The sequence below is a fragment of the Mauremys mutica genome, chromosome 20 (assembly GCF_020497125.1).
Source record: "Mauremys mutica isolate MM-2020 ecotype Southern chromosome 20, ASM2049712v1, whole genome shotgun sequence".
NCBI lineage: Eukaryota > Metazoa > Chordata > Testudines > Geoemydidae > Mauremys > Mauremys mutica.
In genome coordinates, this window is record NC_059091.1 from 8,781,579 (window position 1) to 8,834,995 (window position 53,417).

General features: G+C 50.4%; 1 protein-coding gene across 6 annotated transcripts; it reads right to left on the reverse strand.

The window, feature by feature from the left end:
• Positions 1-14,502: 14,502 nt before the first annotated feature.
• Positions 14,503-45,647, reverse strand: LOC123353605 (gametocyte-specific factor 1-like). Of its 6 annotated transcripts, none has more exons than XM_044994836.1 (9): positions 45,530-45,647; positions 41,147-41,261; positions 36,009-36,109; positions 34,450-34,576; positions 33,050-33,133; positions 32,528-32,591; positions 27,670-27,764; positions 26,063-26,179; positions 14,503-19,360 (listed from the first exon to the last, which is right to left on the reverse strand). In XM_044994836.1, exons 2-9 carry the CDS (start codon positions 41,166-41,168, stop codon positions 19,347-19,349), a joined length of 624 nt encoding a protein of 207 aa, XP_044850771.1. In that variant the 5' UTR covers positions 41,169-41,261; positions 45,530-45,647; the 3' UTR covers positions 14,503-19,346. The 6 variants fall into 6 exon arrangements, with proteins under 6 accessions (XP_044850771.1, XP_044850772.1, XP_044850770.1 ...); XM_044994837.1 differs by lacking the exon at positions 45,530-45,647 and adding an exon at positions 45,115-45,135; XM_044994835.1 differs by lacking the exon at positions 45,530-45,647 and adding an exon at positions 42,993-43,131.
• Between the last annotated feature and the right edge of the window lie 7,770 nt (positions 45,648-53,417).

The following is a 53,417-nucleotide window of genomic DNA, read 5'->3' on the forward strand; positions in this document are numbered from 1 at the left end:
AGGGATGGGCGCTCAGACGCAGGATGTGGGGAAGGGATGGATGCACAGGCGCGGGCAGCGGGGAAGATACAGGTGGTCAGACGCAGGCTGTGGGGAAGGGACGGGCGCTCAGACGTGGGCTGAGGGGAAGGGACAGGCGTGGGCTGTGGAGAAGGGATGGATGCACAGGCATGGGCAGCAGGGAAGGGACAGGCTCACAGGCCCAGGCTGTGGGAAAGGGATGGATGCACTTGTGCAGGCTGAGGGGAAGTTACAGGCGCTCAGACGCAGGCTGTGGGAAAGGGCGCTCAGGGGCAGGCTGTGGGGAAGGGATGGATGCATAGGCGCAGGCTGAGGGGAAGGTACAGGTGCTCAGCTACAGGCTGTGGGGAAGGGACGGGCGCTCAGATGGGGGCTGTGGGGAAGAGACAGGCACACAGGCACAGGCTGAGGGGAAGGTACAGGCGCTCAGACACAGGCTGTGGGGAAGGGACAGGCGCTCAGACGCAGGCTGTGGGGAAGGGACAGGCGCTCATGGGCGGGCTGTGGGGAAGGGACAGGTGCTCAGGTGCAGGCTGTGGGGAAGGGATGGATGCACAGGCGCAGGCTGAGGGGAAGGTACAGGCACTCAGACACAGGCTGTGGGGAAGGGACGGGCACTCAGGTGCAGGCTGTGGGGAAGGGACAGGCGCTCAGACGCAGGCTGTGGGGAAGGGACAGGTGCTCAGACGCAGGCTGTGGGGAAGGGACAGGCGCTCAGATGCAGGCTGTGGGGAAGGGACGGGCACTCAGGCTGCGGTGGAGCTGGGTTCTGCAGCGCTGGCATTGGCACTGTAAGAGGCAGTGCTCTCACCTGCTCTGACTCCGGTTATTGTGCGGTTTCCTGTCGCTCTCCGGCACAGGAAGGCAGCACTCAGACAATGACTGTTGAGGCCCAGCTGTTGCTTTCCTGCCATTTCAACCTCTGTTGCCCGAGCAATGAGGGTGCTTTTGTTCCAGCACGGGGAGGGTTCTAGAGCGAGGTACCCCCCCCCTTGTCAGTCCCCCTCTCTGGGCGCAGGAGTCACTGTGACTGACTGTACCCCTGGATTCACCCCTTGTACCACTATTGTCATAATCTTGGGAGGGCTCATCTGAAAACTTGATTTGCTGGTCACTATTGTCTCGGTAAAATATGGGTGGCACCATTGCCGAAGTTCTAAGGTTGCACAGCATGGGGTTATTAACACGTTCCAAACCACAGCAGCTCTGTCCTGAACAAAGGTGTGACAGACACTGTCCCTCAGAAGAGCTCCTGGTAACCCTCAGAGCCAGCCTAGCTGTGATATTTCATACCAAGCCTGCCACGTCAGGTATGATATGAAACGTCCCGATCTGCTGGAACCGGTTGTTCTGCCTAAATGTGTATATCATTAGTGTGTAGGAGATTTTGCTGTTTGTGCAGGGTGCTGGGAGCCCCAGGGCAGCCCTGTTTAACCCTGGGTCTCGGTGCCTCGCCAAGAGGCCCTGCGATGAGCGTTGGGCTGAAACCCAGCCAGCTTGTTTAACATCAGGCCCAGAACAGCGTCAGATGGAGGGAACGGGCCAAAGTGAAAGCAGAGCCGCGCCCTGAGCCCCTGGGAAAGACTGACCTGCCTGGGGGGCAGATGTGCAATTCCTTACTTCTCCCCACCCCGCCTGCTGTTAATGGGAGGGGAGCAGAGACTGCAATACACCCCTCTGGTAGGAGCAAGCCTGCGCCGCTGGGGAACGGAGCCACCCGGAGCGGATTAAAAGTCCTAGTCCCGGGAGCCAGGGCAGGCGCTCACCTCTGGACAGCGGTTGGGGAGGCCCTACGGGGCTGCTTTAGAGCCCAGGGTCCTCATCCCAGAGCTTCAGCTACTACTTACCAAGGGCCTCCTTTTCTGCGGCGCCGAGTCCCACAGCTGCACTGACGTCGATGGGGCAGATCCACTTCTCGTGTACGTGACCATGGCTGGAGAATGTGCTGGGTCCCCGAACAGGGCGGGGCAAACTGCCCCAGCTGAGGTCTGCCCCGATGGGAGCTGTGGGGAGCCCGGTGTCCCGGAAGCAGCTGCAGCCGCCCTGCAGGGGTTTGTGATGGAGAATGTGGGGTGACAGGGGTGGCAATTCAGCCCAAACAGCTCCCAGCCACCCCAGCCCGCCTGGCGACTCCCCTCCCCAATCGATCAAAGCCCAAGACGGGGATCTGAAGCTAGACATGGAGTTAATCCTCCGCAAGCTGATGTAACCCACACACCTCCTGGGCGTGGTGTTGTGTCCCATCTACTGGCACCGAGCCCACGTAGAGATACAGTGAGTCTGTTCTGCAGCCTTAGCTGACAGCCGGTTGGATTTTAGCTCATGCTGTAGAGGGTCATTGTCACAGAGTCACCGGGTGATGCTCTGGAACTGCTCCATACGAAGCCAGGCAGGACTCTGGGGGAGCCTCCTCTCTGAGCAGACTGTCTCCAGGCTAGAAGCTTACGCAGCTTCGACCTTCCTGGGTCTGACCTGGAGCATTCAGCATCCCCTCCTCACACCATGTGCTTCCCCCAGCGAGTCCGCACAGGCGGGGTCCTGGGGAAGCCAGAGGGCCCTGCACCTCCACTCCGCAGTCAGATGTGACTCTCAGCCAGCCAGTAAAACAGAAGGTTTATTAGACGACAGGAACAGAGTCCAAAACAGAGCTTGTAGGTACAGAAACTGGACCCCTAAGTTAGGTCCATCTTGGGGCCTCTCTTTCCCCAGCCAGCTCCAAACTGAAACTCTCCAGCCCCTCCTCTGGCTTTTGTCTCTTTCCGGGCCAGGAGCTCACCTGATCTCTTTGTTCTCCAACACCTTCAGTTGGCACCTTGCAGGGGAGGGGCCCAGGCCACCGTTTCCTAGGAGACAGGGCGTCGGCCATTCTCTGTGCAGACACCATCACACTGGCCCCCTAGGGCTCTGCGACAATCACACCCTCTTATCCCACCACCTAGATACTTAAGAAATGCATAGGGGAAACTGAGGCACCCACACAGTATTCAGAGAAAACATTAAGAACGTTCCCACTTTGTCACACTCAGGCACCAAGCTCTAGAGGCCCCAGGTTCGATCCCGCCCGCCGACGACCAGGGTCTGTCAGTGTTACACTGGCATGGCTGGCGATTGGCAGCAGGAAGGGTTTCCACTGAGGGTTAAGGGAAAGGAACTTGCTGGCCGTGGCACGGTGCAGGGCCCTGCCAGCTCGCCATCTGGTTTGCACGTTGGGAAAGGAACATGGAGCAGAGCTCCAGCCCTGGCTGCGTCCCCAGCTCTTGTCTTGGTCTTGTAAAAAGCTAACAGATGTAGCACGAGGTTTTAAAGCAAACACACCATGTTCTGGGCCTGGAGCAGAGGCCGGGAAGTGTTCCCAATAAAAATCAGTGCCGGGATCCCTGTAATCAGCACCAGAGTGCAGGGGGAGGGGAGGGAGCTGGAAGGCCTTTGAAAACACAGACAGCTTGATGCCAGCCTACCCTTGCTGCCTGAAGCTATTCCTCCAGAACCGTGCCACAAAGAGCCCAGTGCTGCAACGGGACAGCAGGAGGGTTGGTATCGCTAGCCTCCTGTTCTACAGAGGGGGAAACTGAGGCACAGAGATGGGCAGCATCAGTGCGCAGCTGGGGATGGAGCCTGTTGGATCCTCACTAGCTTCAGCAGCGTTAGGGCTTGCGTCTGCTCCAGGTATAAACACAGGCACCCATGTGCGTGTACAGCATTCTGTCCCCTAGGGGGCAGCAGTGCACGCACACACACACACACACACACGCACACACACACACACAGAGCCCCACTCTAGGGTTACGTTCTCCTCCCCTGCCCTGTGTTCTGGCTCCCTCCAGGACCCTTCACGAGGCTGGCAGGAGAGTGCCGAGCTGGGAGCCTGGCCAGGCTGGAGCTGGCCCAAAGGAAACACCTCCATGTTCTTTCCAGGTGCCACCCTGTCCCCTGGCGCCTGCAGGGAGGTTTGGGATAATCACACACACGCTGGGCCTCCCAGTCACCAGCGCTTTGCCCGGAGCAGACCCAGTCCAGCCAGCCTTGATGTCCCTCTCTGTGGAGCTGGGAGCGCGCTGGGAGCTGCCAGCCCAGTCCTGTCTACTCAGCGAACCGCTTGCTGCTGCTCTTTCCAGGGACTCCTCCTCCCTTCCCCAGCCCTGGAGCCAGACCAACACCCACACACTGGCCTACTGTGCCCATGGTGGGAGCTCTCCCCTCCTCCCCGCTGTACAGCGGCTGCGGGGCTGCAGCGATCGCGTCCTGGACAGATTCAAGGGGAGCCCGATGGGATTGTCCAGGCAAGGAGGGCATGGGCCCTGCCCAGCGAGGACGAGGCACCGTCCCCAGGCTGCTGCATCAAAGCCAGCCGTGGCTAGGAGAGATCAGCGACGGTGCCCTGGCTCATAGGTGCCATGAGCTGGGGGGTTCTCATCATCCTTCTTCGGGTGCCGCTGCCCAGGTGAGCTCCTAGACCAAGGGGGAGGGAAACAGGCACAGGGAAGGGGAGTGACTGCACCCCCCCGCACCCGAACCCCCGCCCCAGCCCTAAGCTCCGTCCTGCAACCCAAACCCCTCATCCCCAGTCCCAACCCAGAGCCTGCACCCCCAGCCGGAGCCCTCACCCCCTCCCACACCCCAACCCCTGCCCCAGCCCTGAGCCCCCTCCCACCCCCTCACCCCTCATCCCCAGCCCCAACCCAGAGCCTGCGCCCCCAGCCGGAGCCCTCATCCCCTCCCACACCCCAACCCCTGCCCCATCCCAGAGCCCCCTCCCACCCCCTCACCCCTCATCCCCAGCCCCAACCCAGAGCCTGCACCCCCAGCCCTCACCCTCACCCCCTCCCACACCCCAGCCCATGAAGGCATGAAGGGTGAGGAGGGAGTGGGGCTGTGGTTGGGGCAAGGAGGCGTGTGAGTCTGTGGGGTGGGTGCAGGGAGGAGGCGCTTGGGGCTGGGAGGAGGAGGCATGTGGGTCAGTATAGTGGATCAGTGGGATGGGCGCAGGGAGGAGAAGGCGTGTGGGTCAGTGCAGTGGGTCAGTGGGGTGGGCGCAGGGAGGAGGAGGCATGTGGGTCAGTGCAGTGGATCAGTGGGGTGGGTGCAGGGAGGAGGCGTGTGGGTCAGGGAGGAGGAGGCATGTGGGTCAGTGGGGTGGATGCAGGGAGGAGGAGGCATGTGGGTCAGTGCAGTGGATCAGTGGGGTGGGTGCAGGGAGGAGGCGTGTGGGTCAGGGAGGAGGAGGCGTGTGGGTCAGTGGGGTGGATGCAGGGAGGAGGAGGCATGTGGGTCAGTGCAGTGGATCAGGGAGGTGGGTGCAGGGAGGAGGCGTGTGGGTCAGTGGGGTGGGTGCAGGGAGGAGGCGTGTGGGTCAGTGGGGTGGGCGCAGGGAGGAGGCGCGTGGGTCAGGGAGGAGGAGGCATGTGGGTCAGGGAGGAGGAGGCGTGTGGGTCAGTGCAGTGGATCAGGGAGGTGGGTGCAGGGAGGAGGTGTGTGGGTCAGGGAGGAGGAGGCGTGTGGGTCAGTGCAGTGGATCAGGGAGGTGGGTGCAGGGAGGAGGCGTGTTGGTCAGTGGGGTGGGTCAGGGAGGAGGAGGCGTGTGGGTCAGTGGGGTGGGTCAGGGAGGAGGAGGCATGTGGGTCAGTGCAGTGGATCAGGGAGGTGGGCGCAGGGAGGAGGCGCGTGGGTCAGGGAGGAGGAGGCATGTGGGTCAGTGCAGTGGATCAGTGGGGTGGGCACAGGGAGGAGGCGCGTGGGTCAGGGAGGAGGAGGCGTGTGGGTCAGTGCAGTGGATCAGGGAGGTGGGTGCAGGGAGGAGGTGTGTGGGTCAGTTGTTCCATGCCAGTCAGTGAATCATTCCCGTGCGCCCCCCAGCCCCGTGTACTGCATCCCTATCGAGGACCCCCTGCCCCCCAGGTGACCAGGCCATTGAACAAGCTGCAAGAGGAGCCAGTGAGTGCCCCAGCCGGTGAAGGGGCGCCAGGTGCCAGGGCGAGGGAGAAGCTCGGGGCGGGGGGTGCACTAGACTGCTCTGGCTGCATTTCTGTGCCATCTGGCTCTGTGGGGGTGGGGGTGTCTGTGCTGTCAGCCCTGTGCTGTGGGGAACTGGGCTGGGACCAGCTCACCTCAGCGTCTTCTGGCCCACCCCTCAGATGCCCCCTTAAGCCCCACCGGAAGCTGAGCGAGTCAGCTGGGGGAGGACAGAGCTGGTGAGAGAACCCAGGAGTCCTGATGCCCAGCCCTGCTGCTCTAACCCCCAGACCCTGCTCCCCTCCCAGAGCCGGGACAGAACTAGGATTGCCTGGTGTCCGGTTTGCGACCCGAATGCCTGGTTGAAAAGGGACCCAGGCTGGTGGCACCTGTCAGCTCTGCTGACCAGGCCACCAAAGGTCCGATTGGCAGCACAGCAGGGCTAAGACAGCTGCCTGGCCACGCTTCTGTCTAGGAGACGCAGGAACATGCCGGCCACATCCAGGAGCTGCCTGAGCTAAATGCTGCCTGCACACCCCCCCCCCCCGCACCCCAACCCCCTGCCCCAGCCCTGAGCCCCGTCCAGCCCTCCGAACCCCTTGGCCCCAGCCCAGAGCCCCATCCTGCACCCTGAACCCCTCATCCCCAGTCCCACCCCAGAGCCTGCACCCACAACAACACACCCCAACCCCCTGCCTGGTGAAAGTGAATAAGGGCGGGGGAGAGCGAGCGATGGTGTGAATCAGTGAAGGTGCTGGGGTATGACTGGTTAAAGAATTGTTACAATGTGCTAGGATGAGTTAGAAAATTGTTTTGTAATAATTCAGTGAAATGATGGTTAAGGTAGAGCTAAGCAAGACTCAAGTGTCACTATCTAAAGGTGGGTCCAAAAGGAAGTTCTTTGGAACCAACTCCAGGACACAGCCCCAAGATCAGAGCTGCCAGACCTCCAGAAGCTGGAGTTCCCCAGATGACCTGATCCTGATTAACCATCAAGAAAAGTTCAGCTGCTTCATTGGGAGCGGTGAGCGTTGTATGCGTCACGTGTGCATCCTGTTTTGGTGATTGTCAATAAAGAGAGGTGAAGGGTGCTACTGTGTAAAAGACCCCACAAACCTGCAGCATGTAAGGTTACTCCCTGAGCCCATGGAAGGGTAAAGGTGGGTGCCCTAGAGCGTGAGGTTACGCCTGAGCCATAGGAACTGGGTGTGGGTGGGTGCCCCTAGACTGCGGGAGTAACAGAGAATTTTGTGTGTAACAGTCCTCACACAGGACTGGAGTCAGGATTGTCACCCCCATTTAACAGGGGAAACTGAGGCACAGGCTGGTGAAAGCGCTTAGAGCCAGCCCAGGCGGCTGAATGGCACCAGGCCTGAGCTATGCCCCATCCACAGGGTTGGCTCTGGTTGCAGGCCAAAGAGCACCATGCCCCTGCACCCTGCCTGTCAGGGCTGGCTGGTGCTGGGGGGGACAGACCTGGTGGGAGGGCTGACCCCTTGCGCCAGCATGGGCAGCGTGGCCATGGGGTGAGTGGCAGCCTGGATGTGGGGAATGTGGCCTGGGGAAGTGGGGAGCTGATGGGCCGGAAGCTAGAGGCGGCAGTTCTGTTTTCTCAGAGTCACTTCCACCCGCTGCAGGCTCAGGGTGTGATTCACCCTGTGAAAGCCGCCACGCGCTGGCCGGGATGGGGGGGCAGCAGGCACCATGCCGGGGCCCTGAGAGGCAGGCGCTGGAGACCACTGACGCTGTGTCACCCTCCAGGAGAGATCGGCCCCCTGCACCAGCCAGCCCCATTTGCAGGTAGGGCAGAGGGCACAGGATATAGCGGGGGGGGGGGGGGGGGAGGCTTGGTTTAGCCTGGGGAACCCTCAAGTTCATCTCCTTACTGAGGCACTGTTTGGGCCAAACATGGCTCCGGAGCCCCCCCTTCCCCCAGGTTACCCCCCCCCACAGCTGCCCCCACACCCCCAGGGGTGCAGAATCCCCCCCCAGGCTGGCTGCAGAGGGGATTGTTCCCCTGTGCAGCACATGGACCCCGTCTGCAGAGCCACGTGCAGCCCTGCAGGGCCCAGGCACTGGAGGTTTGGGGGCCACCTTACCCAGAGCTGGCAGGATGGGAGTGGTGCTGGGTTTGGGTGTGTCCCCACCCAGGGCTCAAAGAGCCACCTCCACCTTCCTCCCCAGAGCCCACAAGCCGACTGTTGTCGCTGTGGGTTTTACCCTCTTCAATGCACCATCCTGGCATCACCGTGCAGCAAAACAACCCGCTCGCTGCCTGGTGCACAGCTGAGCTAGGTGTGCTGCGGGGACCTGCCCTTGGCAGCCAGCGGGGCACGGCCCAGTGCTGCCAACCGCAACTTAGGGCAGCTCTGTCTGTCTGTGCTGGGGCAGCAGCACCACTGGGCTACTGAGGCCTGAAACTGCCAGCGCAGAAAGGCCTGTGTGCCCCTTTCCTACAGCGGGCACCCCAGTACCCTGCGCTAGCAGGGAGCCCCTGGGTCACAGCGAGAAGGGCAGAGCCACAGCCATGGGGAGAAGGAGCCGCGGCCTGTGGCCATGATAGCGGATTGTGGGGAACGGGGTCACTCTCCACTGGGGCAGGGTCGCCCCTCTGCCCTTCCCTCTGGGGCTAGGCCGAGGCCGAGCGGTTTGGGTCAGGGGGTCACAATCTGAATCTGGGCCGGGGGGCCATGGGCTGCACTGAATGGGTGAGCGCAGCAGCTAGGCCTGGCGCTTTGTTCAGCTTTGAGCGACACCTCGGCCACAGGGGCACTGGGCTGCGGGGGGCAGCGCCTGGGGGACTCGGCGCCTGCGCCAGTGGGGAGGCAGCTCCTGCACTCAGATGTCCTATGAGTGGGGCTTCTAGGCAGGCAATAGAGGGGTCGGCCTGGGAGGGATGCTAGGGGTGGTGGTGATGGAGGGTTGGTCTGGGCTGAGCTGGGAGGATGCTGTGGGGTGATGGAGGGGTCGTGCCGGCTGCTTCTGGGAGCAGCGTGGGGCCTGCAGCCCCATGGGGGTGGCAATCCCACGGGCCGGATCCAAAGCCCTGATGGGCCGGATCCAGCTCACGAGCCGTAGTTTGCCCACCCCTGGTCTAGCAGTTAGGAATTGAGGCAGTAACCCACCAGCCCCCCTGTTTGTCCTATGTTAACGGGCCACTCTCCCTCGCCTGCCCCCTTCCAGCAGGTGCTAACGGCTCACGCTGAGCAATCCCGGCACCTTGCGCGTTGCTGTGACGCGCGGCCGGCCGTGCCCGGCCCTGAAGCAGGGCTTGTGTGGCTCCCACCTCGTCTCTAGGGGTATCGGTAACAGCTGTAGTGACAGGCAGCTCCAGGGCACGGGGCAGGGACAGCCCCCTTCCCACTCCCCCCAGGAGAAGGCAGCATCCCAGCATCCCCTGGGGCAGGTGTTTCTGTGACTGCTCTACCCTGGAGAGAGCCCCCAGCCCTGCCCGCCCACATGCTTCACCAAAGCCCAGTCACTGGGAGCGGGTCCCCTGGGCTGCCCACCTCACAGTGGCCCAGACCTGCAGGGCTGGGAGAGACCCTGAGCGATGCCAAGGGAACCCCCCCTCTCCCTGCCCAGCAGGATGCCCAGCCCCATGGCCTGCAGCCTGGAGAGAACTCTGCAGAGCCGTCCCCATCGGGAGCCAGCCCAGGACAGGGGCTGGTCCCGGCGTCACCTGCAGCCCCTCCACAGCGCGGCACACGCTGCTACTGCTACCCCCAACCCACTGCTGCCCCCTTGCCCTGCCAGCTCCATCCCCCGTGCTGCCCTGCTAAGGCAGGATGGGGGAGGGGACAAGGTGGGGACTGCGTCAGTGCAGGTCCCATTTCATCCTTCTCCTCTCTGAGTCAGCCAGTTTTTCCAGCCTCCCCCAGCCAGCCTGGGCACCGTCTCTTGCTGGCAGTGTCTGAGGCTCCTGGCCCAGGGAGAGAGGATTCCAGGCATGGAAATGCAGGTTCGGGGGGGGGGGCACTGGGGAATGGAGCCCCCCTGAGCCTGGCAGACAATCCCTCAGGCACCCATCCCAGGATGGTGGTGGTGGGGTGCTCAGTGCACTCTGGAGAGCCATGTTATTGATGTGGGAAGCTGTGTTCACCTCCCCAGACAACAGAGCCAGGAAATAGAACCCAGGAGTCCTGGCTCTCAGCCCCTCCCCCTCCCTACTCTAATCACTAGGCCCCACTCTCACCCCAGAGTTGGGAACACAGTCCTGGAGTCCTGATTCGCTAAACCATCCACCCTCCCAGCAGTGAAGCAGGCAACTCTAAGCTCTCCAGCGCCATCTGCTGCCCCAGCAGCCTGGTTTGTTTGTATTCTCAAGCTGAAAGTTTTTGATTAAACACAAGAACAAAATCTCCTCCGTGCCCCATCCCGTCCTCTCTTCTGGCCCCGTCCCATCCGGTCCTTCACTGGCCCCATTCACCCCTCTGGCCCCATTCCGTCCTGCCCTGCCCCAGCCACCACCTTCCCCCCCCAGCCCCATTCCTTCTTTCCCTGCCCCCTCCCTGCCTTCCCCCTCTGTGTCCCATCCCGTCCTGTCCTTCCCGTCCTTCCCTACCCCCGTCCCACCTCCTATCCTCCTGTCCTTCCCTGTCCCCGTCCCCGCCGGACCCCTCCGCACCCCATCCCATCCTTCCCTGCCCCAGTCCCCAGCTTCACCCCTTCCCTCTGCGCCCTGTCCCGTCCTTCCCTGCCCCCACCTGCCCCCTCTGCACCCCATCCCGTCCTTCCCTGCCCCCACCGCCTCCCCCATTTTCCTGACATCTCCATTGGCCCAGACAGCAGGAGCAGAAGGGACAGCTCTTCTGTCTGTCCGTCCGTTCCCCCCCTCGCCCCCCGTTGTGGGTTACAGGCACAGGGCCTGCCAGCAGGTGCTCCCAGCTCAGGGGAAGAAGCAGCCGCTACATGAACTACGCCGCCATCCTCCTGATTTCCAGAAAGGCTCAGCCGGCGCGGGGCCCTGCTGCTTGGCAGAAGAGGGTGCGGGCTTGTCTACACTGGCACTTTACAGCGCTGCAACTTTCTCACTCAGGGGTGCGACAAAACACCCCCCTGAGCACTGCAAGTTTCAGCACTGGAACATGCCAGTGTAGACAGTGCATCAGCGCTGGGAGCGACACCCCTCGGGGAGGTAGGTTTTTTAGATCGACCACACAAGCCACGTCAAAGGGCTAGCGCAGGGCTGGTGTTAAAGGGGTGGGGTGGGACAGGCTGTGCAGTGCCTGAGGCCGAGGAGCCAGGCCATTTCCTCAGGAGCCAGGGGTGCTTTGCCCTGAGGGAGGCTGCTGCGCAGGGGCCCGCAGACCCCAGCTCCCCTTGTGCCCACAGGGTGGGCTGCGCTCTGCCATGGCTGGGGAGGGCTCGCTGGTGTGAGGGGTGGGCTCAAACCCTCCCTGCAGAGGTCACTCCTGTCCCCTCTCCCATGATGCCACAGGGCCATGCCTACCAGGGCAGCATCTTGAGAGCTAATTACCATCTTGTCGCCCTCCCAAGCCAATGGGGAGTCCCCCAGGGACCCAGAAACAAACCAGGCACTTTAAAGCTCATCCTTCCATGCCCCAAACTAGTGACCCCAGCCAGCCACCCCGCCTTAGAATCCGACCTCGGCTCAGCTCACGGGGCAACATCCACCCCAGGGCTCAACTCTGTCGTCCCCCCCCCACCCCCACCCCCACACACCCTGCTGGCTCCTTGTATCTGCAGTAACAGGAGAAAGCCTCTGGCTTACCCTCGGCAGGGCCGGCTCCAGGCACCAGCTTATCAAGCAGGTGCTTGAGGCGGCATCTCCGGAGCTGGGCGGCACTTTCAGGTATTTGGTGGCAAGGGAGGGTCCCTCACACCCGCTGGGAGCGAAGGACCTCCTGCTGAATTGCCGCAGACTGCGATCGCGGCTTTTTTTGGGGGGGGGGGGGGCTGCTTGGGGCGGCAAAACCCCTGGAGCCATCCCTGCCCCTCGGGCCATCAGCTGCAGCTTACCTCAGGAACAGGCCTGCCCTAGCGCTCACTGATTATGGATAAATGCCAAATTAACAGTTGGGTTGACACTTTATTTTTGCAATTAAGAAGTATTCCTGCCAGCCTCCTTTGTGGGGATTATTCACTCCACCGTGGAACGGGTTGTGGCTAAATGCTTTTATCCTCTCAGGCTGAAACACAAACACAGAGGCTGAGAAAAGCAAGTCTGCAAAGAACCCAATTTAAACAAGTCTGGAAGCAAAGCCCAGAAGGAGATTGCACAGCCAAAGCCTCAATTGCAGCCTTCCAGCCACAAAGCGCCTCGCAAAGCAAGAAAAGCAACTCTCGGCCCCGCGGGGAGCCTGCCGCGTGTTAGGAGCGAACGTGAGGGCTGCGAACGCTGCCCGCCCTTCAAAGCTCCCAGCGTTGACATTCTGAAATAAGGTTTCCAGCAGGCGGTCTGTATTTCATGGCCAACATGAAATAGACAACACACAATTTGCTGAAGGTATTGACAGAAATATGCCGCTTCTTAAGGTGCCATAAAGGGGTCAACAGCATTTGAGATGCTTCTCCAGCCTGGTGGGAAGGATGCTCAGCTTCCAGGCTGCTCTAAGTGCTCCACACATAAATAAAGAGGATTTCACACTCCTGTCTGACAAGCACAGCTGCAGGCCTTGGAACCGTCTGTGCTTTAAAAAATTTAGTCACAGGCAGCGAAGATAAACAAGGAGTCACTTGCATTGTGAGAACCCCAGGACTGCAGGGACCTGGGAGGGGTTATTAAAAAGTTTATTTCCCCCCCTCCCCAAATCAGACATTTTTACCTGGATTAATTCTAGCAGGTGCTTGAAGTGTTTGTTTCCCTTTGCAGGACCCAAAACACAATTTTGAGACTATTTTAGACTGACAGCTAAAAAACACGATCAAAGCAAAGGCAGCAGAGCTAATGCACTGCAGCACCAGGGAACTGAATGCTTTCTTAAAGAACCTTCCCAAACCAGAATCATCCCAGGGCCCATTCAAACTGAGCTCTCGCTTCAGCTCAAGTTCAAAGGGCACAGCACTAACCACCAACAGAACGAACCCATCCCAACGTAAAAGTTCTCTGCTTCTGAAAGCCAAACTCGTGTGACATGCACGGCTGACTCATAACCCTGGGTCCTGCAAACGTGTATTTAATGCTATGTGCGGAGTCCCATTCAATGGGACCACACGTGTCTACAGAAAAGCACGTTTAGATAAGCCTTTACACAACCAGGTTTAAGTCACCTTCTTCGTTAGCTCTGGGCCACAGCTGGCTGCCGGTACAGACTGCCATTGCTCCAGTGTAGAGCTCTGACAGTTTCCCCTAGCTGATGTTGTCCTTCTGTTTTAAATTTTGCATCACAGGCTTCAAAATTATGCAGATTTTTTCTTTCATTCATGAAAGATTTTAGAAATAGCTTCCAAAAGAGAAGTGTTCAAGGAACAGTACTTTGGACCACCACAATCTGTTTACATTAAACTCAAGTTTCTCGTTCACTTTTGAAAATGGGATTTAGGTCTTGACTATCAGGGGAATGCCATGAAGCTGACTGATACCATGTTTTACAGACTGCCAAGGCTGGAGATAGGTTAGTCACTGTGATTGGTATTTTGTTTACACCTAAGGTCAGTGTCAATGTTATGCTTTACCATAAGTTATACACACTAATGAAGATACTGTAGCTATTGCACTTCAGACTCAAAATTAGCTTCATTAGAATTGGTAATTTGGCTCAAGCTAAGGCTGGGGGTGGGGGGTGGTTTTGTGATTCTGAATTAGGAGTGTTGCTGTTTTACAAGACAATGGAATTTACGTTTAAATCTTAATTTTGTATTTCCTAATACTGTATGCTTTGGAAACTGAGAAATGAGCGATGGGCATGACTGGAACTCAGATCAATGCAGCTGTTTAGGACTAGTGATGCCAGTGGTGTAACCCGCCTGCAGGGGCACTCTTATTCCAGTAGAAGAGTGGCTTAGTGGGGTGGTTTAGCTTAAATCTCTTTTCAATTGATATAAACCAAACCAACAAAGGCCTTTTGGATACTGAACTCAATGTCCATGAGCTTCAGACCCATGCAGCTCAAATCGCTAAAATTCAGACCTTCACTTAAACCAAGAAATCTTTTCCAACACCGACAAGGCCAAAGGCTCTTAAGTAATTTAAGCATTGGAAATGTTACCTACAGCCTAAAACCTATTTGTGTTATTCTAGGTTGCCACTACTGGGGGCTCATTTTCCTGTTGCAAGACTGGATCAATTACCTCCTTAAATCAGATTTTATTCTCCAATGCACAGCCTCGTTAAAGGCACACACAGCTCAGTCACACCAATCTCTCTACAATCTAGAATTCACCACTTGGTGCTGGAGGTAATGTAATCTACCATTCTGAGATGATGGAATTCTTCAGAGCAGACAGGGCTGCTTATAGGATTAGAGAGAGAGATGCTATAAAGAGGTTCTCTTTCTTCATTTTTGTATGGGAAGACAAAGGAAAAGGAAATAAAATGGCCTGCTAAAGTGGTGTAAGAGGACAAGGCAGTCTGAGCAACCCAAAACACAGGTTTTATTGAAATACAAACAAAATTACAGCCAGGGACAGCTTTTAGGAACAGCATTTCCAAAACATGGGAAACAAAACAAAAGCTCCTGGGTAATCTTGAAAATCTGGTACCAAGTTGTGGGACCCCCGTTTTCAGAACTGCACCTAACTAGTGCAGGAATGGTGGCCCAATGGCTATTAGCTAGTTACATTGTTGCTAATGGCCCTATGTACCCATAATCAGACTAGCAAATTGTAGGTTTTCAGTCCAGCCTGAACACATCCAAAAATAAAACTTTAGCTCAAATGCACTTTTTTTTTAAAAGAGGAAACCAGAGAGTAACTTTCGCCAACAGGCTTCTCAAACTTCCCTTTGTTTCTAACCCTGGAGGAGCATCAAGTTGCTGGGTGGTCAGGTGAAGCTTTCTTGTAAGGAAAACCACCACTGATTTATCCTGCGTACAGACATTCTGCCCCAGCTCACTGCTGTCCTGTGCCTTGAGACAGTCACTCCCACCACTGCAAAGCTGCTGTGACAAGCCACAAGGGCAAGGGCACCAATGAACTGGGTCCTGTGTCTCACTGCAGGAGTCACTGTCCAAACACCAGATCTGGCTCCGTTAGGAAAAGGGCTGTATTTCTGCACAAGGCAGAAGATGCTGGGTGGTCTCTGACAGCATAGCCCTGGTTTTCAGCTCAGGTACAACTGCCTTTGGAGGGTCCATTTCAGCAAGAACACAGCATTTTAGAGTTAGATATTCTGGACCAGATCCTCAGCCGTTGTAGACATACATGGCTCCACTGACGCCGATTCACACTAGAGGAGGATCTGGCCAATTGTACACAGTTCCTATGTGTACCACTAGTCACAGCTGCATCTGGGTGCCAATAGGAACCACTATTTTCAAGGGATTAAGATTCAGTCACAGTTTTGGTCCAGACTGAAACTTGGTCACAGGCAAGCACCTTCCAGCTGCCAGTTTGAGGGTGACAGACAGAAGAGCTTCAGATACTTTCCCACACTTTTTGAAGTGGTCCCCCTGTTCATTAGGACATTCCCCAGGCCATTCCCCTACAACCTCAGCCAATGCCCATGGGGCTTTGAAGACATGCAACACAACAGCTTTTCTAAGCAAAGCAGCTACAATTTTTCTCTGAGTTCATGTGAGATTGAGACCTCATAGGGGAGTGCCTACACCACCAGCACTGCTAGAGGCCCTGCTAGAAAGGATTACAGCCCGGTTTCATTCTGGAGCACACTTTCCTAAGTGCCTTGAAAGCCTTGAACAGGGCCAGGCTTCAGCACAGCTCAGGGATACGCTGCTGTCCTGTGTTTTAGCAGAGATGGATCCCTCCAGCAGTTGGTGGGGGTGACAGACCAAATGAACTGACTGCTCACAAACCAAGGATAATGAACGTGGAGAGTGGGTTGAAAAGAATCAAAGGGATTGATTCCTCACAATCCAAACCCACAAATAAAAAAAATGCAATAAAAAAAACCTGGGGGTGTTAGAGCAGCAGAGAGTTTGTAACCTCAAGAGCAGCTGAGTGCAGAGTTCAGCACCGCTTTGCCTAGCTCTGGCGGAGCAGAGGAGACATCGGAGTAAATGTCCTCTTCTCCAAGATGTCCCCTTTCAAGTTAAGGTCTTATCTTTCAGAGGGTTAAGAACAAAAACACCCCTGCAGTTGCAGTAACTTATCTGCAACCTACTAGATAAAGGTTATAAACAGCTTGCTTCTATTTCAGTTAGGCGCCCCCATGCTGCCAGACCCCTTTTGGGTATGCTTTGAAAGGGGCGTGGGTATGTTGGTTATTTATTGCATGGATCTTTTAGATCAAAACTCAACCCAGATTCTGATAACAAGTTAGCTGTAAGGTCACAAGTACATGTTGCTAACACCCTACTAAGATGAAAGGGCAGAAGGTGGGGCAGGCAGGGTAAGGTCAGAGCTTGTCAGTAGGAGTGCTGCAGGTGACAGGCTGGGACAAGACACAGCACTGACTGACAACAGGGGATTATTTCCATGATCACATAGTGGGGGGACGGGGTACTCTGCCCTAAACCCAACTGAGAATTTCCTTGCCCTTTAACACTAGAGAGCGGGAGTTTGAGACACATGCAGCTTTGGCCTAACTGCTCCACTGAAGCCAGTGCCTCCCACTAGCATCACCTGGAGCAGTCAGGGTCTCTGCACATGGAAATTTCCCCAGAATAGCTACATCTGTTTAAGACCCTGTGTAGACGTTCTGTTCTAGAATACGAGTGCCTTGTTCTCATTTAGCTTAATCCACTTTGGATGTGGATTAATCTTTAAACTAAATTAGAAAAGGGTTCTCTTACTCAGCAGTAAAAGTCCACACAGGGAGTTCATCCGGAACAGCTATTTCAATAACTTTCCCACTGTAGACAAGCCTGAAGGCCAACACCAAGCCCTTTGGGTGATCCCAGAGGTAGCTCTTTCAATGCTGTTTCAATTCCTGCCCTGGTGCTGATGGGCACGCTCAGTGTCTGAGGTCTGTGCACCTTCCTGCCTCCACAAGTCTTTGAGGCAATGCATCAGAATAGTTAGCCTAAAAGCAGTCCCATGACATCTGCCCTCTGGAGGAGAACATGCTGCCCTAACAGGACACTGCAGAATGCATTCTTTAGAGGTGTTATAGACTGTGCCAATCTGGAGCGTGGAGGTTAGAGACATGCTGCCACTACATACAATTGTTAGGGAGCGTTATTCTGCATGCACTGGGATTTTCACAGACTAGTTTTAATGGCCAAATTAAAGATGTATAGTTTGCTTTGCTGCTAAGAAGTTGACTATTTAACTCTGCCCTCAAGAGAAATACTTTCAAGTTGCAAAGACTTAAAAAAAAACAACTACCCAACAAGTTTTATAACAGAGCTGATGCTAATAGAGGGGAAGGTGCTACTGACCCATTATCACAAGTTTTCAGACATTTCTCTCATCGGGTTTGCAAGTGGGACCTACTAAACCACAATGCCAGGCGTGGAACACCGAAATCCCTACCAAGAGAGTATCTCGTGGATGCAGCAATGGGTGCAGGAAGAGCTCACTAACTAGAGCACATTTTTATTTCTTGTCAGAATGGCAGGGTGGCAAAAGGGGATTTTGCTACACTTGCTTTCTGACCAAACACACTTCACTCCCTATATGTGTTTCCATGGTGACAAGCGGATGTCAAGCGCAGGATTATCCTTCCTGTGCAGGATCAAGTAGTGATGCTAGGCGAAGAGTGAGGAGGGGCCTTTGCTCTTTACTTAGAATATCAAATCTCTTTTGTGCAGTGGAGGGGAACAGGACAAGGCAGATTTGACTAGAATGTGATGGGCCAGATCCTGTGTCTGGCTGACACGCCGATGCTGGAGCCAGCCGGGGACGGAAATATCTTCTAGCGTAATTAATGCAGCCTAAGGACTACTTGAAACTATGCTGACTACAGCAGTTCTCCTGAGACTGCTCTTTGGGCCAAGAATGGTTGGAGTGTACCATGCTTTAGGGAGGCCCACTCCTGCACTCCTTTGCCCCAGGAGAAGGGGGCAGGTAGCATGAAACCCGTTATGCCAGCTTGATGTCAGGGAAATCCCTGGCTGCCCTCTGTCCCCTTTGCTCTGCTGGACAGACACAGATGGGACAGAGCTATGGACCAGGATCTGGCTGGATATTCTCATGCTTTAATGTTATCCAGCTCACCTGACACGAGGTGCTGGACCGGGGGGACATTCCAGCATGCATAATACTCCTGACACCCCAGTCCTTATAGAAATTAACATTCCCTCACCTTCCCCATGAAGTCCAAGGACACCTACACACACTCCTGCTCAAAACTAAACACCACTGAGTATAAAAGGCCCCACTGCACAAGAGAGTCTGAGCGAGACTAGAGAGGGGCGCCAGGCCAGAGGTGCTCAAACAGCAGCATGCACTGGGCACCATGTATGAGGTGCGGTGTTAGGGCCCAGTGCAACTGTTTTATTGATAAGGCACCATTTCAAGAGACTCAGACTAAACTCCCTCTGTGTTGGCTAAGCACTTGCCACCCTAACCTTCCTGAATCCCCCATCCCAGCTCCCTTACAGATGAACTTTTAGGCCTAATCAAAACAGCAATGAGAATATTTTGTTTAAAAGGCTTTTTGCTTCGACTCCCCCATACACCATGTACAGTCTGAATGGCAGCTCCTTTTCACATCTAGGTGGATGGGCACAACAGGCAGCCTTAGAGCTGTGGCTGATCTGACCCTGGGACACCCGAGGACTAGTACACATTCAAGGTCTCTAGAGGGAAACTTAGAGGGACCCAAACATTCAGATGCCTAACTCCTCATCAGGGAGAGCCGTACCACTTTGAGAGCTTACCCCCAGTGTGAGGGGGCCCACATGGACCAATGGCCTGACCTGGCACTGCAATCCCTATGAGAGAAACGCACCATCAGTACCATGCAGGGGTAAACAGCCACAACACATTTTAATGCAAAGACATGCAGGAGTCCAGTAATGATTAATGTAAACACCCTACAGGAGGTAACTTGTAGAGCATTCGGATTCAGACCGTTTGAACTCTGCTAGCTCCTTGGCACCAGCGTGTATGGAGTTAGTTTTTGAGAATCTCTGGTATCAAGGGTTAACAGCATTCTGTCCAATTACCTTGGTCAGGATGATTTCAGGACAGCAGCCAGATATGTGAAGGACAGTTCTGCAGGAAGGTTAGGGCTGCGAGTGCTTAGCCAACACAGAGGGAGTTTATCTGAGTCTCTTAACCAGCACCTCACATTTCTAAAGGAAACAGATGATGAGCATTCAATAGCAGCTTCTTCTCTTCTCTGGTCTTCAGTTACCAGCTCCTGCAATTAGATTAAAAAGCAAGACATTGTAGATAATCAATAGCAGCAGCTCTAACATCATCCCCCAGTTGTAAGCATCAGACAAGCTGCTTCGGACTCAATGTAGGTGCACAAGCTACCACCACCCCCATCCCCCACCGCCAAGTCAATCACTGTGTTGAAACTTTGAGACACTTGGACTGTTCTTCCACACTCGTGCTCAGACCCAGGCGTTTGCGGTCTCACCAGGGCAACAAAGCAGCACTCCTCATGCTGCCACCACAAGAGCACAAGCAACACCTGTACTAGCACAGAGGAGCGAGTGTTTTGCTCCTTGGTCAGCATACTAGGGAGCAGGGGGATGGGGCTGGAGGCCTGGGGGCTCTTTTATATACACAGAGAAGGAGGGAATTTATTCTCCACATTAGACAAACTGTTCTGTTTACAAGCAACATGCAGGAAAAGCTTCCTTAACTGGGGGAAGCAGATGTCTCACTGCTCCATACAAAGTCCCACTGTGTGGTGGTGCTGCTGTTATTCCCGCCCCTCTGGCTGTGCTCATGCAAGGGCAGGACTAGTGCCCAACCCGAGTGAGCTCAGCATTAGTTCCTTCCCCAAATAGACCCAGCCTGTCTGGCTGGAGCTCCAACACCTTCAGTGGAATCAAAACCAAGCAACCGTCCTTACTGCTGTGACTTTACCCAGCAGAACAAGGCTGATCCCGTGCATCAGCCCATAGTGCAATGATTCATTAGGAAAGATCAAATATGAAGCACAGGTTCATTCTATAGGTCTCTGGGAAGCCCTGCTAGACTGGATCCTCACCACACCTTGGCTAGAAAGCTGGCTAAAGCTTTCTATGACCAGCTGCTCTATTTGGGCACGTTAAGGGTGGTTACCGCACACTTGGAATAAGTCCTTCTGCTTTAACTCACCCTCAACCAATCCAATGTACACAGACACCTCTGAATTCATCTCCAGTGGGTGTTTATCAATGCTGTGACCTTCAGGCATTGAGCTAAGCCATTCCCCCTTCCCCTCAAGTATCCTTCTCAGAAAACCTCATCTCACAAGATTAATGTACTAGAAAATCTAATCAGATACAGGTGCGCACAGTCCCATGGTGGCCTGCCCATACAGTGACAAGACCAATTGCAGGTTTTTTCTGTGAAATGTTCCAGTACCTGTCCAATGATTCCAGGTGGAGAGTCCACATGTAGCAGGATACCTACCTTCCAGCATCTGGAAATGGTCTATTATTCCATAAAACAGCCAGCCAGCCCATAGTGATGACTGTAGCAAAAGCTGATGAGCCATTGTTTTTCCAAGTACCAATTTCCCATCCATGCACCTCTGCATTAAAAAAAAAAAGCAGAGGACTGCCAACAATGCATCCTCTACTCCCTAGACACATGCACCAAACAGGTTTTATTGTGAAATTGGTACAAGATCCTGGGCTGGCTGGCTGGCTGTTTAAATGTGGGAGGTGATTAAGCATCTGGTTATACCCAACAGGTTTGGTTAAAAAGGAGTCCAAAAGAGGAGTGTTTTGAAGGCAAAATGCAAACTTCACTGCTGCTCTAAGTACATCCACTTAATGGGACATTTTTAAAGTATAGCACTGGCTTGAAAAATCTAGGATATTAGACAGTTCCCTTTATTCTGACCTGCTACTTAGGTGCATTTGTTTGTTATCTTTCTGCTTACTTTACTGACCAAACTACTTCTGTTAGCACTGCAAAGCCAGCACAGCTGAGAGTGAGAGCTGGCTTGTGTATAGCCAGATTAGTCAAACTGAGTTCCAGGTGCAGAATTTCTAATTCTTGGCAATTCACAAGCCAGCGTGACTTTCAGATTCTTACTCGGATTCTAAGCTCTTTGGGGAAGGGACTGTCTTTTTGTTCTGTTTGTACAGCCCTTAGCACCATGAGATCCTGGTTGTAACAACAATATAAATATCATCACCATGAATTTGCAGGCCTAACAGCTGTGGAAACCACATTTCTTGGGAATTAATCACATCTCTCTCAGCTCCCCTCCCCCATAGCATAATGTATTATGATTTTTAGATTTTTCTTAAATGAGAGTATTACAACCAGACTGTTAGACATTATGCTTTTGAAACGTATTCATCACTCAACACTTCAGAGTTACAGTTACATGAATCCTGACCTGCTAGCTCAAAATACAGTGATAAAAATAAAGGGTGCGAAAACTACAGAAATAAGCTTCACACCAAGCCCCCATTCATGTGGAGTGTATTTTGCACTGCAAATAACTGCGCTCACGATGCTGCATCCTCCGTTCATTCATGCTTTTGCCTGGCAATTTACAGCTGGTATCAAGTAACGGGTGTACTTCAATGGGGATCTCCTGCAAAGTGGAGGCCTGCTTTTTTTAAAGCTGGCCAATTCCTACTCAAAGCATAAACCCTAATAATGCTATTTTGTGCTTCTCCATCACCTTTCATCTGAGGATGCTTCATAAGTTACATGTTGATCTTCTCAGATAGCTAGTAATACTTAGCTTGCAGGATAAGTATTACTATCCCTCCATTCTATAGATGGGGAAACTGAGGCACAGAGAGCTTAAGTAACTTGCGCAAGATCAATTAGATGGTCTCTGTAGCTGGTGGGGCTCACACTGGAAACAGATGCCCACATCACAGAAACTCTGTCAGATACTCAGAAGTAAAAGACCATAATCCCCCCTAATGTTTAAACTAATGGCCATTTGAAAGAGAGCAAGATATTGCAAGAGAATTCCTTTGAAGCCTCAGGCATCCCCAGAACAGGACAGCTTTATGGCCAGGACGTCACAGCTACAGTTTGACAAGGGGACCAAGACAAACGCTCAGTGGGTCACACTTCCTTCCAGTTAGGGCTTGTTGCTAAGGGGTAAAAGATTTTCAAGTAAGTACGGGGCGAGTACATGAAACTCCCTCCATAAGATCCAAATGGCATGGAATACAGTGAGGCTGTTTAATAATAGTTACCCTGAACTCCATGCTTTGGGGATCGGGCTATTAGGACACTGGGCAACTGAATCAGTTTTTAAAAGAACAAAACCTTGTGAAGAGTCATATGTGGCAGAGTTCATAAGAGCTGCCATATTAGGTCAGATCAAGTTCCATATCGCCCAGTATCCTGTCTCCATTGGTGGCCCCTACCAGAGCTTCAAGGGGAATAAACAGAACAGAGCAATTATGGAGTGATGCACCCCTCTCTTCCACGCCCAGCTTCTAGCAGTCACTGATTTAGAGTCACCTAAAGCAGGGGGGTAACATCTTGGCTAATAGCTATTGATGGATCTATCCTCCATGAACGTATCCAATTCTTGCTTAAACCCAGTTACACTTTTGGTCACCACAACACCCAAAGTCAATGAGTTCCACAGGTTAGTTGTGCACTGTGTGAAAAAGTACCTCCTTCCATTTGTATGAACCTGCTGCCTATTCGTTTTATCAGGTGACCCCCTGGTTTTTGTATTGTGTGAAACGGTAAATAATGCTTCTCTATTCACTTTTTCTACAACAGTCATGATTTTATAGGCCTCTATCGTAACCACCTTAGTCATCCTTTTAATCTCTCCTTGTATGGAAGCCATTCCAGACCCTTGATCATTTTTGCTTCTCTTTTCTGAACCTTTTCCAGTTCCCACAACCGGACATCAGTTTCAGAGACCCCCATCCCCTCCACTGGCATGATGTGTAGCTGACAGGAAAGCAGGACAGCCATGCAGCAAAGGGCTGAGATAGGCCATTCACAGTAAGACATGGAGCTGAAGCCCAGGGTCAGACTCTGGGAGGGGTAACAGCCATTTCAGCACATCAGGGATGGGGGTCTTGAGCCTACACTCCCCAACAATGACAATAGACTCATCCATAGACACTGCTGTGCACAGACCCAGGCTTGTATATAGGGGACATTTTCCAACATTTACTCCAGGAGGAATTTTGAGCCACAACACAATGCAGAAATTAATTCCCCACCCCCTGCCAGCAGAATTAGCCAGCAGCTCTGCAGCACCAACCAGAGCCTGGCTCTCCAACTTGCAAATACATGACACTGCCAGGGGGACGGGGAGCTGGACTGTTCCATGCAGGTGCAGTTCCCAGCATGTCCTGAAGGAAGGAAGTGGCATGCAGGAAACTCTGTACAAGCCTGGGATCCAGCATCAGGCTGTTTCTCCCTCTCAGTGGCATAGCCAGGTTCTAACATCAGGGGGAGCAAACACATTAAAAAAAGGCACCACCCGACATATCAAATTACTAATTACATACTTTTAAATTCATTATACATATTTATTTTGTACTTAAAATAAAAACACAAGAATGATCCAGGCAACAGAAGTATTTGCACAGACTATACTTAGATATTCTTTAGATTCTAGAATGTAAATGACAATACAGTAGTTTATAACTGGCCGGTATTTTTTTTAAACCTGAGACATTTTTTCCAGGTGCTAATTTCATTTTAAATGAATCAATGAAATGCACTTTATTTATAATAGATTGTAATACTAAAGTCACCAAAAAGGCATGACAAATACAAGAATGAGAATTGGTGAGCAAAGATCTCATAGCTCTTCGGGGTTGGACAAAGCAGTAATTTCCCCTAAAGTAGCTTTATTCATGGTTTTTTTTTTTTTTTTTTAACAAAAGACATCTCTACGACACAGGTTGGCAGTCTAACATTTTTGAAACACTGAGTCCTGAAAGTTAGGGTTTTTAACCAATTTAAGCTGTGTACCTACCCCCCCCCCCAAAAAAAACCCCACTTCTTCCTGCTTTCCTATCACCAGTTCTGTTATTACAGGAATGAAATCTAGACATCTCATAAAATAGCTAGTTCCACATTGTTCTTCAAACCTCAGATCAGTGAAATGCAGCTTTGCATTTGAGATACTATATGACTTTAGTACATTTTGCACTGCCTGCATCTACACTGACATCAGGACAGAAGAGGCCATGACTGGCCCTAGCATATATGATTTAAAAAAAAAAAAAAGGTGAGACACACCCACCCACTATCAATGCAACAAGAAGGGAGAGCAGTAGCTGGGGCCAAGAGATAAGATGCAATGAAACCCTCCTGTACCCACAACCAATATCTGAAAAGCATCAGTCGCTCTGCAGATCAAAGAAAGAAAGAACAGCCAGTATTCAGCCAGATAGGATCCTTATGACCTATATAGGAGAAGTGCACTCTCAAGTAAACTGTAGCAGTTTCTCAACAGAGTTTTCTTATGGACTTATTTATTAAGCAAAAATTAAGATTAGGAGTCTGATTTAAATTATGTAAATTTTCAGTTTGAGTTAACTGTGGAACTATTGCAGCTACTTTTATTTTACTCCTGCCTTCATAAAAAGCTACCGAGTTATAACAGATAATTACAAAGACTAAAGTACATGCTTTAATATAATTAGGACCGGGCCACCCAAGATGAAAACTATACCATGGAAGAGTCCAACCAGGTATTTGAGGCCAATCCCCTTATCAATGGAATCCTCAACCAAACTGTGAGGAAGGAGAGGCGTCCATCCTCTAACTTTTGACAATAATTCAAGGTCAGCCAGCCACCAAGAACAGCACCATTCATTTCTGGTTTTGGATAAAACACCTGATCTTGCCTACATCATAGAAACCTTCCTCCCTCCAAGCCTATACCCCACTACACCCTTTAGCAATAAAGTAACCATTAAACAAGTTCTGAATCAGTAGTCTTTCTTCCCTATTTAGTTTTAACAAAAAAAGCTGCAATGTAAGTAGCTATAGGAGATAACAGTGCAACTACTAGGTATCCATGGGGGAAGTGTGCTAGTTATGTCCTGGATACACTGGTCTGTTAAGTGTTATTGCTTTTAATATGCTAATGCAAACACTGTAATAGAGTATTAGTGTCCCAATGTACTGTAGGTTGTTTTAACTGACCGTAATACTAGAAGTGGTGCATGTGAAGCTCTCTAAACGTTGACACTACAGCAGTGATATTCCCAAACCAGTATGCATAGGTCTGGGGGTGGGGAAGGGGAGTGCATCTAGGTATAAGTAACATCTCACACACCAAACAGGAACTTCTCCACAGTTCACTGCAATTTGGAAGTGTGATTATTAACCCTTGTCTTACAAACACCAAACACCATTACATATGCACAAGGTCAATAATTCCCCCCTCTCTCCCCATATACAAGAGTTGTGCTTCTGGATATAGTATCTGTCTGAGATTAATATTGAGCTCCCAGCTCTTCAGGAAGCAGTGAAGAGTCAGCAGCCAAGCCACAGGCTGAATCCTATTGCAAACAGTGTGGGTGACACATGAGGCATTCTGAAGCAAGAGGAGATTACTGGAAAACTTTAAATAAGACACAGAAAGAATAAAAAAAACAGGAGTACTTGTGGCACCTTAAAGACTAACAAATTTAGAAAGAATAAAGTTTTCCTAGGTTTTGTTTCTGTCAGATTTATTGTATGATGTATAGTAAGTGTTTAATATAAAAATCAGGTAGTAGGGTTTAGAATGTTACAACAAGAGATTATGCTATTACCATTATCCAGTCCACTTGCACACTACTATTTTGAATTAGTGATAATTCAGAGAGAGAGAGAGAGAGAGAGAAAGAAAGAGGGGAGGGGGTTAAGCACGGGAAGGGGGGCAATAACCCAAAGTCTCTCCTTTGCCTCCTGGTCCTGCCACTCCCTCAGCCCCCTCCGTCATCCTCACCTCCCTGCTCCGCTGGAGCGACTTCAGCGCACAGAGACAGCAGTGGCCGGCGTCCCCGCGCACCCCCCGGAGCAGAGCGGCCTCTCAGCTGCAGCAGAGTCATTCCCCGGGCTGCCGCTGCTCGCAGAGAAAAGACGCCACTGAAGAGAGACCACGAGAAACACCCCCGCCCGCCTTTTTCTTTCCTTCTCCACCTCCTCCATCGGCACCAGCTGGGCTTCAGAGCCACCTTACCCACCGCGTGGCCGCCTCGCTCTGCATGGGGCTGCCAGGGGCCAACGGGGCTGCTGCTTCTCAGCCCCCTCCCACCGTGCTGCCGCCCCTTCCCCTCCCGGCAGAGCCCACCCCTGCCTGGGCGGCATGTGCCAAGCGGGGCTCAGCTTAGCGAGCCGGGCAGCTGCGGGTGGGCAGGCAGGAGCCTCCTCCTCCTCCCCGGGAAGCCAGGCAACCAGCCGCTGTCGCCGGCAGCCTCGGAGCAAGCCCGGCTGGGGATGCGGGAAGGCAGTGCAGAGCTGAGAGCCAGCCGGCGGCCACACACAAAACCCGGCTCCGGAGTCCAGTGCTGGCTGGAAAGGCGCCACTTTTGGAAAATGTGCTGGGGGCGGGGTGTGCAGGTGTCTGGGCTAGGGGGGTGCCCCACAGCTGGATGCTGGGGTGTGGTGTCAGACTGGAAGAGCAGAGATTTCTCCCAAGATGTGTCCAGCTGACACGTGTGACACACTCAGACAGGTGCCCAACAAAAGCGTAACAGAGAAACAGGAACTGGGCTGTTGGAGGAGTTTCTTTGACTCTACTCCTGGGGGAATCTTTTTTGCTGGCTGACAGGTATTTTGTATTAAATGACCAAAATAACTGAAACTGGTGTGATTATATTGTGTTATTTTGATAAATAAAATATGCAGATTTTTAAAATATTGTGTGCAGAATGTTTAATTTTTTAGCGCAGAATTCCCTCAGGAGTACACATTACTACACCACTATGCGGGTGGCTTCCTATGTGAACACCTATTCCAAATAACAAAGGCCTTTTCAGTTTAGGTTACATCCCCTTGGAAGTAATACTGGTAGGTTTCCTTGGACAGACACACCCTAGCTATGGGATTTTAATCAGGTTTTGCAAAACCAAACCAAACGCTACAGCTGCTACACACGTGTACAGCTTCCACTGACTCCCGTAGCAGCTACACCTGAAGAACTACAACTGTGTTGAGCTCCACTGTGCCAAACTCAGACCTGTTTGTGAGCCTCGACTTTTGTTCAACCAATAGCAGTGAATAATAATCTGACATTTAGATGTCAAAGGCCATAGTAATGGGGGCAACACATGGAGCCAGACAACCTTTGCCACAATGCCACCTACAGTGAAATAAAACCTGGACACAGAGGATACTCCACCCACCACAGAAATGCACCTGCTTCTAGGGAGGACTGTGTTACAGAGCTCTCCATCTCCACTTGCTGATGGTGGGAATAAGAGCATTTCAGTTTATGTAGGAGAATGCTGACACACGGAATACAAATACAGAGAAAAGTTATCCCGTTCCACTTTGAGCTAACATGTAAGCCCCAGCTTACAGAATGGGGAGACCACCTGCCTTTGCACTTACTGCTTTTCCAGGATAGGCTATATGGCAAGGACCTGGGTGCTCTCATGCCTGGCATTAGGTTATTCTTTGGTTCCATCACTACGCTGGACCCAGGGCTGAAAGAGATCAAATAAGAATTATCCTACACGTGTACTTCTTCTAGCCAAGTATCTTTTACTATAAATATTTGAGTATTTTTCTAACATTGAAGAAGACAGAGTATGTTAATTTAAACAAACCTTCATGCAATCAGAACAGTTACTTCTCCTCGCAAAGGCTAGACAAAAGTGTAGAATATGGTGATGCCATTTACTTTTTGACTAAAATCCCCAATTAATCAGTTATCCAAACAAGAAATAAATAAGCCAAAGACAGCAAGAAAAATCAGAGTTAAAGCTTGATTATAAATATTCTGCCCTCAACTGTAAATGGCATCTCAGCACACATGCCCTAGTCGTCTCTATATACGCAGACTTCATGCAGATGTCGAACAGTGAATGCCAGTGTAAATGAGGTAGGATCAGAGGCTAAAACAGGGAAAGAAAAAGTTAAAAATTACTTAGACAAGTTGAATGTCTTCAAGTCGGGATGGCCTGATGAAATACATCCTAAAATACACAAGGTGCTGACTGAGGAGAAATCTGAGCCATACACAATTATCTTTGAAAAGTCATGGAAGACAGGAGGGATTCCAGAGGACTAGAAAAGGGGCAAATATAGTGCCAATCTAGAAAAAAGGGAATAAGGACAATCTGGGGAATTACAGACGAGTCAGTTTAACATCAGTACCTGGAAAGATAATGGAGAAAACAATTAAGCAATCAAATTGCAGAATCCTAGAAAATAAGGCGATAAGTAACAGTCAGCATGGATTTGCGAAGAACAAATCGTGTCAAACCAACCTAATAGCTTTCTTTGACAGGATAACAAGCCTTGTGGATGGGGGAGGGGAGTGGTAGAAGTGGTGCATCTTAAGTTTAATAAGGCTTTTGATTCTGACTTGCATGACCTCCTCGTAAACAAACTAGGGAAATACAACCTAGATTGAGCTACTATAAGGTGGGTGAATAACTGGTTGGAAAACTGTTCACACAGAGTAGATGGTTCATAGTCAAGCTGGAAGGGCATATTGAGTGGGGTCCCACAGGCATCAGTTCTGGGTCCAGTTCTGTTCAATATCTTCATCAGTGATTTAGATAATGGCAAAGAGCACATTTATAAAGTTTGCAGATGATACCAAGCTGCAAGGGGTTGAAAATGCCTTGGAGAATAGGATTAAAATTCAAAGTTATCTGGACAAACTGGATAAATGGTCTGAAGTAAATAGGATGTGCGACACTACACTCCATATTCATCATAGTAATATTATTAGGATATGATCATGGCATAATTATGAAGCATTTTGTACAAGATGGGTCATGTAAGGAGTCATTGGGAAAATTATGATTTGCTGAATACAATTATCCTATTTGTATGCATGTATTGTTTTTGTATCTGAAGTTATGAATATTGACTAGGTATCTATATTTCAAATGGGCTTACTCTAGAAAACACCCACAGCCAGTCTTTCAGATACAACAATGAAAAAGCCAAAGAAGGCTACTGGCTCATCAACAAAGACAACGGGTTGTGGAATAGCTTAGCCTTCATGGAAGGCCAGCCTGTAAGTTATGGCTGCTACGATTTTGCAAGGGCGTGTGACCAGATCACATGTCTCTGGACTCCATTTTGGGTACCTGAATTTTTTCACAAACTGGACTGGAAACCAAGTTTGAAACAGAGTTCCTGCCATATGAAAAAGCTATATAAGGCAGAGAGTGACATCATCATCTGTTCTTCACTCCCCTACAACTCAACAGACAGAAGCTCTGAAAAGAAAAAGTCTTGGAACGGGGTACAAGATCCCAAGCTGCAAAACAAATGCAGCTTGTCCCTTAAGAATCTGCAAGCCTGCTTATATTGTCAGCCAGGGTGAGAATTTGCTAATTCATATCCAATCTTTCTAGAATTTTAGGCTTAGTTTGCGATTCTGTTTATTTACTAGGTAATCCGCTTTGGTCTGTGTTCTATCACTTATAATCACAAAGCAAAGAACAAGTTTATTAACTAGAGAAGATAGATTTTATCTAAACCCATGTGCCTGTGACCAAAGTGTCTTGGGAAAAATCTCAGCCTGCTTAACACAAGTATGCATGGTCCTCTCCACATTGAGGGAGTGGAAAACTGGGTAATAAATTCATACTGGTCGATGTTTTGATCAGAGCAGGATGGTACAACTCTGGGGTCCCAGGCCGGGGGTTATTTTGGCTGTAGCCTCTCTACTGTTGGTTCATGCAGTGGCTGTCCAAAGCCTGCATGAACCTGCAGCTGGGTGTGTCCCTGCCTGTGTGAATGCTGGTGGGAGCGGTCTATAGCCTGTCACAGCAGCACAGTGCTAAGAGGGAGCCCAGGCTGGTGAGTCACAGGGCTCAGTGAAACCCCAGTTCCAGGTGGCACCCCGGGGGGAACCAATCACAGGATGAAATTCAATAAGGACAAATCCAGAGTACAGGTCTGTCGCATCTTACGTGCATTTAACATGCGCGAATTCAGCTTTACGCGGCTGGCAAAAAAAGAGAAAACTAATTTAAATACTGTTCCTGTAGTGCGGGCGATTCCGCCTGCCATTCAACTCAATGTAATTTTGACTATACGCGGTTTTCACTTTACGCGCTGACCGCGGAACGTAACCCCAGCGTAAGATGACACAGACCTGTATTCCACTATCAGTTGCACACATACAAAATGGGAAATGACTACCCAGGATGGAGCACTGAAGAACAAGATCTGGGGGTCATAGTGGATCACAAGCTAAATATGACTCAACATCATTTTGAGATGCATTAGCAGGAGTGTTGTAAGCAAGATCCGAGAAGTAATTCTTCAGTTGACATTTAATCAGCATGGAGTAGAGCAGGGGTATTGTGTCCAATTCTGGGGGCCACATTTCAGGAAAGATGTGGAAAAATTGAAAAAAGTCCAGAGAAGAGCAACAAACATGATTCAAGGTCTAGAAAACATGACCTATGAGGGAAGATTAAACAAGGCCATTTTTTTTTTCAGTCTGGAGAAGAGAAGACTGAGAAGGGACATGATAACAGTTTTCAAGTAGATAAAAGGTTGTTACGAGGAAAAAGGAGAAAAATTCTTCTCTTTAACCTCTGAGAATAGGAAAAGAAACAATGGGCTTAAATTTCAGCATGGTTTAGGTTGGACATTAGGAAAAACTTCCTGTCAGGCTGGTTAAGCACTGGAATAAATTGCCTAGGAAGGTTGTGGAATCTCCATCACTGGAGATTTTTAAGAGCAGGTTAGACAGACAGCTGTGAGGGATGGTCTGGATCAGTGATTTTCAAACTTTTTTTCTGGTGACCTAATTGATCCAAGAGAGCTGGGGATGAGGGGTCTGGGAGGGGCTCAGGGCTGGGGCAGAGAGTTGGGATATGGGGGTAAGGGCTGTGGGGTAGGGCCAGGAATGAGGGATTCAGGGTGTGGGAGGGGGCTCTGGGCTAGGGCAAGGGGTTGGGGTGCAGAAGGGGGGGTCAAGGCTCTGGGCTGGGGCCAGGGATATGGGGTGCAAGAGGGAGCTCTGGGTTTGGGGGGCTCAGTGCTGGGGCGGGGCACGGGGTTACCTCGGGGCACGGGGTTACCTCGGGGTTACCTCGGACAGTGGCGCAGCAGGGGTGAAGAGGAAGGCTTCCTGCCTGTCCTGGCACCACGGACCACGCTGCGCCCCAGAAGCAGCCAGCAGCAGGTCCAGCTCCTAGGCAGAGGCGTGCAAGTGACTCCGCGTGGCTGTCGCCCACAGGCACTGCCCCCCACCAGCTCCCAGTGCAGAGCTGGTGCTCAGGGCAGGGGCAGCACATGCAGCCCCGTGGTTCTCCCCCAACCCCGCCACCTAGGAGACGGACCTGCTGCTGGCCACTTCGACGGTGCAGCACAGTGTTGGAACATGTAGGGACTAGCCTGCTTTAGCTGGGCAGCACCGCCGACAGGACTTTTAACAGCCCGGTCAGCAGTGCTGACCAGAGCCACCGCAACCCAGTGCCTTCTGTTCCGTGACCCACTTCTGGGCCACAACCCACGGTTTGAAAAGCACTTGTCTAGATAATATTTAGTCCTGCCACGGGTGCAGGGGCCTGGACTAGATGACCTCCCGAGGTTCCTTTCAGTCCTTCAATTCTGTGTCACTGTTACAGGCTGTAGAAAGTCGTACGTTGATGACCTTTGATTAGACAGGTAAGGCACAGTACAATGATTTGGTTGTTCTGTCTCACCCCTGATAATGACCAGACACATTATGCTTTATTTTCCAAACCTGCATTGTGATTACACTTCAAAAATAAAATTATTTCTGACTCAGGGCTTTAACTGCCTGCAAAAATCTCCTGCCTGTTAAAAGTTACTTGCAGCTGGTCATGAGAGATTAGATTAGTGTCAGAAGTTTAAGCCTAAATTGCCTAAGAGCTGACATCAGTCTGCATTTCTATCATGCCCAGCATAACAGTTTAGTGTTTAATAACCCCCCAATAAATATATAACCAGTGGGGATTGAATCCAGGACCATCAGCACTAATAGTACTACAGTAGAACTAGAGGAGTAACCATTATCTGGTAGCAATAGTATGTTCTTATACTCTCCTATGGATCTGCAACTAAAAGGAGACAGGAAACACTGACCAAGAGGCATAGGAATGTTGATTCATGCCAGTGGGAACTCCCCCACCATCACCCCAAAGTAAATTGCATCTGCCCATCAACACAGCAGCATGAGTTACAAGTAGTTTGAAAGCACATCTTCTATGAAAAGCACTGTCAAAAGAAATACACCTTTTGTTACCTGTTGTTTATGCCACTATTGAACGTGCCCCAAACGAACACAGAATCTGATTGCTCCTGTAGCTCTGCCAAAGGAAACAGACATCATTGTGGCTCAGTACTGAGTAACTTCTGCAAGCGTCATAGCAACACAAAATGAGAAATATGGCAGAGACGCTGCTAGGTTTACAAAATGGAATGAGAATTGAGCTAAGACTTGGCATAAGTGACAGCAAAGCAGGCATTTAATTGAGAAATATAAAGTGTAAAGATCATCATCAATTTCCATTTTCATCGAAGCACAGATGGTGCAACAGACTACATGGAAAACAATAGATGTTTTGTAGAGAATAGCAGGCATGTGGTAGATCCTGTGAAGCAGGAGAACTTAATTTGTTCAGGGACAGTATAACTGGGTGTCCCAACACATGATCTGTGCAGAAGGATCTATGGGACCTCTCTCTTAGTCCATGTAACTTCTTTGGGGGCAAGAAGAAGGGAATAGCAGGGGCTGACAGCCACCTTGTGTCATCAACCTCCTCACCTTTATCCCAGTCTTCGTCACATGGGGACGGCTGCCACATGCTGAGAGTGTTCATCTCTCTGTGGCAGTTATTCGACTGACTCACTTAAAGCAAAGAAAATTCTTAGTGAGAAAATCTTTTTGGATAAAATACAATCCTATTTTAGGGACATTAATCATTTTTTGACCTAGCTGCAGAACAGCTCTAGGCTTTGGAGAGGAGCAGCATACGCTGGAAGCTGATCAGTACTCCCCTAGTCTTAGCAGCAAAAAACTCTTTAGGCCAGGGATGGGCACCTTGAAGGTAGCAAAGGGACACAAAATCCATGAGACCCCTTTGGTGGGCCATACCTTAAGAGGCTATACATTGCCCAACTCTGAAAGTTTGCTACAACACAGAATGTTTGGCAGGGTGCTTGCAGCCCCCCCATTTGCCAATCCCTGTTTCAAGCCTTTTCTAAAGCTAAACAATTCTGCACACGTTTTTCAGCAATGGTGCAGCTGCTCCAACATACGCATTGGGAGAGGGTTCATGTGTGTTTCTATTGTTATGCCACAAAAATCTGCTCAGGGTTTTTTCACTACTATCATGCTCCAAGCCCTGTCTGCATGAACATGCACATCATTGCTAGCTTCAGTACAACTCTACTTTTGCCAGAGAACAGGTACGTTTTCCAGTGTAGTGATAGCCACATAGACATCAGTGGGGGGAGACATTGGAACACGACCCACATAACCAAGTGATTTAGGTGCTGGGGTGACAGACCTGGACAGTGAACTCCTCATCAGAGCCGACAGCATGGGCAGTGGTAGGAAAGCTTCCCCATAGTCCCCTCCCCAATTTGCCCCACTCTGAACTGGAAGAACCCACCTTCAATTGGGAAAGTTACTCAGCCTTCCTGGCCCAGTCACAGAAGTGAGGATTGTTATGATCTGGACACTTGTCCATTAAGAACTGGACTGAGACCAATTTATTTCACATATGCCACTAGACAGATTATGAAGATTTTTGGTCACTATCAGGTCAGATCTGCATTGGAGACCCATCTCTCTCATGGCCACTATCTTTCCGCTCTAAGCGGTCCAGATTACCAGCTAGATCTCATTTCAGCACACACAGTTTAGGGCACAATGTACAGTTCCCATTTTAACGCTAAAATCTCTGGCAGATAACACATGTAATGCAAGCCAATTGCCTCTCAGATGCTTAGGAGAATTTGCATGGACACAGAATGAATGAAACTCAAGTCTCCCAGGGCTCCTGCTGCTTCTGTATCACACAGCACTATAGGTAAAGGGCTGCTTATGGAATAATAGAGTATTAAAACAATCTTTAACAGCAAAAATTAAGTTAGAACGCTGTTAGCCCAAGAGTTCCAGAAGTGACTTTACAGAGCCAAAGGAGTCTAATATTTTCTCACCAATGTCTTGCTCAATGCAGCTTTTGTCATCACAGCTTGATATATGACGTCTGAGCTCAGCTCTGGGAACCTGATGGCGGGCATTAAAGGGGCATGTGGCTAGCTGCTGTGCAATATCAGGGTGGTTCTAGAGAAACAGAAAAAGTACGTGCTATCTCACTGAATTCATCCTAGCCCTTGTATTTTCTAGTCACTAGTGAAGGGTTTGTGCAATCTGCATCCTGAAATAGGTTGAAAACACTGAAACAAGGAAAGCCAAAACTTAGTTCAGGTCCTGAGCACAAATACAGTGCAGAAACAGTGAAGCATATGCATCCTTTATGATACATGCTATGGTTGTTCATTTTTACATTTAAACACCACCCTGAATTTCTCTCATTGAAGATCAGCCCCAGAACAAACACAGTGAAACCGTTGTAGTGTCATCACTGGCATGGTTCGATGCACAGATGAAATTGCCCTAAAAAGCCTACATGGGGAGTAAGTGCCTTGAAACCCTAAATAATTCAGCCACTTTATTTTTAAATTAAGTAAGCAACAAACTAGAGAACAAGTTCCTGCCTCCACTAGAGCTTAAGTCTTTGCAGTAAATTTATCTCTCCTGAAACAGGAGGGAAGTTACTCAATGTTCCAGCTGAGGCCACATCTATATTGGGGGCATTCTGCCAGTATAGGTAAACTAGTGTGGACACAGAAGAGCCCTACTATCCCCCACTGAATGAAGAGCCTTTACCCTTAGAAAAGAGCAAGGCAACAGAGAGGAAGAACACACACTGCTCAGGCCTGCTCTGTACAGTTTTTATATTACTATAGCTATGCTGGCTAGGGGTGTAATTCCTAACCAATACAGTTATACCGTACTTCATCTTAACATGTGGATGCAGTTATACCTGTATAAGTGTGCTCCTATCAGTACAACTAATATACACTAGCACTGGAGGGATTAAAATAAGCTACTGACTGAGAGGACAAAAGAAAGGAGCAGCTTCTCCTGTTAAATATATAGCATTCTAGCCCAGAATAGAAGACTGAGAAGAGATAAAAAGTTTCAGACCGATGTACATTGAATAGAGTTATTAGCAATATAAAAAAAAAAAGATGGTTTACTTTGCAATCAGAGCAGTGCAGCTGCTAAAGAATTAGCTGCAACATCAGATCATTTTTGCTTTGGCCAGCCAGAAGGCATCCATATAACACTGGTTGCATCTGCTCCATGCCCTAAAGTGGGAAGCAAATACCTGGGTCCCATGAGTGAACTGCTGGAAGAGAATACGATCCCCATCACTAACCTAGGTATTCTGAAGAACCTATATCACCTTTCTTCAGGGCAAATGCACTGATCTGAAGTGCATTACTAAATATGAACTGGATGCTTTTACTAAGTGGTAAATGGATGACAGAGATATAAATATGAAATAAAGATGGCTTCTTCCAGTCTAATAGCAAGTGAATGCATCCTTCTAGCAAAAGGCAACAAAGCATACTGAGCTCACCATGCATTGGCATTTACAAAAATATGATTTCCCAAGTGCATTAGAGACCTTAACATCCTGTCCTACCTTCCTGCACTTTATAAGATGATAGGGAAACCGACAGGCTCGGATTTGATGATAGCGATCATATGGACATTGTATTAACTTCTCTGGATCCAAAGCATCAACTGGAATAAAAAGACAAGAAAACATTCTGCCAAACAAGATCTAAGAACATCATCAACACAATTAACAAGTGTGGAAACATACTAGGTACTGGAGCTTTCCTCTAATGGGGTTAAGCCATGAATTTTTAATAGCCTAGACAAAAATTTAAAATTGCTACGTTGGCACTCATTGTGTACACCCAACCAAATTCACTTTGGACTTTTGGTGAATGGAATATTAAATTAAAAATGAGGAAAGTGTAGTCAGTAGTGCAGAGTGGCCAGTACATATCAATGAGTACACTTATGCAGAACAGTGAGCTGGAAATACACACATTACTATAAAAACCCTTGAAGCTACCAAATTAGCTAGCTGTAGAGCAGTGACATGCTAAGGGTCAGCAGAAGCATGGCATTCTGAAGTAAATCCTTTTGCATTTATCTTCAATGCTCAAAGGCCATCTCTGCTAGAGTAAGAAAAAAAAAAAATCAAACTAAAACAAATATGGCTGGAGTTAAGGCTGCAATTTGCACTACAGAGCACTTGGCCCTATAAAGTGCAGAGGTTGGCAGGTGCTTAAGAGCCCAACACCCACTGAATATAGCGAGGGCCTAAGTCACAGGCACTTTTTGAAAATGTTCCCTCCTAGTCCACACTAGGACACAGAGAGGCACGAGTCACCTTAATCACTTAAAAGTTACATAGAAGGGACAAAGTAGGTGAGGACCAACTTCCAATAGTGAGAGAGACAAGCTTTCAAGCATACACAGATCTCTTCTTCAGGATTCAGTTTGTGTTTGTGCAGCAGCTTTCCTGCCACTACAAATGTGTCTCCCCTCACACCTTCCATGCTATTTACCCACATTTGTATCAGTGTACAGAGGGCATGCACACAAAGGAACAAGGGACAACAGACTGTGGGATGTTCTCTAGAGAGCTGGAAGTAAGGGGAAGGGCCAGATTGATTACATAAACCAGTGTTTTTAAATTTTTTTGATACCAGGGACCAGCTTGCAGCCTTTCTAAACAGTGTCAGAGAGACCAGAGGGACAGGCCACTGAGAAAGACTGACACAGGTCACTAGGACAAATGGCTACTTTTGACAAAGTGTGAATTGTCAATGTTGTATGAATACTGTGTGCCTCAGTTTCCCCTATGTGTTGCACAAGTATCTAGGCGGTGGGATAAGGGTGTGAGAGCTTTGCAGATACCCCAAGAGGGAAGGTACAAGTGCCATCTAGCTACCTGGGCCCAGCCAATGGTTGGACATTCTGTATTCTGGGGCCCATTCTCTGCAAGAGCCAGTCGGAGGAATTAGAGAACAAAGAGGTGGAGGCCAGGTGACCAGTTTGCCTGGGCAACAGCATACAGGATGGAGGAGGGGCAACTGGGTGTGACAGAGTGAGCTGCTGAAAGCTAGTCAGTCTCCTGGTTTGGGACTGAGCGGGAGAACCCAGGGCTCTGGGTCGCCTTAAGATGGACTTTGCTTTAACTTCCTGCTTTCTGTGCTAACAAGATTCTGCTCTATGATTTGTTTCAGACGACTAATAAACCCTTCTGTTTTACACCGTCGGGGGTGCATGGCCCCTTAGGGGGGCATGCAAGGTTTCCCCAGGTGTTCTATTCAGGTGGACTCGCTGCAGGCAGCTTATGGCGTGAAACAGGGATGCTGAACGCTCAGAGGTCAGACCCAGGAGGAGCTGAAGCCCAGGCGGTTTGTCCTAGTGAGTGTGCGCCCCGAGGGGTGGTCACTCTACAAGAGGGTCCTGTCTGATGGCTAGTCTACACTACTGCACTGCTCTAGTGAGTCTGGTGAAAACGCACTATGCTGACTGGAGAGCCCTCTCCCATCAGCATAATTACTCCACCTCAGCAAGAGACGGAAGCTATGACAGCAGGAGAGTGTCCCCCACTGACTTAGGGCTGGTGTGGACAGCTCAGGTGGTGCGTTGCTCCGGGGGGTGGCTTTTTCACATCTGTGACCGACAAATTATATCGACTTAAGAGGTAGTGTAGACAAGCCCTGAACTTCATCCAATGGTTCCAGAGCACCAAGCCTGTGTACCCATGAATTAGTGTGTGTGTGTGTGTGGGGGGGGTGTCATCCCCAGTGCATCAAACCAGCGCCATATGCCAGGCTAGGCCTCTGAAGAGGGCAGCTCCCTTACCCGACCATGGTACTAACTAGGACTGTATATTAATCACAATTAACTCATGCGATTAAATAAAATCACAATTAAAAAATTAATCACGATTACTCGCAGTTTTAATCATTGCACTGTTACACAACAGTATGCCAACTGAAGTATAAAATATTTTTGGATGTTTTCTACATTTTCAAATATATTGATTTCAATTACGACACAGAATACAAAAGATACAGTGCTCACTCTATTGTTTTTATTACAAATATTTGCACTGTAAAAATGATAAATAGTATTTTTCAATTCACCTCATACAAGTAGTGTGGTACAATCTCTATTGTGAAAATGCAACTTACAAATGTAGATGTGTTACATAACTGCACTCAAAAACAAAACATAAAACTTTAGAGCCCACAAGTCCACTGAGTCCTACTTCTTGTTTAGCCAATCGCTAAGAAAAACAAGTTTGTTTACATTTATGGGAGATACTGCTGCTCATTTCTCATTTACAATGTCACCTGAAACTCAGAACAGGAGTTTGTATGGCAAATTTGTAGCCAGCACCGCAAGGTATTTACATGCCAGATATGCTAAACATTCATATGCCCCTTCATGTTTCAGCCACATTTCAGAGGTCATGCTTCCATGCTGATGACACTTGTTAAAAAAATAACACATTAAATAATATGAGACTGAATTCTTTGGGGGAGAATTGTAGGTTTCCTTCTCTGTTTTACCCACATTTTGCCATATATTTCATGTTCTAGCAGTCTCGGATGATGACCCAACACATGTTGTTCATTTTAAGGACAATTTTTAACTGCAGATTTGACAAAATGCAAAGAATGTACAAATGTGAGATTTCTAAAGATAGCTACAGCACTCAACCCAAGATTTAAGAATCTGAAGTGCCTTTGAAAATCTGAGAGGGATGAGGTGTGGAGCATGTTTTCAGAAGTCTTAAAAGAACAATACTCCAATGTGTAAACTACAGAACCCAAACCACCAAAAAAGAAATTCAACCTTCTGCTGGTGGCATCTGACTCAGATTATGAAAGTAACATGCGTTGGGCCACACTGCCTTAGATCGTTATTGAGCAGAACTTGTCGTCAGCATGGACACATGTCCTCTGGAATGGTGGTTGAAGGGACATGAATCTTTAGCGCAGGGGTCAGAACCTTTCAGAAGTGGTGTGCCGAGTCTTCATTTATTCACTCTAATTTAAGGTTTTGCGTGCCAGTAATACATTTTAATGTTTTTAGAAGGTCTCTTTCTATAAGTCTATAATATAGAACTAAACTATTGTTGTATGTAAAGTAAATGATGTTTTTAAAATGTTTAAGAAGCTTCATTTAAAATTAAATTAAAATGCAGAGCCTCCCAGACCAGTGGCCAAGACCCAGGCCGTGTGAGTGCCACTGAAAATCAGCTCACGTGCCACCTTCGGCACACGTACCATAGGTTGCCTATCCCTGCTTTAGCACATCTGGCACTTAAGTATCTTGCAACGCTGGCTACAATAGTGCCATGTGAACGCCTGTTCTCATTCCAGGTGACGTAAACAAGAAGTGGGCAGCATTATCTCCTGCAAATGTAAACAAACTTGTTTATCTTAGCAATTGGCTGAACAAGAAGACTGACTATACGTGTAGGCTCTAAAGTTTTACATTGTTTTAGGATGCAATTTTTTTGGTCCATAATTCTACATTTGTAAGTTCAACTTTCATGATAAAGAGATTGCACTATATTATTTATATTACATGAACTGAAAAATACTATTTTTTTACAGTACAAACACTTGTAATAAAAAATAAATATAAGTGAGCACTGTACACTTTGTATTCTGTGTTGTAATTGAAATCAATGTATTTGAAAATGTAGAAAACATCCACATATATTTAAATAAATAGTATTCTCTTACTGTTTAATCGTGTGATTAACCTGTTTAATCGTTTGACAGCCCTAGCACTAACAGGATATTAACCATGTTTTGGAGCCAGCCACTGGTAATAAAGTAAATTATTAAATGTGGCATGGATAGGGCCTTAATAAGAAGTCACTTTACTGGGATGATCCCCAGGAAACTGATTTAGGCCCTGTCTGCACCAGACATGACTGTAGTTTTGTAACCAGTTTGTACCCCACACAGCAAATCTGCTAGTTGGATCGGCCATTTCTCCAGACCGCTGACATGCTGCAGCTGGGGGACATAGTCCACTAGGTCAGTGTGGGAACCCACACACACAGAGGACGACTGTAAAATGACAACTTCCTGGAGGCCTTCATGCCTTGAACATTACTGATAAGAACGCTGTGGCTTAGCCAGATTGCATATGCTATATAAATAAAATGAACCCCACACCGCTGAGTTACACCCCCACTCCAGCCTTCCCGGCTAACAAAGGTTGGGGCATGGTGATGCATGTCTGCACCCAATATGCTGCCTAGAAGAGTTTGTCTCAGTACACCCAGTCACCCACCCAGGAACTACATATCACCCAAGCAGTCTCACACCCACCTTGCAAAACCTAGGTATGGTTTCTTGCTGTGATATTGACCCACATCATCTTTTTATTGCCTCTAAAGTTTGTGTGGTTTTGAACTGCAAGAAGACCACAAATTCTTTCATTCTGGGACCCAAAATCAGGTGCAGTGAACCACTGCTCTAATACACAGATGCATATATCCACCAAACTTAATGCCTAGAGGGGAAAGTTACTTCCCTAGAAGCCACTCCCTCCTTTTAATCAAGTTTAAGATACTTTAATACTTTCAAAGATCTAAGCTGTCTCTCACTGTATCTTTGCAGGAACCATGAATAGAATCAGAATTGTAGGACTGGAAGGGACCTCCAGAGGTCATCTAGTCCAGACCCCTGCATGAATGTTACAAGCCAGCAAAGAAATACTTACCATTGTTGTCTTCTAAATCCATTTTAATGATGCTGAAAGAACGCTGACTTAAGTTTCGCTGGAGGACCCTTTGAGCCAGTCTCTGAGTGTCACTCTCCTCCTTAAAATATCTACCCTATAGACCAAAAATGAAGAGATTCACAGATTGCTAAGGCCAGATGATCATAATTGTCTCTTCTAAGAGGTTTCAACCTGTGATCCGCAGACCCATGGGCGTCCACAGACTATATCTAGGATTTCCAAAGGGGTCCTGCACCTCCATTTGAAATTTTTTAAGAGTCCACAAATGAAAAAAAGTTGAAAACTACTGATTTAGGCTGACCTGCATAACACAAGGCATAGGACTGCCCTGACTTAATTCCCATTTGACCTAGTGCAGATCCTTTAGAAAGGCATCCAATCTTGATTTCAAAAGTTTGATGGAGAGTCTACCACAACAGCTGGTAATTTTTCCAATGGTTAATTACCCTCATTGTTAAAAATAAGCCTTATTTCCACTCTAAATTTTTCTAGCTTCAACTTGCAAGCACTGGAATAAATTGAAATAACTTTCAAATTATTCATCACAGCTACTAAGGGTCAATGATCAACTGCATGACAGCAGCCAGTAGACTTTATATCTATGCTATGTATGCTTAGGACACAAGCTTATAAGGTGGCCCACGTATAACGTAGGGCACCTGGAACCTCATATTCTTCTGCCACACACAGAATGGTTTCTTCCAAGATGCTAAAATCCAAAGATTTTTGTCTGAAACATCCTCCTTGCCCAATAAATTTAAAAGGGTTAAAAGAACCAGTTCCCAAGAAAAGTTAAGCCATGTATTTTGAGAGCTCAGTTATCTCTTATACACAATTTAGTGCTCCATCCTGAGCCACTCCACCTGCCTGACAGGTCAACACTTTTACACCTATTTTGAAGAAGAAAGTAGGATCTGTATGAAGAAGAAAAAAAAGGCAGAGAGTTAGATTCTCTCCTGTCTTCACCGCAATTCATACAATTTGAATGCATCACTCATCTAAAAAATCCTTCCTCACAAGATTAAATTCTGTCTTATTTAGATTTATAAAGGACTGCACACACTCTAGAGACAATCTGGATCTCAGATTTGGTTGCCCACCAGAAAATATGGTTGCTGCTTTAAAAAAAAAAAAGCCAAAAAGGAGGTGCCCAATAAAACTGGCACACATGGGCCGCGTGTGTCGGCTGCGTATCCCTCGCTAAAGTGTGAGCTGCAGATCTGACCGGCACCACAATGTCCGAGGTGCCTTTGACAAACTGGTCGGTCTGGCCTAGGGCACCCCCGCAAGGGCACTGGTGTGTCCTACCCCACCTGCCCCCGGGGCACTATGGGGGCAGCCATCAGCCACAGGACACTGCGGGGGGCACGGACCACAGCCTGGGGGTGGCGCAGAGCGAGGCTGAGGCGCGGGCAGCCAAGGACCCGGGCTCTCCGGCATCCCCAGTGGCGCGGGCCGCTCCCGCCACACCGCGAGCCGGGGCGCCGGGCAACACAATCCCCCCGGCCCCGCGCAGGCTCGCAGCGCCCCGCACAGCCGGGAGCAGGCGGGGCCCGGCAGCCGGTGTCAGCCCCGGGGCCCGCAGCAGGGCCCGAGCCCAGGCCCCCCCCCCGCGGCAAGCGGGGCGGCCCCCCCCGAACCACCGGCACCAAGAGAGGCGAGAAGAGCCCCCGCCCCGCCCCTCCCCCCAACGACCGCACCTAGCGAGAGAGAGGCGAGAAGAGCCCCCCCGCCCCTCCCCCAACAACCCGGCCGGGGGCACCTGAGGAAAGGGGGAGGAAGCTCCCCCCGCCCACGCGCGGCCCCTCCCTGAGCCGTTACCCACCAGGCTTTGCGCCGAAGCAGCGCGTGGCCTTAGTGCGAAGGCGTCTCCGAAGCAGCCAGTGTGAAACTCCTCCCGCCGCCGCTGTGAGACCACAGCGAGGCTCTAACTCCCCACCCCCGTTTCGGGCACCATAACGAGGCTGCTGAAGTCACCCCGCCCAGCTCAAGGGGCGGGGCTAGCCGGGCACCGCAGGGAGGGGCGGGCTGTGAGGGAGTTGCCTGGTCACTCTGCGCTGGCGGCAGCGCCCCCTGGGGTTGGGGATGGAATGGCGCAGGGCATGTGTGGAGGGCGGGGTGCATGGTGGGAGTATGGCTGAGGGGCATGGTGCATGCTGGGACAGCAGTGGCCCCTGGGGAGGCAATGCAGCCTGCATGGGAGAGCAGGGCATGATGGGACTGCACCCTGAATGGGGGCAGGGCATGCTGGGGACATGGCTCAAGGTGGAGCAGTGTGTGCTGGAACAGCAGCTGAGGGGGGAGCAGTGCATGCTGGGAGTGCAGTTTGAGAGCTGGGGAGCTGTATATGCTTAGGGTTGCCAATTTCCTAATCACACAAAACCAAACACCTTAGCCCTGCCCTTTCCCTGAGACCCTGCCCCCCAATCACTACATTCCCCCTCCCTTGGTGTCTCGCTCTTCCCCACCCTCACTTTCACTGAGCTGTGGCAGGGGATTGGGGTGTGGGAGGGGGTGAGGGCTCTAACTGGGGGTGCAGGCTCCAGGGGGGGGGCCAGAAATGATGAGTTTAGGGTGTGGGTGGGGGCTCCAGGCTGGGACAGGGAGTTGGGGTGCAGGAGGGAGTGAGGGGTCTGGCTGGGGATGCGGGGTTTGGGGTGTAGGAGGAAGCTCCAGGCTGGGGCCAAGGGATTCAGCATGCAGGAGGGGGCTGCATCTTGAGGCAAAGGGTTGGGGTGCAGAGCATGAGGGCTCCAGCTAGCAGTGCAGGCTCTGGGGTGGGGCCAGGGATGAGAAGGTTGGGGTGCAGGAGGGGGCTCGGTTTGTGGGCAGTGCTCAGGGCTGGGGTACGGGCACAGGCTTACCTCAGCTGGCTCCCAGTTAGTGGCACAGCAGGGCTAAGGCAGGCTGCCTGCCTGCCCTGGCTCTGCGCTGCACCCAGGAAGCTGCCAGCAGCAGGTCCAGCTCTTAGGCTAGTGGCCAGGTCTCTCTGTGCACTGCTCTCACATGCAGGCACCGCCCTACCAGCTCCTATTGGCCATGGTTCCCAACCAATGGGAATGTGGAGCTGGTACTGGGGGGGGGGGAGAAAGACAGCCCACAGAGCCCCATGGCCCCCCTAACTAGGAGCCAGACCTGCTGGTCACTTCTGGGGCATAGCACAGTGCCAGGACATGTAGCGACTGCCTGCTTTAGACCCGCAGCACTGCTGACTGGACTTTTAACAGCCTGGTAGGTGGTGCTGACTGTAGCTGCCAGGGTCCTTTATGACCAGGTGTTCCTAACCCTATGCTGGGAGTGTGGTCAAGTAGGGAGGGGCACATCCTCATGAACTATGGGCTGCCCTCCTTAGACTAAGCTGCCCAGCACATGCTGGGGCCCCCTGAAAGATGTCACTTCAGTACTATAACATGCTTTTGCTCTGAAACATGACTGTCTAAAAATGGCCTCTCCTTAGCTGGCCTGCTCTGTGTGTGTGTATTGGAATCAGAGCTGTGACAAACATGAGAAGGGGAGGATTTGTTGCATTTTGATCCTCTTAACTCTGCAGAGCCAGCCCAGGTACAGGAGGGAGAGCTTGGGTCTATTCTACATCATCATTGTTACTATTTATTTGTCTCAGCATAGTACTCAGGAGCCCTAGTCATGGACAAGGATCTGTTGTGCTAGGCACTGTATAGTGTCTAATCAAATGCAACATTAACAGAATTAATATATTGCCTCTATATAAAACCATAGTACATCCATATCTTGAATACTGTGTGCAGATAGATTTGTCCTATCTCAAAGATATATTGGAAATGGAAAAGGTACAAAAAGGCAACAAAAATGACTAGGGGTATGGAACAACTTCCGTATAAGGAGAGAATAATAAGACTGGGACTTTTTAGCTTGGAAAAGAGATGACTCAGGGGGATATGATAGAGATCTATAAAATCATGACTGACCTGAAGAAAGTAAATAAGGAAGTGTTATTTAATCCTCCTGTAAGCCTCTGGACTCACTGCCACAGCACTTCCTGCTGGTGACTTCTGGGAATTCGCTCATTCCAGCTCCAGAGCACCCTCTATAGGCCAATGATCTGCATTACTTGTGGCCCCATGTCCCTCCCAGGACCCCAGTGCCCCTTTTACCTGGAGTGCTGCCCCCCTGGCAGTAACCCCTCACAGCCTCAGGGTCTACCCCTGACAGGGGAACCCCCACCCACTATCCCCACTTCACCTCAGTGTTTGACTACTGCCAGTTCCTGTCTGGCCCCCCGCTCACTGGGGCAGACTGCAGTGTAAGCCACTCATCATAGGCAAAGGGGGTTCAGACCTGCTGCCTCTGCCTACCCATGGGCTTCCCCCTGCAACCCAATACCTGAGGGGCCTTCAGCCTGAGGCTTTCCTGGGCTGGAGCTCCCCAGCCCTGCTCCACTCTAGGTTCCCTTCTCAGCACCTTGCAGAGAGGCCCGAGGCCCTTCTCCTTCTACATGCAGCAAGAGACTGCCTGGGCTGCTGGCTCACAGCCTTTTATAGGGGCCAGCTGGGCCTGATTGGGGCATAGCCCCAGCTGAGCCTACTTTCCTCCAATCAGCCCAGGCTTCTTGCCCCCAGCCGCAGCCCTCCCCTGGGCTGTTTCAAGCCCCACATGGCAGGAGCAGGTAATCACTCCACTACACTTTCGCACTTAAGCCCAGCTTAACTCTTTGATCCTGGCATTAGTTTGCAGGGTGAGTAGAAGAAAACCTCTGCTTCCTTGCAAGGTGAGCGCATTTACTATGGCGTCTCAGAGAGATGATGGACATGGGCCCCCTTGATGAAATTTAGACAGTCTCTCTTTTCAGAGTCAAAAGCACTTTGAAGACAATAGTTCCTGCCGTATGGTTCATTTGATGCAAATTAGCAGCTTTCTGCTGGCTCTGCTCATGTCTCCTGTAGCTTTGTTTAAAGTTGCCGTGGAAAATGTAAAGTTCCCAAACGGCTGTCTGCTGGCTTATTACAACCCCTTCCATGCAGGCTGTGCATGGAGCATCTTCCCCATGTCTCCATCAGATGCATCTAAATACGACGTTCCATCTTCAGTCTGTAAGCTGCGATAATCGCAGTGAAATTGTTCATACTGATCTTCGCTGACCCATAAATGTTATTTGTTTAGATCCCAAACAGATTGGAATTTCTATAGAAGGAGATATAGGGCCTCCTAAACAAACACACCAATGTCAGGCTTCATTACATTCAGTAATGGGTTTCAGAGTAGCAGCCGTGTTAGTCTGTATCTGCAAAAAGAACAGGAGTACTTGTGGCACCTTAGAGACTAACAAATTTATTTTAGCATGAGCTTTCGTGAGCTACAGCTCACTTCTTCGGATGCATAGAATGGAACACACAGACAGGAGATATTTATACATACAGAGAACATGAAAAGGTGGAAGTATGCTTTTCATGTTCTCTGTATGTATAAATATCTCCTGTCTGTGTGTTCCATTCTATGCATCCGAAGAAGTGAGCTGTAGCTCACGCTAAAATAAATTTGTTAGTCTCTAAAGTGCCACAAGTACTCCTATTCAGTAATGGCTGTCTCAAAGCGGTGGTGCCTGACAAATCTGTCTGTTGTGCACTCGGCAAACAAGCTCGATGGGTGTTCAACAGCCCAGAAATGAGTGACTTTAGCTTTGACTTTCAGTAGAGGTTAAAATATTGGACCTGATTCTGATCACACTTGTACTGGCATGATCAAGTTTAGCACCTTTGAGCTAGATGCAGTGTCTCATTTTCATTGAGTTCCTCACTTAATTTTTAACATAAGAACGGCCATACTGGGTCAGACCACAGGTGCACCTAGCCCAGTATCCTGTCTTCTGACAGTGGCCAATGCCAGGTGCCCCAGAGGGAATAAACAGAACAGGTAATCACCAAGTGATCCATCCCCTGTCACCCATTTCCAGCTTCTGGCAAACAGAGGCTAGGGACACCATCCCTGCCCATCCTAATAGCCATTGATGGACGTAATGGACCTAATTAATTTTAAATTAAATTATTTTCTAGTTACCTTTAAGATAAAGAAAAGCCAAGGCCTGACCCCTATGAAGCATTGGCTCAGCCAAGATCATGGCTTGGGAATTTTCCACAGCTGTAATCACAGCACCCAAATTGCAAAGGGGTTGCCCAGCATCTGCATCAGCCCCAACTGAAGCCAGGGAGGTCCAGCATTTTGAAGGTCATTGGCTGTTCATTAGAATTTGACCAAGGGATGGGTATTTGGACCAATCTGTTCCCATTTGGGTGTTTTCAAGTTTGGTACCTACATCCCTATTTAGGCACCTAATTAAGTGGGCTGATTTTTCAGAGTTGCTGAAATCAGCAGGAGTCCAGTGTCTCCAAATAATCAAGCTGCTTCTCAAGGTGTCTAGAGCTGGCTTTAGATACTGGATGTTAGATGCTTTGAAAGCTTTGGCCATAGTTTTTCACCCCAAAGCTGGGTTTTGGCTAGTGGGTCTGCCGCGTTCAGCCCCCTTTCTTATATGTCCACTGGGGCTTCGGGTTGAGAGCACCAAATTGCATATACAGTACAGGCAGCTGGATGGCTCCCAACACGAAGCGCAGGTAGTTGGGGCAGGATTCCCTCTTAGCATGGAACAAGCTGGGGATCACAATGGATGAAGTGGCCACAGACCCATTGGACTGGCAGCAAAGGACAAAGGACAAAAACCCTGGAAAAGTGGTTCGGTGTTGCTGCGTGGTGTGTGATTTGCCCTCTGTTAGCCCCCTTGCTCTGCTGAGCACTGCCTGCACGTATAGAGACGAGGGTCCCTGCCCCAAAGAGTTTACATTCTGTGGAAAAGACCAAGGGTGGAGTGAGAGGGATAAAATAGAGAGTCAAGTGTGTCTCAGCTCTTCCCCTTGGGGCCTCTACTGGGCCAGGGCTAATTCCTTGTCGGGGGGCTGGAGGAAGGATTTGAAGGAAAGTAGAGTGGCTTTATGAATGAGTTCTTGAAGGACATTCTATGCATAAGGACAGCATAAATCAATTGGAATATAACTATTGTACTTACATTTCAGTGTACAGTCTATAGAGCAGTATAAACACGTCATTGCCTGTAGGAAATTTTAGTCTGTACTAACTTTGCTAGTGCTTTTGATGTAGCCTGTTGTAAAACTGGGCAAATATCTAGATGAGTTAATGTAGATATTAACTGGAAGACCTCTGTGTGCCCCTAGGGGTTCGCGTCTCCCTGGTTGAGAACCACTGGCCTAGCATAATGGGCTCCTGGCTGAGAGGAAGTGGTCACCATTGAAGGGAAGGTTAAAAGGTGACTTGAACTCAAGTACCTACACAGGGAGGAGATTTCCAATTGCAGAATGTTCTTCAATGGAGCTGACAAAGGCAGAATGAGAACCAATGGTTGGAAGCTGAAATTAGAGAGATTCAGACTAGAAATAAGGTGCAATTTCTTCACAGTGAGAGTAATTAACTACTGGAACAACTCACCTAGGGTCATAGTGGATTCTTCATCCCCTGAAGCCTTTAAATCAAGACTAAAAAAGTATCTTTCTAAAACTGATGAATGTGATGCAGGAATCACTGGGCGAGGTTCTCTCTGACCTGTGCTAGGAGGTCAGACCAAATGGTCACAATGGTCCCTTGGACCTTAAAATCTATGACTGAGACTCCTCCTTGCTACCACAGTACAAATAATAAGCCTTTCTACTACTTGTATTTGCTTATACGAGACAGCTGCCAGGTGAACCCTATCCATAAGGTGCCTCATATACACAGGGGCCAGGTGAATTAGTCCACACAGTGGCCATTAACACCTGCCAAAATGCTTAGGACCTAGAATTGCCAACTTCCCAGACCGGAAGCTCTCTGGGGCAGGGGCCATCTTTTTGTTCTGTGTTTGTACAGTGCCTAGCACTATGGGCTCCTGATCCAAGACTAGAGCTCCTAAGCACTACAGCAATACAATCAATCATATTAGTATGTAGGTGTATTGCAGTAGTGCCCAGGAGTGTTAGGCATGAAGCAGGTGTCACAGGGTCCCCGGGCGATGCTTTGGAACTGCTCCCCACAGAGCCAGTCAGGACTTTGGGAAGCCTCCTCTCCCTTGGAGCAGACTGTCTTCAGGGCAAGAAGCTCACACGGCTTCACCTTCCTGGGTCAGACCTTGGAGCATTCAGCATCCTCTGCCCCTCCGCACACTTCCCACAGCGAATCCGCCCAGGCAAGGTCCTGGGGAAGCCAGAGGGTCAGACGTGACTCTTAGCCAGCCAGTAAAACAGCGGTTTATTAGATGACAGGAATACGATCTAAAACAGAGCTTGTAGGTACAGAGAACGGGACCCCTCAGCTGGGTCCATTCTGGGGCCCAGCAAGCCAGACAACCCCGTCTGCCCTCACTTCCCATCCCCAGCCAGCTCCAAACTGAAACCCCCTTCAGCCCCTCCTTCTCTGCTGAGTTCCTTTCCCGGGCCAGGAGGTCACCTGACCTCTTTGTTCTCCCACACCTTTAGCATCCCCTTGCAGGGGGGAAGGGCCCGGGCCATTTGTTGCCAGGAGACAGAGTGTCAGCCATTTATGCATGCTGGAGACTTAAGAAATGCATAGGGGAAACTGAGGAACCCACACGGTATTCAGAGGAAACATTAAGAACAGTCCCACTTTATCACATCTCTCCCCCCTTCGAGATTGAACTGAGCGAGGTCACTTTATCCAGTGACCTGGGGAAGTTCGAACCCACCCACATTCCCATGGATACCCCATTATCTCTCCCATTCCTTGGTGGGAGTTACACCAGGCCCTTCCAGTTTCACACCCTCCCGTGGGTCTGTTGTGCTTGATGGCGCCTGCAAGCTGCATGTGGGAAGGTTTATGCAGCCCGTACCCTTTTCCCACCCCAATATCCCTAGGGTTCAAACTGAGATTGGGTCTTTTCCCAGTGCTCCAGTTTGGAGGGCTGCAATTCAGGCTTTTTTGGTTAAGAGCCCCCATCTTGACGTTGGCCACCCTCTGAACAGGTGTCTCTGTCCCCAGCAGCTCGGCATCAGCCCCTTGCATTTGATGCTGCCACATTGGAGGAGAGTAGTCAGTATACACAGTAAAGCGCCCCCCAAATAGATCCAGCTGCAGCTTTCTAAGGGCCGGCACCATGGCCAGGCAATTCTTCTCTGAGGCCGCAGAGTTCTGCTCCTGGGGCAGCAGTTTTTTGCTGAGGTACCTAATGGGGTGTCTCCCCCCCATCAGCATCGGCTTGCATGAGCACCGTGCCCAGCCCTGCGTCTCAGGCATCGGTGAACACTGCAAAGGGCTTGGCAAAGTCTGGGTTTACCAAATTTACCGGGCCCTGGATTAGAGTCTCCTTAAGTATACAGAGAGCCCTCTGGCACTGCTCAGTCCAGACCACCTCGTCTGGCTTACCCGTCTTACATAGCTCAGGGATGGGGGCAGCTAGGGGCCTAACGTGAGGTACAAACCTCCGATAGCACCCCGCCATCCTGGAATGGGCCAATCTTTGATCATCTCCACCTTGCACTTTTTGGCTTTTACCATCAGTCCTGCCTCCTTGAGGCAGCCCAGCCCCCCTCTTCACCTGGGACACATGTTTCTCCTAGGTCTGGGTAAAGACACACATGTCATCGTACGCCAGGGCCAAGTTCTCCATCCCCCTCAGCTTGTCTAGAATCTCCCCAGGCCTAGGCATGGGGTAGGCATCGGACACGGTGATGGCTTTAATTTTCTGATATTCCCCACAGAACCAGATCATTCCATCTTCCTTGGGGGCCAGCCCCACAGGTGAGGCCCATGGGCTGTTGAATGCCTGGATCACATCTAAAGCCGGCAGGTTCTAGACCTCTCTCTCCAGGTTCTGGGCTGTTTTCCCAGTGACTTTGAATGGGGAACGCCTGATGGGAAGATTGGCTCCCACCTCAGGGAAGAGATCCACTAGGGGGTCTTCCCCCTTCTCCTCCCAATCCTCCCCTTCCAGGTCCAGGGGTCCCCTCACTCTCCTCCCATACAGCAGCTCGAAAGGGAAGAACCCTGTGGATCCACTTGTAGAGGGGAAGGGCCCGGGCCATTTGTTGCCGGGAGACAGAGTGTCGGCCATTTATGTATGCTGGAGACTTAAGAAATGCATAGGGAAAACTGAGGCACCCACACGGTATTCAGAGGAAACATTAAGAACAGTCCCACTTCGTCACAGCAGGACCCCACTGTGCCAGCCTCTGTACAAAGCCAGAACAGAAAGACAGTCCCTGCCCTAAAACGCTTCCAGTCTAAGGACAAGAGAAAGAACGGTTACTCACCTGTAGTAACTGTTGTTCTTCGAGATGTGTTGCTCCAATCCATTCCAGTTAGGTGTGCGCGCCGCGCGTGCACGGCTTCTCCGGAACTTTTTCCCTAGCAACCCCGGCGGGCCGGCTGGCGCCCCCTGGAGTGGCGCCGCCATGGCGCTAAATATATACCCCAGCCGGCCCGTCCGCTCCTCAGTTCCTTCTTGCCGGCTACTCCGACAGTGGGGAAGGAGGGCGGGTCTGGAATGGATTGGAGCAACACATCTCGAAGAACAACAGTTACTACAGGTGAGTAACCGTTCTTTCTTCTTCGAGTGATTGCTCCAATGCATTCCAGTTAGGTGATTCCCAAGCCTTACCTAGGCGGTGGGGTCGGAGTGAGACGTGGCGGAATGCAATACCGCAGAGCTGAAGGCTGCATCGTCTCTAGACTGCTGCACCAACGCGTAGTGGGAGGCGAAGGTGTGGACCGAAGACCAGGTGGCCGCTCTGCAGATGTCCTGGATGGGGACATGGTTCAGGAAGGCGGCTGACGAGGCGTGTGCCCTTGTAGAGTGAGCGGTGAGTCGGCATGGTGTCACGTGAGCAAGCTCGTAGCATGACCTGATGCATTGAGTCACCCAGGAGGAAATGCGCTGGGTAGAGACCGGTTCGCCCTTCATGCGATCAGCGACTGCGATGAAGAGTTGGGTGGAACGCCGAAAGGACCTTGTCCGGTCGATGTAAAACGCCAGCGCCCGACGGACGTCGAGAGTGTGGAGCTGTTGCTCCCGGGACGAAGCATGGGGCTTCGGAAAGAAAACCGGGAGAAAGACGTCCTGATTAAGGTGGAAGGCCGAGACCACCTTTGGTAGGAAGGCCGGGTGAGGACGAAACTGCACCTTATCAGCGTGAAAGACGGTGTAGGGGGGGCCCACCGTCAATGCTCGGAGCTCCGAGACTCTCCTTGCAGACGTTATGGCAACCAGGAATGCCGTTTTATAGGAGAGGTAGAGGAGAGAACACGTGGCCATAGGCTCGAATGGCGGACACATGAGCCTGGCCAGGACGAGGTTCAAGTCCCAGGTCGGGGCAGGGCGACGTACTGGCGGGTACAAGCGGTCGAGGCCCTTCAGGAAGCGGGAGACCATCGGATTGGAAAAGATGGTTCGACCCTCCACCGACGGACGAAAGGCGGACAGTGATGCGAGGTGGACCCGCAAGGAGGAAACCGCCAGACCCTGTTCCTTAAGGTACCATAGGTAATCTAGGATGGTAGGGACAGGTACCACGAATGGGTTGAGCCCTTGCTGGTCACACCAGAGCGCGAACCTCTTCCATTTTGCCATGTAGGTGGTACGAGTGGAAGGCTTTCTGCTTTCAAGCAGGACTTGCTGCACCGCCGCCGAACAGCCCCTCTCTGCGTGGGTCAACCACGCAGGTACCAGGCTGTAAGATGGAGGGACTGCAGATTCGGATGGTGGAGTTTGCCGAAGTCCTGCGTGATGAGGTCCGGCCACAATGGGAGGGTGATGGGCTCCCGAACGGAGAGCTCGAGCAGCAGGGTGTACCAATGCTGCCTCGGCCAGGCTGGAGCCACGAGTATCATGGTGGCTCGATCCCTCCGAAGCTTCTGGAGCACTCTGTGCACGAGTGGAAACGGAGGGAAGGCATAGAGGAGGTGAGTCTGCCACGGATACAGGAAAGCGTCCGACAGAGAGCCCGGCGAGTGCCCCCGGAACGAACAGAACTGGAGACACTTCCTGTTCGCCTTGGAGGCGAAGAGGTCGACCCGGGGAAACCCCCACCTCTGGAAGATCGTGAGAGCAACGTCGGGACGGAGGGACCACTCGTGGGAGAGAAACGACCTGCTGAGATGGTCGGCCAGCGTGTTCTGCACTCCCGGAAGAAAGGACGCTTCCAGGTGAATGGAGTGGGCCACACAGAATTCCCACAGGAGGATCGCTTCCCTGCAGAGAGGTGACGAGCGGGCTCCG

Excerpts from the sequence above, each read along its gene's own strand:
- LOC123353605 (XM_044994836.1), bottom strand. The coding sequence starts at position 41,168 with ATGGATTTAGAAGACAACAATG. Across the intron at positions 36,110-41,146 it reads GGATTTAGAAGACAACAATG|TTGATGCTTTGGATCCAGAG; the intron begins GTAAGTATTTCT and ends TTTTTATTCCAG. Across the intron at positions 27,765-32,527 it reads AATAGTGGCATAAACAACAG|CCCTGGGTCCAGCGTAGTGA; the intron begins GTAACAAAAGGT and ends GATCTCTTTCAG.